Source organism: Castanea sativa, chromosome 2, assembly GCF_040712315.1.
Source record: "Castanea sativa cultivar Marrone di Chiusa Pesio chromosome 2, ASM4071231v1".
NCBI classification, from domain to species: domain Eukaryota; kingdom Viridiplantae; phylum Streptophyta; class Magnoliopsida; order Fagales; family Fagaceae; genus Castanea; species Castanea sativa.
In genome coordinates, this window is record NC_134014.1 from 49,388,706 (window position 1) to 49,460,648 (window position 71,943).

At 36.3% G+C, this 71,943-nt stretch overlaps 6 protein-coding genes across 7 annotated transcripts; 3 read left to right on the top strand and 3 right to left on the bottom strand.

Annotated features, from left to right (window-relative positions):
* The first annotated feature begins 5,613 nt into the window (after nucleotides 1–5,613).
* On the top strand, nucleotides 5,614–12,688 carry LOC142623277 (protein DETOXIFICATION 27-like). Its single transcript, XM_075796667.1, has 8 exons — nucleotides 5,614–6,270; nucleotides 6,508–7,049; nucleotides 7,492–7,578; nucleotides 7,855–7,911; nucleotides 10,924–11,162; nucleotides 11,303–11,421; nucleotides 12,334–12,423; nucleotides 12,512–12,688. Exons 1-8 carry the CDS (start codon nucleotides 5,974–5,976, stop codon nucleotides 12,569–12,571), a joined length of 1,491 nt encoding a protein of 496 aa, XP_075652782.1. The 5' UTR covers nucleotides 5,614–5,973; the 3' UTR covers nucleotides 12,572–12,688.
* A 9,713-nt stretch (nucleotides 12,689–22,401) lies between these two features.
* Nucleotides 22,402–22,839, top strand: LOC142625463 (uncharacterized). Its single transcript, XM_075799114.1, has one exon. It carries the CDS (start codon nucleotides 22,402–22,404, stop codon nucleotides 22,837–22,839), a length of 438 nt encoding a protein of 145 aa, XP_075655229.1.
* A 3,449-nt stretch (nucleotides 22,840–26,288) lies between these two features.
* Nucleotides 26,289–32,789, top strand: LOC142625464 (protein DETOXIFICATION 27-like). The gene is made up of 8 exons (XM_075799116.1): nucleotides 26,289–26,625; nucleotides 26,761–27,302; nucleotides 27,461–27,547; nucleotides 28,129–28,185; nucleotides 31,942–32,180; nucleotides 32,301–32,419; nucleotides 32,514–32,603; nucleotides 32,736–32,789. Exons 1-8 carry the CDS (start codon nucleotides 26,332–26,334, stop codon nucleotides 32,787–32,789), a joined length of 1,482 nt encoding a protein of 493 aa, XP_075655231.1. The 5' UTR covers nucleotides 26,289–26,331.
* A 3,970-nt stretch (nucleotides 32,790–36,759) lies between these two features.
* On the bottom strand, nucleotides 36,760–38,242 carry LOC142623260 (putative clathrin assembly protein At4g40080). The gene has a single exon (XM_075796650.1). The coding sequence runs from the start codon at nucleotides 38,028–38,030 to the stop codon at nucleotides 36,948–36,950; it is 1,083 nt and encodes a 360-aa protein (XP_075652765.1). The 5' UTR covers nucleotides 38,031–38,242; the 3' UTR covers nucleotides 36,760–36,947.
* A 15,778-nt stretch (nucleotides 38,243–54,020) lies between these two features.
* On the bottom strand, nucleotides 54,021–56,798 carry LOC142623696 (E3 ubiquitin-protein ligase ATL6-like). 2 transcript variants are annotated; one of them, XM_075797145.1, is made up of 2 exons: nucleotides 55,561–56,798; nucleotides 54,021–54,059 (listed from the first exon to the last, which is right to left on the bottom strand). In XM_075797145.1, exons 1-2 carry the CDS (start codon nucleotides 56,519–56,521, stop codon nucleotides 54,040–54,042), a joined length of 981 nt encoding a protein of 326 aa, XP_075653260.1. In that variant the 5' UTR covers nucleotides 56,522–56,798; the 3' UTR covers nucleotides 54,021–54,039. The 2 variants fall into 2 exon arrangements, with proteins under 2 accessions (XP_075653260.1, XP_075653259.1); XM_075797144.1 differs by lacking the exon at nucleotides 54,021–54,059 and adding an exon at nucleotides 54,632–54,848.
* Nucleotides 56,799–67,590: 10,792 nt separating this feature from the next.
* LOC142623318 (E3 ubiquitin-protein ligase ATL31-like) lies at nucleotides 67,591–69,476 on the bottom strand. Its single transcript, XM_075796715.1, has one exon. The coding sequence runs from the start codon at nucleotides 69,057–69,059 to the stop codon at nucleotides 68,070–68,072; it is 990 nt and encodes a 329-aa protein (XP_075652830.1). The 5' UTR covers nucleotides 69,060–69,476; the 3' UTR covers nucleotides 67,591–68,069.
* Between the last annotated feature and the right edge of the window lie 2,467 nt (nucleotides 69,477–71,943).

Genomic DNA, 71,943 nt, shown 5'->3' on the forward strand with positions numbered 1-71,943 from the left:
TGGGCCTGAGCCCATAACTGTTCTTGGGTCCAGGTGCAATTGTGCACTTACAGTACCTATCTATCCATAAATAAAATAAAATAAAATAACTAAGCTATGTTTAATGTTTCTAATACTAATACCTATTAGACCATATTTGTTTTTTTTTTTTTTTTCAATGATTGTATTTTTATACAACTCCCCAAACAGACGTTCTTGGCTCGTCAGTCGTCAGTACACATGTGGTTCAAGACCTCCCTCCTAATAATTCGTGATATATATAAAACAAAATTTATTGACAACTTAAATAAACAAATTCACCAACTGCCATAATAAACCAAAAGCCAAATACTTGTCCCAAAGAATGATTCTTTGAAGTTTGAACCCTCTCTGTGTGTTTTTTGCTGTATGAAAACTAATTTGGGAAAAATGATTTCATTGCATAATTAGAATTACAATCACTAATCTATATATACAAGCTAAGAGATAACTAACTCTAACTAACTCCCATAAACTGTGCTAATAGAAAAATTAATCACTAACGGCACTTGGCACAAGTGGCACGTGTATTACTAACACCAGCTTGCACGTGAGTGACATACACACATTTAACTAAACAAACTATAGGTCGTATTCATCAATCAACTACAAGTCGTGGTGCTCTGTTCTTCTAAGTCTTGACTTCCCCTGTTTTTTGTGTACTTATCTGCTATAACAGGCAGTTCAGTAACTGATGCTGCTTGATCAGAGGATTTCTTGGACTTGTACTTTTTACACTCCCCTCAAGATGGACTGAGGGCAGATGAATATTGATCAGCCCCATCTTGAAAATAAGCTCTGAGAATTGATTAAAACCCAAGGCTTTAGTTAACACATCAGCGAATTGACATTGAGTTCTGATATGTATCAACTTAATGACCTTAGCCAACACTTTATCCTTGACCACATGACAGTCAATCTCTATGTATTTGGTTCTTTCGTGAAACACTGGATTGGAACCAATATAGAGAGCAGATTGACTATCACAAAAGAGCAAAGCTTCCCTCTCATGTCTTACTTGAATATCCTTCAAAAGATTGCTATTGCTCTATATTCAGCTTCTGCTGAGGATCATGAGACAGTGGACTGCTTCTTGGATTTCCAAGAAACCAAAGAGTCTCCAATGAAGATGCAATATATAGTCACTGATCTTCTTGTGTCTGGACATGAAGCTCATCTGAATCAGTGAAACCTTTCACATGCTATTCTGAGGTAGCTGAAAAGAACATTCACTTCCTTGGTTCATTCTTCAAATACTGTAAGACCCTATAAATTGCTTCCAAGTGCGGTTTTCTTGGCTTGGACATAAACTGACTCAACTAATGGACAGCATAAGTGATGCCAGGTCTGGTGATTGTTAGATACAGCAGCCTCCCAACTAATCTTCTGTACTTTCTGGGATCATTTAGCAACTCTCCATCATACTTGCTCACCTTAAGATTTTGCTCCATTGGGACTTTCGAAGGCTTGCAACCAAGCATACCGGCATCACTTAGAACTTCCAATTCATATTTTCTTTGACAAAGGGCTATACCCTTATCAGTTCATGCAACTTCTAGACCAAGAAAGAATTTTAAATCACCTAAGTCCTTGAGCTTGAACTTTTGATCCAATAAAACCTTGAATTGATCAACTTTGTCCTTGTCATTACTAGCAATTAGCACATCATCCACATAAACCAATAAAGCTATGAAAGACTCCCCCTGATGTCTAGTAAATAATGAATAGTCTGCTTTGGACTGCACAAAGCCTAATTGAATCAAAGCCTCAGAAAATTTGGAGAACCATTGCCGAGATGCTTGCTTCAATCCATAGAGAGATTTGTTCAATTTGCAAACGACTTCCCCTTTGCTGTGGAAGCCAGGTGGGAGAGCCATGTAAACATCCTTAAGCAAATCCCCATGAAAAAATGCGTTGTTTACATCAAGTTGGCTTAAAAACCAGCCTTTCACAGCAGCCACTGCCAATAAGCATTTCACAGATACCATCTTGGCAACAGGGCTGAAGGTCTCAATATAATCCAAGCCCTCTTTTTGGGTAAAACCCTTGGTAACCAACCGAGCTTTGTATCTTTCCACAAAGCCATCAGACTTATACTTGACCCTATAAACCCATTTACACCCAATGGCCTTCTTGTTTGGGGGAAGAGGAGTAAGGGCCTAAGTATTATTAGCCTCCAAAGTTGCAATTTCAGTATCCATAGTAGCTTGCCACTTGGGATCGGAAACAGATTGAGAATAAAATTGAGGTTCAACAATAGAAGAGATGGAACAACAAAATGACTTATAGGAAGGAGATAAGTGATCATAAGAGAGAAAAGAAGAAAGGGGATGAGAAGTACCTGATTGAGGCAGATTGAGAGTAGGAACTATGGTCACCTGACTGCAATGGTAAGCTTGAAGATATGACAGAGGCCTAGAAGTTCTAGAAGACAACCTAAGAGCTTGATCAGGAACCATAAGCTCATCTGGAGCCTCAGGTAGATCTTGAGGAAGATCCTCATCAATATCATGATGAACATTAATGATGGTGTCATTGGAAATGGGAATGAGAAGCAGTAGATGGAAAAGAGGTACAATTTGGAGAGGTTTCATAAAAAGAAGATGGAATGGGAGACATTGCAAGAAGTGGAATAAGAGAAGGAAAGGAAGGCACAACTGCATGCATAGAGAAAGGAAAAACTGTCTCATGAAAGACTACATCTCTAGAGATAAGAACAGTGTGAGATAAGAGATCAAAGAGCTTATAACCTTTGATATTATAGGGATATCCAATAAAAACACACTTTCTGGGTCTAGGAGAGAACTTAGAAGACTTAGGACCAGTAGTGGAAGCAAAGCATAGGCAACCAAAAGCCCTAATATGGGAATAAGAAGGAATTTGTCCAAACAGCAATTCATAAGGGGTTTTTTGTTTTAAAAGAGGGGAAGGCAGTCTATTGATCAAATACACAGCAGTGAGTACACAATCACCCCAAAAAGAGAGAGGCAAATTGGAATGAATTTGTAAAGCTCTAGCAACCAAAAGCCCTAATATGGGAATAAGAAGGAATCTGTCCAAACAGCAATTCATAAGGGGTTTTGTGTTTTAAAAGAGGGGAAGGCAGTCTATTGACCAAATACACAGCAGTGAGTACACAATCACCCCAAAAAGAGAGAGACAAATTGGACTGAATTTGTAAAGCTCTAGCAATAGACAAAATATGTTGATATTTTCTCTCCACAACAGAATTTTGTTGTGGAGTATAAACACAACTAGTTTAATGAATTATGCCTTTGGCTGAATAAAAATCAAAGACTTTAAACTCTAGAGCATTATCAAATTTAAAACATTTGATTTTGGCATTGAATTGAGTGAAAACCATGTTATAAAAGGAAACAATCAAGGTTTTGACTTCAGATTTTTCTTTCATGAGAAAAAGCCAAGTTGCACTGGTGGCATCATCAACTAAAGTAAGAAAATATCTATGACTAGTTGAGGTAGGAACTGAAAAAGGACCCCATATATCCATATGCACCAAGTCAAAAGGAGAATCACACATTGTATTATTAAAAGGAAAGGGCAATCGTTTTTGTTTTGCCAATGGACAAACATTACACTGTTTAGTACAATAGTTTTGCAAGAAAGGAAAAATGTTTCTTAAAGACTAAAGCTTAACATCAGAGAAATGGCCTAGTCTAGAATGCCACAAAGAATACAGATTATTGTGAGCATTATTAGAAGAAAAAGCAGCAAAAGAGCTAATATTGTGCTTGGACAAGAAATCAACAAGAGAACTAGAAGTTGAAAATAAGCTTGACTGTTGCAGCAAGTACAAACCATCAGACTTTTGGCCCACTCCAATCGTGCTCCAGTTGGTAAGGTCCTATATAAAGCAATGAGCAGAAAGGAAAACCTAAAAAAGAGGTTATGTTTTAGTCATGGAACTGACAGATAAAAGGTTAAAAGAGAAGGATGGTACACACAGGACATTAGTGAGGGTTATATGTGAAGAAAATTGGATAGTGCCAATATGTGTGACAATAGCTGATTCCCCATTACGCAATTGCACCATAGAATGTGAAATAGCAGTAATTGAAGTTAATAAACTCACAAAATAGACTATGTGGTCAGTAGCCCCAGTATCAATAACCTAAGTCTCCATATTATAAGCTTTTCTATTAACAATCTGAGCAGAGAAAACAAAATGCTTGAAGTTTAAAGAAATACCTGCCATTGTGTTGTTAGGGAAACCCACAGTATTGGCCATGTGGTAATCTTGCCCTTTAGTATGTTGCTGAGATGGTCATGGTAATGCACCAATCAGGGCTAGCAACTGTTGGTACTGATCTATGGTGAAGGAAGGAGCAATAGTATTAGTAGCTACATGACCAAGTACACCTTCTTGAGGAGTCATTGCCATATGATTATGCGGTTGATCTGGGGTAGGAAAAGAGACCAAATGAGCCATAGACTTGTTCTTGGTCTTGTAACCTGGTGGAAATCTATGAAGCTTGTAACATTTGTCAATGGTATGGCCTAACTTACCACAATGAGTACACATTGGTCTGTCTTTGCCATTAGAACCCCCATTAGTGAAATTCTGAGTCTTGGTGGCCAAAGCAGTAGATTAAACTCTTGTACCCATGCTAACACTCCTTTGCATCTCTTCTTGAATTAATAAAGAGTGCACCTTGTTAACATAAGGTAAAGGATCCATGAGTAGAATCTGAGTTCTGACCTAAGAAAAATAGTCATTGAGCCCCATGAGGAACTTCATCACTGATTCTTTGGCTTGAAGAGCAGTAAGCCTTTGATTCACATTGCACTGACATTTTCCCCAAGTGCATAAGGGAAAAGGGTTGAGGCTTTGCAACTGATCCCATAGAACCTTTAGTTGTGTGAAGAAATCAGTGATTGAAACTTCACCTTGATGAAGCTCTAAGATCTGCTTCTACAAATTGAAGATCTTTGGTCCATTTTTGTGACAAAAAGTATCCCTCAAATTTTTCCAAATTTCCAAAGCAGTTTCCCTATAAACAATGCTAGCCTGAAGTCTTGGAGAGACTGAATTGATTATCCAAGTCCCTACCATATTATCTGCACGAATCCAGGCTTGGATTGTAGATGGAGAATCTACAATTGGAGATGACAAAGTGAGAGAGCCATCTATGAAGCTAAGTTTATTCTTAGCAATGAGAGATTTCCTAACAGACCTAGCCCAAGCAGGGTAGTTTTCCCCCATCGACTAGAAGCTGAGAAACAAGGACAGCACTAGGATTTTCTCCATGGTGTAAGAACAAAGGATCATTCACATTTGATGAATCTTGTGTGGAAGATTAAGTTCCAGAAGTTGATGTAGTAGTTGTACCAGTGGCAGCCATTGAAGAAGCTTTGAAGCTTGTGAAGAAGAAGAAGAAGAAAAAGATTCTCAAAGAAAAAGAAAGAAAAAGGTTCCCAAATCTGTTAAAAGAAAAATCTTAGGTTTTGCGCTCTGATACCATATGAAAACTAATTTGGGAAAAATGATTTCATTGCATAATTATAATTACAATCACTAATATATATATACAAGCTAAGAGATAACTAACTCTAACTAACACCCATAAACTGTGCTAACAGAAAAATTAATCACTAACAGCACTTGGCACAAGTGGCACGTGTATAACTAACACCAGCTTGCACGTGAGTGACATACACACATTTAACTAAACAAACTACAGGTCGTATTCATCAATCAACTACAAGTGGTGGTGCTCTGTTCTTCGAAGTCTTGACTTCCCCTGTTTTCTGTGTACTTATCTGCTATAATAGGCAGCTCAGTAACTGATACTGCTTGATCAGAGGATTTCTTGGACTTGTACTTTTACATAAACTCTCTGTATTTCTGTTTGGATACCAAGATTCGTAAGAAGATAAACAAGGCCGTTATTCAGTACAGCCAAAAATATAAGATAACAGATTGAAAGATCAAAGATGTCTAGTAGTGGGGCATTAGAGGATGCCAAGGTTCCCTTACTGGATAATTTGGCTTCAACCGTCCGATCATATGATGGACAGGATGTTGATGATCAAGACCAATATCTTGCTAGGAGGTTTTGGATTGAATCAAAGAAGCTGTGGCACATAGTGGGTCCTTCAATCTTCAGCCGTATCACTTCCTACTCCATGGTGGTCATCACCCAAGCCTTTGCTGGTCACTTGGGTGACCTTGAACTCGCTGGAATCTCCATTGCCACTAACGTCATTCTTGGCTTCGACTTGGGCCTCTTGGTAACTATTGCTCACTTGGGTTTTTGGTTTCGTTTTTGGTATATATTGCACTTTAAGCTTACATATATCGTTAGAATTATGTTTAAATGGATAAACTCACAAATTTCAGTCAACCGAGAATAAGTAGTTTAACATGGAATCAGAGCAGTGGAGCAGAACATCTTGAATTCGATGATTTAACGTTGCTTATGTGATAGTCTCTTTTTAATGTTTGTTTTTCACTTTTTTGTGCATCAGCTGGGAATGGCAAGCGCCTTAGAGACATTATGTGGGCAAGCGTTTGGGGCCAAAAAGTATTACATGTTAGGCGTATATATGCAGCGTTCATGGATCGTTTTGTTCGTGTGTTGTGTCTTGCTTTTGCCTCTCTATCTATGTGCTTCTCCGTTTTTGAAGCTCTTAGGACAGCCTCCAGAAGTGGCAGAGCTATCGGGGTTGGTGGCTATGTGGTTGATACCACTTCATTTTTGCTGTGCATTTCAGTTCCCTCTGCAGAGGTTCTTGCAGAGCCAGATGAAGGCCGGGGTGATTGCTTGGGTGTCTCTGCTTGCACTAGTGGTGCATGTGATTGTGAGTTGGCTGTTTGTGTATAAACTTAAGCTGGGTGTGGTTGGAACTGCCGCTACTTTGAACTTTTCTTGGTGGGTTTTGGTGTTTGGGCTTCTCGCTTATACTATCTGTGGTGGATGCCCCCTTACATGGACTGGTTTCTCCATTGAAGCATTTTCTGGTCTCTGGGAGTTTGTCAAACTCTCAGTTGCTTCTGGCGTCATGCTTTGGTGCCTCTCTCTCTCTCTCTCTCTCTCTCTCTCTCTCTCTGTGTGTGTGAAAACTAGGCATTTAATGATTCAATTGCTTTTGCAATCATATGGTTTTTTCATTTTTCCTTATTGCATGTTTTGCTTTTTTTCTACTTTTCTTTTTTTCCCTGAGCATTTGTTTCTTCTTTTTGGGCAAGGGTCTTGCGCTCATGCGGACGGTTAGGAAAGATAGAACCACATGTTTATAATGTAACGGGGAAATAATAAAATCTCATAATAGTTTTTGAAACACTTTTATTTTTAATTAAAATGGGTCTTAATTTAATGTTTTATTATTTTATTTTGATCTATAAAAAAATAACATCTTTTGAAGTTTGAACTGTTGTGACATTCTATCATGTGCTTTTTGTTCTTTTGGCTGAATAACTAAAGATTATTTCTTTGTAATTCAAATTTGCAGCTTAGAGAATTGGTATTACAGAGTACTTGTACTGATGACAGGGAATCTGAAGAATGCAGAGATTGCAGTGGATGCTTTGTCCATATGGTAATTCTCATCTGTTACATGGCAATAGACTATGTCGATCTGTGTCTGATGATTGATGAAGAATTTTAGTCTGAAATTATTTTTAAAATAAGTTACCTTTCACTTTCTTCAAGCAAAAAAAAAAAAAAAACTTTCACTTTTAGAAGGCTATATAAAATTTTATTAATGTCGAGTAATGAGTGATCAGTTTATATATATATAACCACACCTCTGTTATTGAATAATCATTTGCCAACTTGTGGACTAATGCAATTTGTCTCGTTTGGCAATTGGCAGTATGACCATAAATGGGTGGGAGTTTATGATTCCTCTGGCATTTTTTGCTGCAACCGGGTATGGCTTTTTGTCAAAGTCTTAACTTAAATTATTACAATTATTTTTTGGTGGATCCCATGTCTCAGTTAGCGTGCCTGACCATTCATCTTTAGCTGTATGCTGAAATTACGGGTGTTTTTGGTAAGGATGTTACGTTTAAGTGTAGGTGAAAAAGTTTCGTGAAAACAACAAAATAACAAAACAAATAAGTCTTGAAGTCCTAGTAATAGTTTTAATTAATATATTCTTGGTTGTAGTTGCGAGCCCAAAGTTGTGACTTGTGAGTAGTATTAGGATTGAATTTCGGGGGTTCGTTTTGACAGCCAATTAATAATCACCACATGATCCAATCCAATCTAATCTTTGCTTTCTAAGACTTTATAATCCCTCCTGTTGTTTTCTTTCTATGCAGAAAATAATTCTTTTATGTCATTCATTGCTTTATATAAATAATACTAATGTAATTATAATTATTACAAAACATGCATCCAACATGTCAAAGTTACGTCTGGTTTTCACTTTCATCTCTACAAAGTCAAGCTTGCTGGAAGAGTGTCATCATCTTATATATACGTCATTCAGTTCTGAACAATTGGCTAACAAAATTTCCTTTGTTCAAAAAAAGAAAAAAAAAAAAAAAAAAGAATTTGGCTACCAACAAAGAGACGAGCACAGAGATGCATGAATGACGTGCTAAGATGGGCACTTGAGGAATAGAGCTTGAGCATATCTAATCATCAATAAGGGAAAAAAATAATAATAATTCAGCCATGTATGGTAGCTCCTATCCTTGGTCTCTATCTTATGAGTTACGAGTTTGATCCGCTAAGGTTTATGTCGATGGATAAGTACTATTGTGCGGCAACACTATTTTTCATAGGCAATCAATGATCCTTATTTAAAATAAAACTTTTTAAACCCTATACTAATTATTTAGTGGAGTGGTTATTATTATTATTATTATTATTATTATTATTATTATAAATTTAATTTAGTTAAGTATCAATCTAATGATAAAGAGTAATACTTAGGAGTGGATGGTATAAGTTTAAATGATATCTTAAAAAAAAAATTAGTTAAGTGATCCAAATAATTATACTCTAGCACCATTTGACATATACTGAATCTAAAAATATGAAATATAAAAGTAATAAAACTCAATACAAGATTTTTGGAAATGAAGTGGAAAATCAATGAAAAACCTTTTCAAAACAACTCTGAGACCTAATACCATAGAAAATTCATTGTAGAGGAATAGTTACAATATACTTTTAATAACCTTGTATACCTAGTCTCTTTGTTGTAATATCCGCAAACATTTCACTTGCTTTCTATAATATCTACAAACATTTCAGCTTTTCTACTGTAGTAATGGTAGATCCTCTGGAATCTTTCTAGTGCATGAACTAGACCTTCTGGCACTCCCAAGTTTCCTCCTTGTAAATTATTTTGTAATAAAATTACTAGAAAGGATATTTTTGGTTTCAAGAATAGTTTAGAATTCAAGGTGTATAAGAACACATTTATTTATTTATTTATTTTGGGTGTTTGTTGTGATTTGGAGCTAGTGGAAGTGTATCACTCAAATGATAAATTAAACCTATTACATAAGACATCAATATTTAATGTGGTTGGGCTAACTTCAAGCCTATATCTACAAGCAATGCCAACCAAAATTTACTATCAATAATAGGAATCGCAACCACACATAAAGTCTCACATAAAATTCTCAAATATAAACTAACCCAAAACTCCAATACACCGAAATGTGCCCCCACACTAAGACACTAAACAAAACTTTGTCTTCTAACACCCCCCAGCCCCCCTTTCAGAACTACACCACTACTCAAATTACAGTAATTGACACACCTCCTTATTTTCTTTTCTTTTAAATGTGAAACTACCACTTTTAGTAGGAGTAATACACCTCCGTTTTATTCTTCTAACCGCTGCAGGATTCCAAAACCAATAAAGTAATATCTAAACTTCTCTTATCATGGGATGGACTAAACAAATCTTCACCCCCAACTATGAGCTCAATAGTACCTTTGTAGGTACTCTCTTTGCACCCTCATTACGGGGTAGGGGAGCACCATCTCGTTCTCAACAAGGCATGCGCTCAATTGAGTTCAAGCAATACTTGAACTTCACAATCAAACTTGGCTTCACAAGCATATCAATCACACTCTCTTTAGGCAGCTATTGATCTAGGCTTACCCCTAATACAATTTAATTGATACTACCCAATTTTTTATGTTTTGACACTATGATTTGCCAAGACATTTATGAACCCTAAAATTGGTTTAGGTGTGACCGTATAACAGCAAAGTAAACAAAATCGATTTGGGATAGCTTAAAAATTATTGGTTTATTTAACGTAAAAATTAAGGTGAATAAAAGTATAGATGTCTTTATATATATAAAGGTTTCAAAAAATTATATACAAGCTAGCTTAAAAAATAAGTCAACTCATAAGCTTAAATAAACATGCGTAAAAAAAAAAACAAAAAAACAAAAAAATTGAACCATTGCATGCGTTTAAGTCTGTTGTTGTATTATATATGGATAAATTTGTTGCACCCAAACTGTTTTACGCTTTAAACACCCCAAAAGTAATTGAAACTGTGACTTGAAGTGACAATTTGTTTGTCATAATCACTACTCATTATATATTGGTTTGGAATTTTCTAAATGGAGCATACATTTGCCTTTTTTTTTTTTTTTTATATATTGAGATACATGAGTTTGTGACTTGTGAGGCATGCATGATGCATCCCTCCAATGACAACAATGTGCATATGTAGCCAGGGTATGTAAATAGGCCAGCTTTGATTACAATGAGAACTTGTTATTACATACCTATGCTAAGTTTAATTAAAACTAAAATACTCTGATTTCCATTTGTATAACATGCAACAGATGAGTGTGTGTGAATATATATATACTTCTCTAAGGACATGAAAGAATTTCAGTTCATGAATAGAAAGAGAGAAAATCCCAATTATATTAAAGCTTCTGGTGATAAAACAGAGTGAGGGTCTCAAATGAACTTGGAGCTGGCAATGGGAAAGGAGCTAAATTTGCTACATTAGTATCGGTGGTGACATCAATTGTAATTGGCCTCTTCTTCTGGTTATTGATAATGTTTTTCCACAACGAGCTTGCCTTGATATTCTCTTCAAGTAAATCTGTACTGGAAGAAGTGAACAAGCTTTCGATCCTCTTAGCCTTCACAATTCTTCTCAACAGTGTTCAGCCAGTTCTCTCTGGTAATAATTCCTTCATAGATTTTCCCCTCATTATTTGAAATGTGTACAAATAGGGGGGAAAAAAGAAGCTACATATTTTGAATTTTATATAGTTAACTTGATTTAATTTTACCTATATATTTTTTTAAAATTTTTATCAGGCGTGGCTGTGGGATCTGGATGGCAAGCATATGTTGCATACATAAACTTAGGTTGCTACTATCTGGTTGGGGTGCCGCTTGGATTTTTCATGGGATGGTTCCTCCACCAAGGAGTTATGGTACGTATTGCTGTTTCAATTGAGTCAAGGCAAGCAAGCCACACTTTGTAATGACTATGCTATCCAGTTGCTGATCTCATTGTGCATCTCTTGCCCACATAAAACTCAAGCTCATCTAGAATGAATTTCACATTAAAACTAGGAGGCAAAAGTTGAAAACAAGATAATTTAAAATTGATCAGATTAACCTGCAGGTTGGTATGTACTTTGACTAATTACGAAGAAAGTGTGTGAAGAATATGCTAAACTGAGATAAAATATTTTGGAAGAAATTAATTAGGTATCCTGCAGCGACACTAACTAGAATCATGTTAGGAAAGGTGAGAAACATTTTTCCCCAGGTTCAGAGTCATTATTTGCACAGCCTTCTTAAGTTGTTTCAAAGATGCTTTAGAGTCTCTTGGATTCTTGTGAAATGCGACTGCAAGAAATACATTCACCAAGTTAAAATGTTTTCATGTACTTCTGCACCAGAATTTTTTTTTTTTTTTTTAGCTTCATATGAAAAGATTATAATTCATAAAATAGACGTTGAAGCTAATCTTACCTGATATTTCGATAAAACTATCTTCGATGCATAAACCTTACAAAGTGAATCCTGCAATGATATATCACTGAAGTTACGCAACCAAATACATTAATTAAGCAAAGTCCAGGTGGGTGGTCTGGTGATCTGGCCCTAGACCCACAAGACTTTGGTCTTGGGTTCGAGTCCTCCGGATAATCCTCCCAAGTGAGGTCATTGTCAAAAAAAGTCAAGGAGTTTCTCTGGAGTTGCATGGTGACATGTAGCCACTGAACTAGATTGATTCATACTAGATAAACTGCACTGAAATTCTTCTGATTTCCATAACATTTATCCATTAAGCAATTAACAACATTGCCTTCTGACATGAAAATAAACTCAATCAGGGAATTTGGGCTGGAATGATTTTTGGTGGAACAGCTGTTCAAACCTTGATATTGGCCATCATTACCATGCGATGTGACTGGGAAAAAGAGGTAAAATCCTTTTGAAATCCTCTAGTATTAATTATGTTTTCTATACATAATGACTTATCATCTTATTTCTTGTGTTTTGAAATTGCAGGCAGAGAAAGCAAACATGAACCTAAGGAAGTGGGCAGCTGACACAAAGCAAGAACATTAATATGGTTTTAGAGAAAAAAAAAAACATATACTGGAGTCGATAACTATTCATTACTATTGAAAAGCAGCCTTTGTAATTAGCTCCATTACTCAATGAAATTACAAGAGCTCTTTATTATTCTTTAGTAGAAACAGAAAAGAAAAAGAAAATGACAAAAAACAAAAAAAAAACTATCTATTGGACTATTAGTTGACATTGGTAAAGGTTTTTAGATTACCAGCACTGATTCCTAACAGGTTCATCATTTGATTGCCAAGCAGAACAAATTTTCACTGCCTCTGCTTTAGCAATCAAATGTAGAAATAAATCGAAAAGTACTAATCCAAATATCCATCTCCATGGTAGTATTTTTTCACGTCTCCACCAATTTGCTTTCAGGGTTGCTCTGAAACCTCCCGAGTTACAGGGTGTTATTAGGTTGTGGTCTGAAACCATTTGTCATGATTCGAGCAAAGTGCTAGTTGCGTATACAGTAATTCTCAAAAGGACTAATCAGGTTACAATAATTACTTTTTGTAAATGTTCTGATAGCCTATATTAACCTAAAAAACACTAGATGAACAACTCAGGGTCTGTTTGGATAGAACTTATTTTGCTGAAACTGAAAACTGAAAACTGAAAACACTGTAGCAAAATAATTTTTAAATGTGTGAATAGTATTGTGGGACCCATTTTTAATGAAAAAGTTGATGAAAAGTGAAATTTGTGGGACCCATGAACAGTAATTTTGTGTACTGTTCATAACTAAAAGTCAATATGTGCGGCTGCTTTAAAAAAAAAAAAAAAAAAAGGTCTCCAAAACGTGGACGTGGGCTGGACGTGAATCCAAACGCCCTCTCAATATACGCTAATGCAACACCTACACTAATGCAATTTAATTTAATTGTGCTAAAGGTACTGGTTGTGATGCCTTATAGATGTTTTTGTTTAGACTGTTAGGGCAGTAGTTAGTTTGTTTTGGTATCTGTAGTAGGGAGGTTTCCCTTTGCTAGTTTATTTTGGGTCTTCCTTTGTAATTTGTATTTTGTTTCTATAAATATAAACTGAATTACCCAAAAAAAAAATGCAATTTAATTTAACCCAAACAATGTGAGGTATCTCGAGTGGATCGTCACTTACTCTTGGCAAGAAATATTCAAATCTGTGAAGTTCCTGGAATCATATTCTGCTTCTTTTTAATGGAATAACCATTCAACATGATGAACAAACAAGACTTGTGCTTTCTGAAAATTCTTCTTGTTTGAGTCTATTTTAATATTTATTTTAAAGTGATTACAGATGGTTTGATGCCTTGTGTCTAGATTCAAATTGATTAATTGAGGCCTTGGATGGATTATTTGCCTTTGGATTAATTGATTAACTAAGTTATCAAGTATCAGGACTAATTTCTAGGTAAGAACAAATGTCATTGGATTCCAAGTAACTAAGTCATTCATGATAAAACTAAATTTGATTGCAAACAAAGCAGTTTGACCCATGTAAAAGTGTAAAACTGTCACATGTGTGGGTCGAATGGTTACATGTAAAAGCATTTGATGTATTTTTACACCTTTCAAAAGTTACTTTAGTTATTATCCGGTCTTATTATATGTTTTGAATTTTCTATTTGGTTTAGAAGTTATGAAGTTTTTTTTTTTTTTTTTTTTTGTTTATTAGTAATTGTAGTCATTTTAGGAATAAGTTATTTAGAGTTCTGATCCTTCAAGAAAGGATTTAACAATAGCATATATAAAGGCATTATTGTAGTCATTAACTGTTATAGTAACAAAATTCCAGCAGCTTATTTTAAGTATAGTTTTAAAATCTGGACGGACTGGCTGGTTCGACCGGTTGAACCTGAAACCGGACAGTAATCCGGTCCGGTTATGTTTAAAAATCGAAAATGTAAAGAAAACCGGATTTAACCGGTAACCGTCCGTTTATCCGGAAAAACCAAAAATCTGGATGGTTGAACCGGTTTTTCAAAATTGATGAAAGACAGAAAGAGATCTGAAATGAAGCTTTATTTTGCAGACAAATCTTCTTTTTTCTCAGATCTGCTGGTCTAAGCAAGTAAGGAAAGATTTTTTGCTATAAAAATCTTTTTCTTTTCTCAGATCTGCTAGGCTTGAGATAGTGAGAAAATTACTGAATGCTCACGCTTGGTATTGAAACCAGCCTCTTGGACTGGTATGAGGTATCCACAGCTCTTCGGTGAGACAGAAAATGAGAGGAGCTGATGGAGATCTAACTTCCAGAGAGACAGATAGAGAGAGACGAAGACGGAGACACTAGCGGACAAAACAATGAGAGCTGAAAAAATAAAAGTTACTGATAGTAAACGGTGTGGGCCTGTGGGGTGTTAGATTTATGAGGGGAAATTTAAAAAAATAAAAACATTAAAGAAGGCTATACGTGTGTGGCTGGGAATAGAATAAGGGATTGGTCATAATAATTAACAAGTCAGTGTGTTGTCTAATCACTTGATTTTGGATTTTTTTTTTTAATAGATAAATAGTTAAAGTTGACTATTATTTATAAAAATAAAAATATGAAACGTAGATTATTCTTTCTTTTTTTTGTCAATAATTACTGACTAGAAAAAAAAAAAGTAGTATGAAAAAAAGAAAAAAAAATTTCTATATTTTATATTTTCTTAAAATAAGTTATTAAAATTCAAAATTCATATGAAAATTATTTAAATTATATTAATTATGACATCATCAGTTTGACCATCGGTCCGACCCCGATCGGACCATAAAATCGATAATCAATCTTTTTTTCGGTTCTTTGTCCGTTTCGGTTTTTAAAACCATAATTTTAAGCTTGTAAGATTGCTTAGGAGGTTTGATTGTCTAGACTTTTTATTTATCTTATTTCTTGTTCTATCCCTTGTTTTAACCCCACACAGCCATCAAGATCCAATATTTCTTATTTAGTGTTAGAGGTATATTAGCCCATTAGGGCTAAATTCTAATGGGCTAATATATCTCTAACACTTCAAACTCTTTTAACATCAACCTTTATTCAAGAACTCATTAAGAATTTTTCTTAATGTTGAATTCTTAAAGATCCTATATCAAATTTGGTATCAAAGCAGTTTTTGTGGAGGTGGAGTGGCTTGGCAAGACAATAGGATGCTTGCTGAAGAAGAATTTCTTCAACGACACTTTCGAGATTTTATTCTTAAGCATTTATTTACCCTTGAGCAAGATGACATTCGTGTGATTGATTATGAAAGGAAATATAAAAACTTATTTATTATATCTAGATTTGCAAAAAAATGAATGTATGACTTACTCGATTCAAGAGTGGGCTAAGGGATTGAGATTCGGTGCAACAGCAAAATGCTTTTGCACCGTGCAATTAGCCATGGGGTATGAGAGGGGTGAATAAATAAAGTGTAAAAGTGAAATGGTAAAAAGTTGGGTGTTGAAATTTTTTTTATTCAAGAGCTGTAATTAATAGTGACTTTTGCAATTTTTAATCTCAACCATTGATTTCTTATTGCGTGATACAATATTGCAGTGGATCTCAATCCGTGAGCTAAGGTATGAAATTGAGGAGGAGATGTCTCATTTTTACTTCGAAATTCTTGGGATGCTATAGATACAGATATTCACTTTGAGATGTTTGTAAAATTTATTGAAAAAAATCTATAATTTTCAAGCCTTAAGCGTAATGTTGAATTGCCAAGACTGCATGCACAATGGACTGTACAACAGGACTAGCTGGTAGAAACTCTAAAACAAAGTGAAAGTGCCACAAAAGGAACTTGTATGCCAATAGGTCAGAATGGTTTGCTAAGAAGGTAGAACCATGGTTTTAAAAACCGGTACGGTGAACGAACCGAAAAAGCAGCTAATTACCGGTTTTAAGGTCGGACCGGGGTCCGACCGATGGTCAAACCGGTGACGTCATAAATAATTTAATTATTATTTATTTAAATTATATAAATAATTAATAAATTTTTTAAAGAAGTATATAACATTTTTTAAAGAATTTAAGTATTTAACATAAAACATTACAAAAAAAATCATGCTTAACATAATAAACTATCAACAAAACCAAATAAATAAGTTCCTTAGTCATTATATTTACATCCAAATAGCAAATAACAAATAAGTTCATTACAATATTACATCCAAATAGCAAAGGGAAATTGAAATGAAAAAACAAAGGCAAAAATGAAATTGAACCATAGTTAGTTAGTTACCATACCCATTTTTAACTATATGTGGAGGCAGAGAGTGATCGTGGGTGTGGTGAGGGGCTGGGGCGAGGGGCTGGGTCTGGGGCTGGGGCTTGCGCGCGCGAGGGGCTAGGGCGTGCGCGAGGGTCGCAAGGGGCTGGGGCGCGCGAGAGGGGGCGAGGGGGCGGGCCGGGCGCGCGCGAGAGGGCGAGGGGCAGGGGCACGCGCGAGGGGGCGAGGGGCTGGGGCGCGCGCGCGCTAGGAGCTTGGGTGTGCGCGAGGGCCGCGAGGGTCGCGAGAGGCTGGGGCTGGGAGGCTGGGGTTGAGGCGTGCGCGAGGGGGCGAGGGGCTGGGGTGTGCGCGCGTGCGCGAGGGGCTGGGGTGAGGGCGAGGCACTGCGCTGAGCGGTGAAGGCGTGAGGGAGAGCGTGATCACAGGGCTGAGAGCTTGAGGAATGAGTTGAGGAGGCTGGAGGCGACTGAAGAGAAGTGAGAGAGGCAGAGAGCTGAATGAATCTGATAGGTTAGGATTGATTAGGTTTAATTTTTTAGGCAAAACGGCACAGTTTTGCCAAATGACCGGTTCCTGGTTCGACCGGCCGGTTTTTCAGTTTTTAAGGTTGAACCGGCCGGTCAGAACTGTTCACCGTTTTTAATGTTATTTCCGGTTTTACCTCATAACCGGACCGAATTTGAGGCCAGTTCCCGGTTGAACCGGTCGGACCGGCCGGTCCGGTCCGGTTTTTAAAACTATGGGTAGAACAACTAGATGAGCAAATAGTATACCTTAGGCTTGACTCTTGATGCGCATTAAATATATATAATAAATACTCTCATATTTGTATATTTAGCTTTATTTTTATGTTAATGAAATTGAGTAAAAGACAAGGGAAAAAGAGAAGAAGCTATCCTCACAATTTAAGTGTGACCATGTGGAATTACAAAGTAGTAAGTGTGACCATGTGTAATTACAAAGTAGGTCAATTGTCAAGTCAACTTAAAGAGTAATTTTAGTATCACATAAATTGACACAGCTATTTTACGTGTTAAATTATAATTGGTTGTTTGTCACTTTTATATGGACCTATTACTTTTTCTCTACTACTCACAATTTACTACGTGGATAATTGTGATATAAGTTGTGTCATTTTATGTGGTCTTAAAATTTTTCCAACTTAAGAGCCACGTGTGAAAGCTAAGAAAAGAAAGAAAATAAATAAATAAAAGAAACTAGGTTGTTTCATGGAATAAGAGATATACAGGGCTTGAGGGTCCTAATTTGATGGGCCTATCCGTTACTCCAACGAAATTGTGAAGAGTTTTTATTGTGCCTCATTTGTTTTGGGTTTGTGAAGTAAGGGCTCATGGTCAGCTTGTTGTGTGAATATAAGCAGCAAAACGAAGTAATAGAAACAGAGGATAAAATCTTTTACCCAAAAAAGAAAAAAAAGTAAGAAAAGGAGGCTAATCCAACTTGTATTATTAGGACAATGTCAGTGTGTCAGGCGGCACTTCTCTTATATAAGCCTTAGGTTAGTTTATAAAGAGAATAGAAAAAATCGGGAGGGTAGGAGGCTGAGGCCAGGGCTGGAACTGGAATGCAGTGCCCCATGTGACTCTCTCTATGGCTTTTCTCTTAATAATAGCACTGTGACTTCTCTAACTTCTCTATTACAATCTAGTTTTATTTTATTATTTAGTTCAATGTTTAATATTTATTTTTTGTGTTCTATTTCAATTAGTATGAGTAGCTAAATTTTTAATTAAGGTTGAAGATGAGACATTATTAAGATTATCAATATTATTTATGAGATTTGATTTCTTTTTTTCCATAGTAGTTGTATTTTAATAATTTTATTGTTATTTCTTCATATCTATTAACTAAGATAGGAATCTTAGTACGAGTTCAATCATGTTTATCTCATAATTTAGGATTTATCTTAATTGATTAAATGATTAGTTTATTATTTCCTAATTTTAAAATTGATTTTTTTTTTTTGGGTGATTTGTTTATCAACGGATACAATTAATGATTTGATTTTAAATTGGATATCTCTTGTGATTTTTTTCTCAATGGATCAAATTGATGATTTTATTTTACTTTTGGAAGCAAAAAATAGCATATTAAAATAGAGATTTTAATGAGAATATCTTTCATGATAGGAAGATTGATTTATAGATTATTATGCAATAGTTTAGGAAAAAGTAGTGATCATGAATATATACTAATATGAATTAATAAAACAAATTCCAAAACCTTAATTCTTTTCTTAAGATTGTTTACATCTCTTTACTTTTTTTTTTTATCTCCTTGCTTAGATTAATTATTTCCTTAGTTTTATTTAATTTCAAAGTAATTAATTTTTATTGAACTAGATTAGGATTTTTTTAGTTAAGGTTTAGTTAATTTCTCTATGTTCATACAAGTTCGTGTGGGTTCGACCTTACTATTGCAAAACTATACTTCGATACTGTTCATACATTTGCAAAAATATATAAATTTCACGGCAAAAGCAAGGTCGAACTCCATAGACTTATATGAATGTAGGAAAATTAATAAAACATTAACTAAATAAATCTTAATCTAGTTTAATAAAAAGTGATTACTTTGAAATTAAATATATCTAAGAAAATAATTAATCTAATCAAGGAGATAATAAAAAAAAGTAAAGAGATGTAAACAATCTAAAGAAAAGAATTAAGGTTTTGGAATTTGTTTTATTAATTCATATTAGTATATATTCATGATCACTACTTTTTCCTAAACTATTGCATAATAATCTATAAATCAATCTTGCTATCAATCTGACGACCGCCAAGGCGAAGCGTGCCGCGTAGTGTTAAGGAAGGTACATGATGACCATTGGGTCCCTGATGACCCCTCAATACCTGACGACTCATTGATACCTGACGACTGTTGGGGTGGAACGCGTCACACAGTGTCACGCTTCCTTTGTGACCGATGATACTTTTGGTAAGCTCATAATGCTCTTGGTGACCAAAAACTCTAAGGTGTTAAAAAAAAATAAAACTGGTGAAAATATCCCCTATCAGAAAGTATTTACTATATCAAGACAACCAGCCACAATCAATAATATCATATCATGTGTTTAAATTATTAACTGAGACTCTAGTCACAAATATCCATAAAAAATCTCTAGCTGAGGCCTAAGAGAGATAGAGACAAGCTTAAGTCCAACCCAAGCCCAACTCTAACCCTTAGCCCATTATCTTTCAATCTACCACTTAAGTGGTGCTATGTTTTATAAACCTACATGAGAAGTCATCTCTAACCAATGTGAAACACAAGCATAGTTTAAGAGTTTGAAATACACATACTCCAACACCCATTACTCACGAATTTACTCACCCAATTCCCATATAAAGAATTAGAGAGAACCCATCAACGAACCTCAGAGTTTAAACCCTCATCAATCTCTTTACCCTCTTCCTCTTTAATTGCCAAATTTATGAGAAGAGATTGAAACCATCACACCCATTACTACCTTCAAAGTTTTAGTGTTAATTGGAGCATGGGAATTATTGGAGCAAGCCCAAACTTGCCAAGGAAACTTGGAGATTGCAATTGGAGGTACTTTTCACCCAGTTCTTGGATTTTCTTTTTTTGAAGTACTTTGGAGTTTAGTGTTTGATGGGACTGATGCCTCCAGCTCATATAGACGACATTAAGATAATGACGAAGTCAACTCTTACGACGAGCCAACCAGGCACCCGCATTAATGACAAAGACACCCAGCCATTTAATAAGGGGATAACCTCTCGGACGGTTACATAAATAGCTACGCAGACCGTTGGACGCCCATTAAAGACCACATTAAAATGACACAAGGCGTTACCCATATGAGCATTATAGCTGCAATCATTGCTCCAACGGTTAGAAGTCAGGAGAACATATATATACGGTCCTTACAAGCACCAGGGGGAGATATGAATAATAGAAAACGCACTTACTCATTGTATTTCTTGAATATTGTTTGAACCCTCAATATACTAACTTTGGCATCGGAGGCATTATGGCAGGCACCACACCGATATCCATTTTCAAGGAGTTGATTGTTTCCTCCACGACGCCAGCAACCATTCGGTTCCATCTGGACGAACTCAATACAACTGACAAACCTGTGCTTCATCAGTTTGGCGTCGTTTGTGGGAACGACATTTTCGTACTAAGGTTCGAAAAGAGTAGTTTCTACTAGCTTTAATATTCAGATGGAGTCAAATCAGGATTCAGCGACCTTGGCCCAACAAGTCCAAGCACTTGCGGCTACTGTTGAAAAGCTCACCAGACAGAATCAGGAGATGAGGCAACAGCTTCAGCAAGAGGAGAATCGGTCCAAAGCTGTCCAAGAGGATGAAGGAGATAGCCATGGTAGAAGCAACCAACGAAGGACCTCTACTCCAGACGAGCAAAATTCTGATCTCCTTCAAGAGATGAGGAAAGAGATGGACGAACTGAGAAATGCCATTAAGGAGAAGACCGATCGGAGCCTGGACAGGATGGTCAGGGCGACAGATTCTCCTTTTACCGTGGCAGTCTTGGAACGATCAGTACCGGCGAAGTTTCGGTTGCCTCAGCTTGAGCCTTTCAACGGGCTTAAGGACCCCCAGGACCACCTTAATACCTTCAAGACGACATTGGGACTCCAGCAGCCCCTTGATGAAATAATGTGTTGCGCTTTCCCTACCATGCTTAAGGGAGCTGCAAGAGAGTGGTTTACAAAACTGCCAACCTCATCCATTGATAACTTTGAACAGCTAAGTAGCGCCTTCCTGTGCCACTTCGTCGGAGGACAACGTCCTAAAAGACCCGTGGATCACCTACTCACTATTAAGCAAGGGGAGAAAGAAACTTTGCGGTCATACGTGAAACGTTTCACTAGAGAAACCCTGGAGGTGGACGACGCTGACGACAAAGTATAGCTGACAACCTTTAAGGCAGGGCTGAAGTCTAGGGAGTTTATGGTTTCACTGGCGAAAAATCCACCTAAGACGATGGCAGAAATGCTCCTAAAAGCGCAGAAGTACATGAACGTAGAAGATGCATTAGTAGCCATAGTGGACGAAGAAAAGCCAGCAAAAGAGGGAAGGAAGGAGGACGAACACAAGGGTAAAAGAGGGAACGTTCAGGTCGTCGAAACAGTGACGGAGATAAAAGGAATGACGAAAGAGCTCCACAAATGGTAAAATTTACTCCTCTGGTTATACCTATTGATAAAATCTTAATGCAGATTAAGGATGAGCACATCCTCAAGTCGCCGAGGCTATTACATTCTTCTCCCAATGTGCGTGACAAGAACAAGTACTGCTGGTTCCACAAAGATCACGGCCACTACACAGAGGATTGCAGGGACCTGAAAGGACAAATATAAGAATTGATACAAAAAGGGAAATTACAGAAGTATGTGAAAAATGGAGAGTCCAGCATGTTTAAGGATGGTAATAAGCACCTGCACGAATCCTCGTCAAGAAGCGGAGATCGTCTGTTCCAGCCACCACAAGATGTGATCGGGGAGATAAAGACGATTGCAGGAAGGCTATTCGCGGGAGGGTCATTCAGATCCTTAAAAAAGGCGTGCCAGCGGCAAGTAAATAGCGTCCACATGATACCCCCGTTCAAGCAAAGATAGACGAACCAGGATATGTCTTTCAATGAAGAGGACGCTAAAGGGGTGAAGCAACCTCACAATGACCCCTTGGTCATCATGCTCACGATTGAAGGGTTCAATACCAAGAGGATCCTCATAGATAATGGTAGCTCCGCGGATATCATCTACCTGCCTGCCTTCCAACAGCTAAAGCTAGATCCAGGAAGGCTGCGTCCATTTGACTCCCCCCTCGTCAGCTTCAGTGGGGACAGGGTGTACCCAAAGGGCATAGTGACGCTGACAGTAACAGTAGGGACCTACCCGAAGCAGCTGACCCGTCAACTGGACTTTTTGGTGGTAGATTGCCCATCGTCCTATAATGTAATTATTGGGAGACCTACACTTAACCGGTGGAAGTCAGCCACATCCACCTATTGCCTAAAGGTAAAGTTTCCAACTGAGAATGACGTTGGAGAAGTGAAAGGAGATTAGGTCTTGGCCCGGGAATGCTACCAAGCCGTCCTGGCTACAAAGGAGAACCATACATGGGTGATCAAGGAGAAGGAGGAAGATAAAGTGGAAGCCTTGGAGACAGTAGAATTGATCGAAGGAGAAGCATCTAGGACGACAAGAATAAGGACGATGCTGAGTCCCGAGATGAGAACAAGGCTTATAAGGTTTCTCAAAGAAAACCTGGACGTCTTCACGTGGAGTCACGAGGACATGCCAGGCATATCCCCAAAAGTTATCCAACACAAGCTGAACGTAGATCCAGAAAAAAAGCCCGTCCAGCAAAGACGACGAGTCTTCGCGCCAGAACGAAACCAAGCAATTACAGACGAGGTCAACAAACTGCTAGCAGCTGGCTTTATCCGGGAAGTTTACTATCCTGACTGGCTCGCCAACGTCGTACTAGTGAAGAAAGTGAACGAAAAATGGAGAATGTGTGTAGACTTCACGGACCTAAACAAAACTTGCTCGAAAGATAACTTCCCACTACCAAGAATAGATCAACTGGTAGATTCAACGGCCATGCATAAGTTGCTGACATTCATGGATGCTTTCTCAGGATACAACCAGGTAAAAATGGCAAAGGACGACCAAGAAAAAATTGCTTTCATCACTAGTCAAGGGCTCTATTGCTATAGGGTGATGCCCTTTGGACTGAAGAATGCAAGGGCAACTTACCAGAGGCTAGTAAACAAGGTGTTCAATAAGCAGATTGGCAGGAATATGGAGGTGTACGTAGACGATATGCTCGTCAAAAGCAGAGAAGAGCTTGGCCATCTTGGCGACCTTAAGGAGACTTTTGCCACCCTTAGAGAGTACCAGATGAAGTTGAACCCTAGCAAGTGTGTTTTCGGTGTAGCCTCAGGAAAATTCTTAGGGTTCATGGTGTCTCAAAGAGGGATAGAGGCCAACCCAGAGAAAGTTCAGGCCATACTTAACATGGCATCACCCAAGACTGTCAAAGAAGTCCAAAAGCTCATAGGAAGGATTGTGGCTCTCAATAGGTTTGTTTCTAAAGCAACGGACAGGTGCCTGCCCTTCTTCAAGACATTGAAGCAAGCATTCGCCTGGACTGAAGAATGCGAAGCAGCGTTTCAAAAACTCAAACGTTACTTGAGCAGTCCCCCCTCCTAAGTCCCTCTAAGGAGGGGGACAATTTGTATCTATATATCTGTCAACGTCGGTCGCAGCCGTGAGTGCAGCTTTGATTCAAGAAGAAAACAAGAAACAACTCCCAGTTTATTATGTCAGCCAGGCTCTCCAAGGAGCAGAAGCCAGATATCCCAGGATTGAAAAAATTGTGTTCACCCTCGTGGTAGCTTCGCACAAGCTGCGGCCATATTTCAAAGCAAACCCAATCCTGGTGATGACGGACCAACCCATCAAGAAGTCAATGAACAAACCTGAAGCAACCGAAAGAATGGTTCAGTGGGCAATTGAGCTCAGCCAGTTTGACATCGAATACCACCCCAGAATAGCCATCAAAGCACAAGCCCTAACAGACTTCATTGCTGAATTCACCCTCCCCAAAGATGACAACCCCGACGACGACACAGAACGCTGGACGATCCAGACTGATGGTTCTTCAGCTCAAAAAAGGGGAGGAGTAGGAGTCATCATAAAGGCCCCTGACGGAGAAACACTCAAATACGGAGTTCGACTGAAATTTTCAACTACCAATAACGAGGCCGAGTACGAAGGAATACTGACGGGGCTGAAACTCGGGAAGGCACTCGGGGTTAAGAACCTGCTTATGCAGAACGACTCGAAGTTAGTGATAGGGTAGATCAAAGAAGAATATGAAGCAAAGGAGGAAAGAATGCAAAGATACCTCAAGCTGACGAAACATCTAGCCCGGGAGTTTGACAAAGTGGAATTCGCGCAGATCCCCAGAGGTCAAAACATGGAGTTTAGTGTTTGATGGGACTGACGCCTCCAGCTCACATAGACGACATTAAGTTAATGACGAAGTCATCTCTTGCGACGAGCCAACCGGGCACCCGCATTAATGACGAAGACACCCAGCCATTTAATAAGGGGATAACATCTCGGACGGTTACATAAACAACTATGCAGACCGTTGGACACCCATTAAAGACCACATTAAAAGGACACAAGGTGTTACCCATATGAGCATTATAGCTGCAATCATTGCTCCAACGATTAGAAGCCAAGAGAATATATATATATATATATATATATATATATATATATATATATATATATATATATATATACGGTCCTTACAAGCACCAGGGGAGGTATGAATGATAGAAAACGCACTTACTCATTGTATTTCTTGAATATTGTTTTAACCCTCAATAGACTAATTTTGACATCGGAGGCGTTGTGGCAGGCACCACACTGGTGTCCATTTTCAGGGAGTTGATTGTTTCCTCCATGACGCCAGCAACCATTCAGTTCCATCTGGATGAACTCAATACAACTGACGAACCTGTGCTTTATTAGTGTTCTTGTGGGTGGTTGATTCTATGTGGTTGTGATTGATTTTATGTTTATACATGCATGCTTATGTCTATTGGCTAGTCACTTAAACAATTGGGCTTAATTCCATTACTTAGTTTAAAATTGACTAATTTGTAAAATCAGGTAAAGTTTGGGGTCTAAATTGTTTGCATTGGATTAGTAAAGTTTCTCATATAAGTTTTGCGCTCTACTTGCCTCTCTCTCTCTCTCTCTCTCTCTCTCTCTATATATATATATATATATATATATATATGGTTTGAAACTTCAAACCACAAATATGGAACATCACAAATAAAATAATATTATTAGTACTCCTAGTCCTAGGCACTCACATGAACGCCGATTCAGATGTCTAAATCTTTGTATCATAATACAAGCATGTGCTTTCATAGCTAAACAATCATGTTAATTATAATCATTTGTCGTAACATTCGATAAGATGCCAAGCATTTGTCATCAATGAATTCAAATAGAGATAGGTCCTTTTCCTTATAACCACGTAACTTCAAAAGATAAGTGACTTATTATAGAGCAAATATGGTATAGGGCATAGGGGAGGTGGGATTTGATTGTCTTTATCGTATTGTCGGTGTGTTTAATAGCAAAAATTCTAGAAACACAAATACTATCATAATTTTGCCATAATAATTCCAGTGGCAGATTATAAGTCGTAAAAATAATGGTATCATGTGAAAATGACAAACATTCCATCATAATTTACCAAATATAATATTGATAGTTGTAACATAAATTATGGTATTTAATAATATAATCAATATCCAAACAATGCCACCGTTCACTAATTAGCGAAAGTACAATTATATATAAAGCATTTAATTGTACTTCAGTTTTATTTATTCTAAAATTTACAGTATAAATAATCTTTTCATGTGATATCTCCTCAACAAAACAAGTGGTTCTGTACTTCTATCTTTTTGGCTCTCTCAAATCACATATCACAAAAGAGTCCCGAATAAAAAAGTTAGAATGCCAAATAGCAGTGCTATTGAGGAATCAAAGGTTCCCTTACTAGATGATCTATGTTCAACCAATCAATCAAATAACAACGAAGATGGTCATGATTGTCATGACCTTGTGCAGAGGGTTTGGTTTGAATCCAAGAAACTATGGCACATAGTTGGCCCTGCAATCTTCTTCCGTGCCACCAACTTCTCCATGATACTAATCACCCAAATCTTTGCTGGCCATTTGGGTGATCTTGAGCTAGCTGCTATGTCACTTGCTTATAATGTCATCATTGGCTTCGACTTTGGTCTTTTGGTAGTTCATCTTTTCTCCCTCTAACCTATCTTTTTGTGTTATGAAATCTCTCTCAAGATTTCTCTCTCTCTCTCTCTCTCTCTCTCTTTTTAATTTTTATATTCTGTATTTATTTTCATATTTATTTTATTTCAGTTGGGAATGGCAAGTGCACTAGAAACTCTATGTGGTCAAGCTTTTGGAGCCAAAAAGCATTACATGTTAGGTGTATACTTGCAACGTTCATGGATTATTTTGTTTCTTTGCTGCGTTCTAATACTGCCTTTGTTCCTATACACCTCTCCAATCTTGAAGTTCATGGGACAACCTTCAAATGTTGCTGATTTAACTGGGGTAGTGGCCATGTGGGTTATGCCACTTCACTTTTGCTTGGGGTTTCTTTTTCCCTTGCAGAGATTCTTGCAATGCCAGCTTAAGACTGGTGTTATTGCATGGGTGTCTTTGGTGGTGCTTGTGGTGCATGTGATTATAAGTTGGTTGTTTGTGTATGTGTTCAAACTTGGAGTGATTGGTACTGCTGCGACTTTGAGTTTTTCTTGGTGGCTCTTAGGGTTGGGGTTGTTGTTTTACGCACTATTTGGTGGGTGCCCTTTGACTTGGAATGGTTTCTCAATTGAAGCATTTTCAGGTCTCTGGGAGTTCACTAAGCTCTCTGCTGCTTCTGGGGTCATGATTTGGTATACTCTCTTCCTCACCAATACATATATTCCTTTCCTCCTACTAACTTACATTGCTAGCTCCTTTAATAACCTAACAGCCTTTCAATTAATTGATCATGAATTATTATTATTAATGAATTTCCCTTCTTCTTCTCCTTTCTCTTTTTCTTTAACAGCTTGGAGAACTGGTACTACAGAATATTGATATTGATCACTGGAGGCCTTAATAATGCAGAGATTGATCTGGATGCTTTATCCATCTGGTCTGCAACTATATATTGCATTTGATACCATTATTGGGCATAGTAAACATGTACATGATGCACACTTAAATGCTTTATCCATCTGGTCTGCAACTACATATTGCATTTGATACCATTATTGGGCATAGTGAACATGTACATGATGCACACTAAAAATGCATACATTTGTCATTCATAATACTTTCATAATAATTTTATAATAAATAAAAGCAAACCACAAATTTTAGCAAAACAATGATTTTAGAAGTGTGCTAGCCAATATCATATTATAGAATCATTGCTCTTTTGTGAACTGTTGGTGGCCAACATGGAAAGTATCGACTAGATTGTTTGCTATATAATTTCCCAATAATAAAAAGAAATTCTTTTGTACTGAATTCGGCTCAAACTTTTGTGGAAGTATTCACATGCGGACTTGGTTTAAGTCTAAATGATGACACGTGTTTAAAAGTGAATACATGTCATTATCTCAACGAGTTCAGTATTACTGAACACTAGACCTAAATTTGACCCTTTACAAGCATGTTAAACCATCCCAACTTTTTATCTATGACTTCTTTTTATTTTCTCTCAATTGGCAGCATGTCCACTAGTAGCTGGCAGATGATGATTCCACTCTCTTTCTTCGCTGGAGCTGGGTAATTTTTATTTCCAATTATCTTTATTGACTTTAACTTTTTTTAGCACTTCCAGTTTCGCATTATTATTATGAGAGTGCATGATTTTGGTTGGCCAACGGCCTCATCAACTTTTTAATCATCTCGGAATCTGCATTCGTATCCACTCGCGTAAAATAAATAAATAAATATAGATATAAAAGGAAGTTAAACAGAATCTAAAGGAACTAGTTTAGAAAATATTTTAATAATTAAAAAAATGATTTTCCAGAAAAAAAAAAAATTTTATACATATTTTTTTATGAGAGTGGATATTAAAACTTCTCTAAAATGGTTCATTTACAAATAATCTATATTGCATTCGCTAATCGGATCCATATATAGATATATATATTTAATTATATATCTCAATAGTGTAACAAAGAATATAAACTCAATCATGTAGTTTTAAAAGAAAAAAAAAATTAAAATTAAAAAAATTCGATAATCTATTGTTCAACTAATTTTTAATAAAAACCAATGTTATAAATTTTGTTCTGTCTCAGTATGTAAATTGGAGTGGTAATACCCTTTATTCCACCTAGAATCAAATTTTGGTCTATTTTAGGCATTTTGACAATTTTGGTCAAAATGCAAATTTCACTTGGAATGAGTTACAACCTCTTTTTTCCATTTTTGAATCTAACAGGCCTTTTTTCCTACTTCATACAACGAAGTTTTGAGTTTCACTAATTCTATTCTACCTCACGATATCAAGTATAATTAAAAAAAAAAAAATCCACAACAGTGAACAGAGAGAGAGAGAGGATAAACAAACTTTAATAATTCTTTGAACCTAAGGTAGATTACTCATGAATTCTTCAATCTTCACATATTTGCAACACAAAGAGAGAAAGACGAGGATAGTGCTATAAGTAAAAAGTTTAAAACATAGAGAGAAGAACAAGGAAACCAATTACATGTTTTCGGGTAGACGAGATGAAGAGAGAGGTGGTATTATATATATTTGATATATGTATCTATTTTCTCATATTGAGATAGACTCTACATTAGTGAGGCCCATCCTATAAATACATATATTAGATACATGATTTTTTTTTTGGTTGAAAAAGTGGGGTTAGGTGGGATAGGTGAAATCTTAGCAACTAGTGCCCTATTTTATCAACCTCAAATCTAGCAAGAGCTAACAGTGAAAAAAAAAACAGTACTTATATATATATATATATATATATATATATATATATATATATATTTGTAAAAAAAGAGGGAAAAAAAATACTTCACGTTATTAATTGACAAAAAAGTTTAAGGATACGGGGAAAAAACCCACCATTTTTTTCACATAAATTGAATCACATGGTGGTCCCAACTGAGTTGAGTAACTTGAGTTGAAGGTTTAATCAATAATGTGAAATGTTCGGTTCTTTATGTAAGGTTTAATCATAAATTGCAACACTACTTTAAAATTATTTGATTTAATTTCTTACACCTTTTTTTTTATTAGTTTAATTTTTTTTTACACCCTTAAACTAGGATTTAGTGTAATTTTTCCTACATATTTTTAACAACTTAATTATTCGGTTAATACGTAATAGTAGTACTAGTAACAACCTAATTATCTCGACAACTCTCTAATTGGGCTACGAGGGGTTGATCTAAAAGGGAATTTTAGCCCAAGCTTTGAAGACAGTAGCGGTGAGATATGGGTTTGTAGCTCTTTTGTGGTTGGGCTTTTGGATGTTGGTATCATGGTATGACCCACAGTGTGATTTTGAGTGGCCGAAATTCATTAAGCAGAGACTCAACAAAAGTCAAAATCTTAGAGCACTAGTATTAGCTATGCTATCTTAAATGTCATTTTAACACACAAAATCTTCCTCTGTCTATTTTATCACACTATATTTTAATATGTTCCACATCACATGTTCTATTTTAAAATTTCAACACATTAAATTAATATAAATATCCAATAAAAAATCATTTAATTTCTTTAAATCCAAAATTTTGTTCAACATGCATGAGAATGACACAGGCCCTCCAGAGTGAATAAAAAAATTTTTGCAACATGCTACAGTGCAGTTCCATTAATGGAACAGCATTGTAGCATGTCTCAAAAAATTTTGAGATTTAAAACATCTCATGAAGCATAGAATTTAGTGTTTGGTGTACCAAATGCCAAAAATTTGGCATTTGGAACACCTAATGTGAATGCTCTAAGAGCACTTGCATTAGTGCTTTTATGATAAAAATCTAATATTTTCATGAATTGTAGCATAAGATAGATACTCTAATGTGAGGTATTTTGAAATATGCGTATTTAAAATAGAGAAAGTAAATTCTTATGCTAAAATAGGCCGAAAATTTTACATGAGCAAATACAAATGCTCTAAGGGCTATACCACTATATTAGTGACATCAATTAAAAATAAATATAAATAAATAAGTGCCATAGAACTATCAGGCATACCTGTGTATTATTACGCTACTGACTTATATCTCGCAATAATAGTCCCTCCTTAATAACTAAGCGCCTGGGATTGAATTCTTTTCTAAATTATCTACCTTCCTTTCGTTTTATAATTGTTACATATATGACGATTATAAAGTAAGTTTAATTTGTTTATTTTTCCTCCTAAATGTGGGCGTCTAAAGCTATTTGAGCACTTGATTATTCTCTTGCGTAGATGAGTGTAGTTCTCCTATTCTACACACACCAGGTAATTACATGGAAGAATTCCCTGTGATAACCCCAAGACGTTGGCTACAAATTTTGAAACCAAAATTTAATAGATCTCATAAGCATTTTGGGTTAATTTGTTGTCTATGTCCATTTTATTTAGGAATGGAAAAAATTCCCTTTCTCACTTGATCCGCCCTATCCCATGCTGGTTTTTTCTTGACTTGAAGAGGTCCTGGGATGGGGACGAATTTTGTTCTCCCTACCCCGAAAGCATACTTACATTTTTTTTTTTTTTTCTTTTACTATATATTGAAATTAATTACATATAAACTTTATTTTCTTATACATATTCTATTATCAAAAACATTTGCTTTCTCTATCTCATAGATCTCTTATGATAGTCCATCTACTTTATTTTTATTTCTACGTACCTCGTTCATGCTAAAGCTATCTCGTTAAGATTGATAAAAAATACCTATGACTTGTCTTATCCCTGACCTGGAAAAGGATCATTTTGATCTCCATATGATATAGTTTTATTATTTTCATAGTTTAGATTAAAATTAAATTAAGTTTACAAATTTAAAAATGTACCGATTACCACCTTATTTTAAACTTTTAAATGATGTGGCAACATATACACGTACTTTTAGATTCAAAATATAAAATCTTAACTGTGTGAAATGGAAGATTTTGTTCCTTATTTTATCATATGCCAATTTTCCCCACCCTAAAGTGGAAACGAAGTGAGGATAGAAAACTCGATCCGATCTAACCTTGGCCCAATCACATATATATATATATATATAATTGAAATTTTTTTTTCTAATGTAATTGGAAAGTTTAAATGTTGGGTAAGTGAGAGCTTATTGATTGTGCATTTTCAAGCAAACAATTATTTACTGACGAAAGGAATACTATCTATGGGAAGCAACCATGCATGCATTTCCTTTTGGGCAATCATGCATTATTGTTTCTTTCTTTCTTATTTCTCCCCTTTTGGGCAATCATGTATTATTCTTATTTATCCCTTATAGGAAATCATGCATTATTAAAAAAAAATTATTTACTTTTGGTGATGCTTGTGAATAACCCAGAGTGAGGGTAGCAAATGAACTTGGAGCAGGGAATGGAGAAGGAGCAAAGTTTGCTACAATGGTGTCAGTAATAACATCTACTGTGATCGGCTTCGTATTTTGGTTACTGATAATGATTTTCAACGACAAAATTGATCTCTTATTCACCTCTAGCGAACCCGTCCTGGAAGTGGTGGACAAGCTCAAAGTCCTCTTAGCATTCACCATACTCCTTAATAGCGTTCAGCCAGTTCTCTCTGGTACACTTTTTTTTTTTCTCGCTTTCTTGGTCAATATATGGATTCTAATAAATAATTAGTCTTCCACTAATTTGGTTGGCATTTCACATTTAAGAACACGAAGGCTACATTTTCTTGTAGGAGTGGCTGTGGGGTCAGGATGGCAATCATATGTGGCTTACATAAATCTGGGTTGCTATTACTTGATAGGCCTCCCACTTGGATATCTCTTTGGATGGAGATTCCACCAAGGAGTTAAGGTACGTGCTGTCTCTTTGATCTGATACATGAATACTTAGTATGGGATCTATGGTTAACTTGTTCTGACGCTGCATATAATAATAAACACAATAGGGTATATGGGCTGGAATGATATTTGGTGGAGCCGGGGTCCAAACTCTCATATTGGCTGTGATTGTCTACCGTTGCAACTGGAAGAAGGAGGTAACAGCTAGCCCTTGAGCCCTTGCTGGGTTATTTATGCTCTCTTTTTGGATAAATATATACTATGTATGCTTTCTCACAGATACGCGCTCAAAATTTCCTATCTTGATCATTTGAGGGTGGAACATGCAGGTTGAGAAGGTATACATGTGTGCAGAGAAGTGGGAAGCCTTGGGAAGAAATTAAAAAAAAAAAAAAAGAAGCACTGCAACCAATAGGAATAATGGAGTTGTATTATCAATTATATGTATTTTGGTCATTGATTATCAGTCAAAGATAACATTCCGACTAGGTTAAGGTATACGGTTTTCCCAATCAAAATAGGAATTATTGGTTAAAATCTCATGTATTGGGTCTCACTTATTAAAATGGAGTTTAAGCCTACTTAGGAGAAGTGTTATGAGTATTAGTTAAATAATTAAATTTACTATATCCCAATAACTTAAACTTTTGAAAAAATCGGTAATTTAACAAGAGCAATCCCAAATTTTTTAAAAGGTTTAAGTGGCTAAGGATATCTATTCTTGTGATTGGCCGCTCAACTTGCAGTACCAATAGTTAATAAGAAGAAAGAATTGGTACAATCAGTTGCAAACAAGAGCTAGGAGCTCGAATACATTTTCATTTACATAGCTTTGAGGGTTTATAATGTAATGTATTGCAACTATTCTAATTAGTGAATTGGTTGGTGTTATAGGCCCTGAACAGTTTTTTCGCTGGTTTGGGTTTTTCTCTCCATAAACACTTATGTTTAGGTGTTTGTGTCAATTGTTGAATTTGTTGCTTTGTTGTGTTTATAATAAGTTTATTCATGTGTGAATTATGCAAATGTTATCGCCTTTATCACTCATTTAAGCCAATCTTAGCCGTAGCCAGAGCTAATTAAGTTGGTTTTGACACTTGTTAGAATAATGTGGCTTAACATAATATTTATGATGCCTTTATTATTAACAAATAAATATTCAGTCTCTTGTGAAATTATGCAATACTTTTATGATGTAAGATATTGATATATTGAAATAGGTCTACTAAGTTTAGTAGACTAAGATTATGAATGCATTCATTGTAGTCCTTGACTTGACCATATCCATCATGATGTAACCTATTCTGATAGGTACATTATTGGATCATGATGGAAAGGATGTGCAAGTTAAAATTGCTCAAATTATGGAAGACAACAAGGGCTAGTCTTTCGATAGTTAATGCATAATAATCTCGGAAGTCCTTCCATAATGAGATTCATGCACGTTGAGTGTTGGCTTTAATAAATCTATCGTGTCGGCTTTAATAAATCTATCGTGTCATTACCAGTTAGGGCTGTCCACGGGTTGGTCCGGGTTGGGTTTGTGCCCAACCCGGAACCGACTCGCCAGAATCGGGTGGGAAAAAAAGGCACCCGCCGAAGTAATCGGGTCAGGCGGTTGAGACCATCAATGGGTGGCAGGTGAGTCAGTCGGATTCAAGACAACAAGAAAACAATGGAAAAAACACAGATCCGACGAAAAAACCTAGAATCCGATGACTGTTTTCTAGATTCCGACGCTATTTCCCTCAGATCCGGCGAGATTTTGACGGGATCTGGCGAAAATCTCACCAGATTCGATGAGATTTTGCCAAATCCGGTCAAAATCTCGCTGGATGTAAGGGGAAATAGCACCGAAATCTTGAAAACAGTCACTGGATTCTAGGTTTTTTTCGCCAGATTCTAGAAAATTTTGGCCGAAATCTGGAAATTTTTGTCTGGATCTGGAATTTTTCGCTAGAATCTGGAAATCTTTCGGTCGGTTCGGGTTTTTCAGGTTTTAGGGGATCGGAAAACCGAAACCCGACCTGCCGGAATCAGTTTCTGCTGGTAAAGACCTGATGGCGACCCGCTGGAGTAGTCGGGTCAGCCGGTTTCGGGTCAAATACGGTCCGTTCTTCAGGTGGGTCAGGTGTGCAGATGAATCTAGACAGCCTTATTACCAGTAATTTGAACTCCTATTAAAGGCATTGTCATTATAGTAGTTTTGGATATGAACGATAGATGAATCCATGTATTAGCATGTAGTTACAAAAGTAATAACACATTAATGAACTTCTTCATTAATGAATCTAATTAATAAAGTTGTTTATTAACAAATGTAACATAGCTATTACATGAAGTGTTATTACAATAAGAAGGATTTTATGGCTAATCACGTCCTTTTTTAATATTATAAATATTGTCAAGGCCACACTTGCAAGGGGTGTAAAAAAAGAAAATAAAGTTCTTGTTAATTCTGACCAGCTGGAGAGAGCATTCTGATTGCTTGCGAGGTCCTTAAATAATATAATCTAGTATGTATATTTCTCACATCTTATTATTGAATTTTATTACATACACACATGATATCATATCATGTTAATTGATAGATATATTATATGTGTTTCTCTTGAATTATTACTTTTTAAATATAATTCCAACAACACTCAGTTGCCACTTATGGATCTCAAATGGTTGAGTGATTGTTTCTCAGCCACTGATAGTGTTCTTCTTTTTCCTCCTCCCCACTAGACAGGGATGGATTGAGTGACAGATTGGCCTTTAAGCAAATTTGACATGACCTATACTCAATCCGGCCTGAATGAAACTCTGTGTCACCTACAGAGTAAAGTTACCAAAGAGAGCATTTGGGAAAAGGTAAAAAGCTTCTTCTTTTTACTTGATCTTTGTCTTAGCCATTGTCACAAATTTAGGTTGTGTTTGAAAAAAGTTAAAAAATGCAATTTTTTTTTTAATTATTTAACTTATTTTTATTACTATTTTATTTATTTATGCTACTATCTCTAAGTTTCGTTGTATTTTTATATACTATTTATAAATCCTATTGTACTATTTCAACTACTTTTTAATTTTATCTACTATATTTTAAGTATAAAATTTTCAATTTTAACCAAATAATCTGTTCTCAAATTAATATAAAAATTATCAAAAACTAAATATTTTATAAATGCTACACAAATAAACTGCTAAAAATTGCGATATTGAGGGCGTTTGGATCCCACGTCTGCGTCCCACGTCCGCGTTTTGCTTCTTTTTTCTTTTTTTTTTTAACCCAGCTGTAAGATTTGACTATTCAGCCATGAACAGTGCATAATGCACTATTCAGCCATGAACAGTGCATAATGCACTGTTCATAGGTCCCACAAATTTCACTTTTCAGCAACTTTTTCATTAAAAATTGGTCTCACAGTACTATTCACACATTTAAAAATTATTTTGCTACAATATTTTCAGTTTTCAATTTTCAATTTCAACAAAATAAGTTCTATCCAAACGGACTCATTATCCTAACAAACACCTATTAAATTCAAGATTTAAAAATAAAAACCTTTCAGCCACTTGGATGCCGTCGCGGCTGTACGTACATTCAAAATAAGATAACTCTGTTGGCGACTGCCCACTAGGTCCCCAGGATTTATTGATTCATAAATTGCCCGACGAAGTTGGCCAATAGGGAGAGAGAACTCACTGACTAAGAAAGTGAACCTGACTCTTTCCCCGCTGTCTCTCTAACAAACCATATTATATAAAACTAGGCAGGGGCCGCATAATATTAAGAATAATATTATCATCATACGCAGGCACCTTTATTTTTTTTTATGTTTGCTCAAAGCAATCTTTATTTTAATCAAACCATCAAAAATATGTAAATTTTAGCATGCCAAAAAAGGTAACCCTACAGTTACAGGATATTTTAGAAAGAAGATTAGAGAAAAGATCTCCCCACAAGGAAAAAAGTTGTACGGGTGATTGTATTTTGAAGTGTGGACAAGTGATGGGTTGGTAGTTAGCATACGCAAACTATATTTTCTTATCAAAATTTATGGTAAAAATGTGTGATGAATGTTCTAAAATTTATAGTAAATATATGTGATGAATGTTCTAAGATTTGAACCAGTAAAATTAATACATGATCTAACGGCTAGATCTTCAAACTCAAGACTTAAATCTTAGTTTCGAGTCCTCTTAATCACCACTAGTGAACATATTGGTGCTCATTTCTCTTTGTATTACTATCAGAGTGTAGGGATTTTTACCCTCTCCCTTCCTAAGCATTTTTTATCTTACCAAAAAAAAAAAAAAGCAAAATTAATCAAATCAATTGGTATAACCATTTACAAATACACTATATGAGCAACGTTTCTATTTCATATTTTTCATTCTACCAATAGTTTTTCTACAGTATGTGTGATCTGAGCATTTCCACACAAATCAAGAATTTCATATGGCCAAAAAAAAAAAACAAAATTTACAATCATGCTAAAAAAGCAGGCACAAAAGTCAAAAAAGAAAAACATGACATTTTATATTAGTCATGCTTATATCAAAGAATACGATTCCATCAGCTCTCTAGAATAAGAAAATGAACCCTGTCTGGGCCTTCTTGAAGGAAATCCGACTGAGTCCCCCGAAATCAGAACACGTTCACCAAACCGAGCTGACTCGCTCACCTTCTCTCTTCTCACCCAATTGACCAGCTTACCCTCATCTTTGGACACCATGTCTGCCCCAACTCGATCCTTAACCTCGCTTACCAAACCCCAAAAGCTCTCCATCAATGACTTTTTTCCAGTTGACAACACCAACAGTCTCTCTTTACAATCCTCTAACCTTTTCAGAGCGCAAACCAGCTCGACCGAGTCACCAAAACTCAGACCACTCAGCCTCTCTTTAAACTCGCTGACTCGTACCGTAACCTCGTTTATTGCTGATAGATAATCCTCACCAACAAAACCCATAACCTTATTTACCAATTTAATGGTACCTTCCACATGTAAACAATCTGGTCTTTTACAAATCTCTTCCATCAAACCCACCAAAGCAACAATCTCTTTAAGCAAATCCTTGTTCATAAACGATGAAATTTTTTCTTCCTGATTATCTTTCTCTATGGTGTTCGAAGAAGAAGCAAGAAAGAAACCCAAAACCCTAGAAACAAACAAGAGAGTTTCTACATATTTTGCGTACCATCTGACCCATGAAGAGAGCTCCCAGGATATGGAGCTGGAATTGTCTCGAAAGTTGGAGAGTTTGAGGTAGTTTCTTCCACCATTAGAAGGGTACACGGAAAGCTGATCTTGGAGGATGAAGCTACCGTACTTGACGATGTGATGGACGGTGATGAGGCACTTGAGGGCCACGGAGGAGTTACCGGTGCTCTGTAACCGGTCCATGATGGCTTCTATTGCGGTGGAAGCGGTGGCGCGTGAGCTGTGACCATAGGAGAGGATGGTGGCGATGTCTTTATCATTAGGAGGGTTGAAAGGGTCGTGGTTGGTGGCGCGTAGGAGAGCTAGTTGTAGAGAGAGGTTGCTGGGTTTTGAGAGTAGGGTTGCTTTGCTTTGGGAAGCCTTATCTTTGATTAGGCCTATGATATCTCTCATCTTTGTTGTGTGTCCCATTGAGAGAGAGAGAGAGAGAGAGAGAGAGAGAGGAGAAAAGATATTTGTGTATTGGTGGGGTGATCATGAAAATTGGGTGCTTAATATGATTTATATGTACAGTGGTGTGTGCTTTTGTTGGTGTAGGTGCTTTTCACTCTTCATTGTGGTTGAAAAATATGATGCGGGAAAGTTTCAATGAGGCCGTTCTTATCTTTCAAATATACATTTTTTGTACCACTTGTTTATACCACTTTCACCAAATGTATTAATTTTTTTTTTCTATTTTAAACTTTAATTATTTGATAAGAAAAGTAAAATCAATATATAATAAGTTATGATTAATATAATATAAAGTAGTACACACAAAATTGATACAAAAAAGTTGTATTCATATTATATAGTACTGCATATAAAGATAGTCAAATTTACAAAACACGCATGGGTCATTCTTCATATCAAAGAAATTTTAAAAAAGTACTGCCTCGTATTGACCACGGGCTCCCCTTGATATATCCTAGTGAAATTCTTAGGATGCACTGAAACATTTAATAACATATTTTTTTATTTTGTTTTATTTTTTAAAATATGAAATGTTATCATTATTGTTACGATTAACAGATTTTTAATTATTTATCATGATTGTATTTAAATATATGCAAGTATGTAACTATATATTTTAGTTTTAGGTGTTTGTTCTGATCATGCTTGTACACGAAATAATATATTATTATTTTACTATTTAAAGAAAATATGAAATATTAAAATTTTAAATATAGGTAGGTTTTAATTATTTAGTTCAACTAATAAATTTTTTGTTCTCTGTTAACATATATAGTGTTGTGGGTTTTAGGCCCAACTAGTTTACTTGTTTAGCGCTTTCTTCTTTGTATAGCGGCTAACTTGTCTTCAAGCCGTATTCCTTGTCTCGCTCGTAAGGTTCTTATATAAAGGCACTTATGTATATTCTTTTGAAGTGAAATACAATACTATTGAATTCAGTATTTCTAACATGGTATCAGAGCCACTGCTCTGACCTTTTCTTAGCAGTCTTGTCTTTATTGGTGTAACTTCATTCTCAATATTGCTTCCGCTGTCACAACAAGCTGCCTTTCGCCGTTGAACCTTCGAGTCTTCCGGAACATCGTCCTCGGGTTCCGGCACTCACGGCCGCCGTTGGGGAGTTCGAACACTGCAAAGACCACTGCTCCTGCTAACGTCAGCCCTGAGCCACGTCATCCTGCCACGTCAGCTGCCACGTCATCCTGCCACGTCAGCCTGCCACGTCATCGCTGACGTCACCTTCCAGCGTGCTGTTGACATCACCCGCCACGTCATCGTTGATTGACCGTTGACCGTTGACTTCTGTTGACCGTTGACCAGCCGTTGACCGTTGACTTTTTGCAGCCCAGGTGCTCCTTACCCAGTTTTTCGTGTAGATTTCATTTTTGCAATCCATTTTTGCATATTTTGCTTCTAAATGAAAAATAAGGACAGGTCTTCTTCCTTTTGCAACAATCGTCGCCGACAATCTAGCAAACGCTTTTGCAATTTTTGCAAACGTTTTGGCCATAATATTGAGACTTGCTTTCAGCGCAATATGATAAATCGAGGTTGGTTCAGGTTCTTCTGCCACTATTGCTAACATTGAGAGTGTCCAACCAATAGCTCCCGTCTTTGCACAGTCTAAGTCTTCAGGTCGCACTTTCACCATGACCACAGATGACCTTAAAAACATCATCGCCAATGTCATTCGTATGGTTGGTAATGCATTTTATTCCTCTTCTCTCTCAGCTTTGTCCGGTATGTCTCCTTCCTCTTGGCTTATGGATTCTGCTTGTTGCAATCACATAACACCTCACTCGTCCTTATTTTCGAACTTAACACACCACACCCTCTTACTATTTGCACAGCAAATGGTTCCACAATGTCTGGTCATGATATAGGTTCCGTTTCAACCTCCAACCTCTCAATTTCTGGGGTCTTTAATGTTCCTGACCTTTCTTACAATTTGTTTTCTGTAGGAAAATTAGTTGAGTTAGGTTATCGAATTATATTTGATTATTCTGGGTGTATTGTGCAGGATCCAAGGAGACGGCGGGAGCTAAGGGACCGGTCCCGAGGAGTTGGGTGTATGTTTCCGTGGAAAACCTTCGTCTTCCACTTGTTGCTCCTGTTTCTATTGCCGCCTACTCCAGTTTCTTCTATTCCTTCTCTTGCTCTTTGGCATGCTCGACTTGGTCACGCATCTTCTTCCCGTGTACAACAATTGGCTTCAGAGGTTTGTTAGGTTCGGTGTCTCCAGAAAATTTTGATTGTGTTTCATGTCAATTAGGAAAACAACGACTTTGCCTTTCAATTCTAGTGAATCTATATCCACTGATATCTTTGACCTTATTCATTCTGATGTTTGGGGACCTTCCTCTGTCTCTAGTATTGGTGGATCTCGATATTTTGTTGTCTTTGTTGATGATTACTCTCGCTATAGTTGGATCTTTAATATGAAACATTGTTCTGAATTATTGCAAGTGTATTCTAATTTTGCAAAAATGGTTGAAACTCAATTTTCTAAACGTATCAAAATTTTTCGATCTGATAATGCTCTTGAGTACACTCAATAGGCTTTCCAAGCTATTTTGCATTCCTATGGCACTGTTCATCAACTAACTTGTCCAGGTACCTCTCAGCAAAATGGTAGAGCCGAACGAAAACTTCGTCATATTCTTGACACTGTTCGTGCTCTTCTACTCTCTGCCAAAGTTCCTACTCCTTTTTGGGGCAAAGATGCTCTTCATGCTGTTCATACTATTAATCGCATTCACAGTCCTGTCATCCAAAATCAAACTCCATATGAGCGCCTTTTTGGGTCACCTCCAGACTATCACCACCTACGCTCATTCGACTCTGCTTGTTTCGTTCTTCTTCAGCCACATGAACATAACAAACTTGAGCCTAGGTCAAGACTTTGTTGTTTTCTTGGTTATGGCGAAACTCAAAAGGGGTATCGGTGTTATGATCCTATTTCTCATCGTCTTCGTGTCTCCCGCAATGTTGTCTTTTGGGAACATCGCCTCTTTGTTGAGCTCTCTCACTTCCGTACTTCTTTATTTTCCTCTACTGTCTTAGATCTATTTCAGATGAGACGCAAATTCCTTCCTGCTCATGACCCTCATATGATCTGATCCTCTTGCTTGTCACTGCTCTGATTCTCACTGTAACTTCTCTGTCCAACCACAGAAATCCTTGATCCCTTTCCTAGTTCCCCTTTTAATGAACAATTGGAAGATGAACAGGTCGAAGACGAGCTACCCAACCTTGATCTTGGTTCCCCTGCTCCTACTCAGCATGAAGATCATGTACAAGACATTCCACCTCGTCACTCGAGACTCGGGTAAGGTCCATTCTGCACATTTACTTGACTATCATTGTTACACTACCCTTGCTACATTGCACGAGCCTCACACCTATCGTGAGGCTTCCATTGACCCTTGTGGCAGATTGCAATGAAGGAGGAACTTGATGCATTATCTAAAAACCATACTTGGGACTTGGTCACTCTCCCACTCAAATTCGCTGTGGTTGGTTGTAAGTGGATCTACAAGATTAAGACTCGCTCTGATGGGTCCATTGAGCGCTACAACGCTCGTCTTGTTGCAAAAGGTTTTACACAGGAGTATGGGATTGATTATGAAGAGACCTTTGCTCAGGTTGCTCGTATCTCATCTGTTCGTGCCCTTCTTGCTGTTTCCTCCTAGGTAAATGGGATCTTTTCCAGATGGATGTCAAAAATGCATTCCTTAATGGGGATTTGAGTGAAGAAGTTTATATGCAACCTCCTCCTGGTCTCTCTGTTGAATCAAACAAGGTTTGTCACCTTCGACGTGCACTTTATGGCCTTAAACAAGCTCCACGTGCTTGGTTTGCCAAGTTCAGCTCTACCATCTCTCGTTTGGGTTACATGGCCAGTCATTATGATTCTGCCTTATTTCTTCGTCGCACTGACAAAGGCACTATTTTACTTCTCCTGTATGTGGATGATATGATCATAACTGGTGATGACCTCAGTGGCATTCAAGAACTCAAGGATTTTCTCAGTCAGCAGTTTGAGATGAAAGATCTTGGACATCTCAGCTACTTCTTGGGTCTTGAAATCACTCATTCTACAGATGGACTTTACATTACTCAAGCCAAGTATGCCTCTGAACTCTTGTCTAGAGCTGGACTCCGCGATAGCAAGATTGTTGACACTCCGAGTCGAGCTTAATGCGCATCGACTCCTCGAAACTATTGTCTAATCCCTCTCTTCCACGCTTAGTTGGCAGCCTAGTTTATCTCACTTGTTACTCGTCAGACATTTCTATCCTGTTCACCGGAGTGAGCCAATCTCTGCTGCTCCACGATCGACTCACTATGCTGCTGTTCTGCGCATTCTTCGGTACCTAAAGGGCACTCTCTTCCATGGTCTTTTCTACTCTGCTCGGTCTCCTCTTGTTCTCCGTACATTTTCTAATACTGATTGGGCAGGAGATCCCACTGATCGCAGGTCCACCACTGGTTATTGCTTTCTTCTTGGTTCTTCTCTAATTTCTTGGCGAAGCAAGAAACAAACTCATGTGGCCCGTTCTAGTACTGAAGCAAAATATCGTGCCCTTGCTGATACCACATCTGAGCTTCTTTGGCTACGATGGCTTCTCAAAGACTTATGTGTGTCGACATCCTCTGCTACTCCTCTTTATTGTGACAACAAGAGTGCCATTCATATTGCTCACAATGATGTCTTCTATGAACGGACTAAACACATCGAGATCGATTGTCATTTTATCCGTTATCATCTTGTCCATGGTGCTCTCAAGCTAATCTCAGTCTCCTCTACAGATCAACTTGCAGATATCTTCACCAAGTCACATCCTAAGGGACGCCTTTGTACTTTGGTTGACAACCTCAAGTTGGTCTCCCATCCACCTTGAGTTTGAGGGGGGTTGTTAACATATATAGTGTTGTGGGCTTTAGGCCCAACTAGTTTACTTGTTTAGCACTCTTACTTGTATAGCACTCTTACTTGTACTACACTCATATTTACTTGTACTGCACTCATATGCCTCTTATATAAAGGCACTTATGTATATTCTTTTGAAGTGAAATACAATACTATTGAATTCAGTATTTCTAACATTCTCAAATAAGAGAATTGGAGTTCGACTAAATTGACAACCCTATAATAATAGGCCATATAAATTATTGAGTCTTACCATTTTACATGTCATTATTCTAATATATATATATATATATATATATATATATATATATATATATATTCTTAAATTGAGTTTAAATTATATTCTATATTTAAACTATCCAACCAATCTTAAAACACCATATATTCTTTAAAGAATAAAATATAAATATATAATTCTATGTATAAATACAAATTAAAAATAACAATGATTAAATTAATTACTATCAAAATGTAAGAACTAATTTGGTATTTTTGCCTATAGAAATTATATGTATAATATATATATATATATATATATATATATTACCACATATCAACGATGACACACAAGATCATCACTAAAAGATGACCATTAACGACGATAGTCGTCGTTGCTATAAAATTTATTGTCAACATGAAAAGTTTCCTACCATGCACTTTCCGAAAGTGGAAAAAGATTCCCTCTGAAGGGGATAAAAATAGGAGACGGGTATTCCCTTAAAACCTGAAGGGACGGAGAGAATGAAGACGGATCGACACCGTAGGTGACACGACTATGACGGTTGAATTTTGCTGAGTATCCGTCATGTTTGCATTAATTGCAGATTCCGGGTTGCATGTCATTTGATATGTTTCAAATGGGCTTTTGCTTTATCCCCACGCAAACGTGCACACTTGGGCTTCTTGCGACACACGTTTGGGAAGACTCCTATATGGAAAGGAACTTGAGAAGGAAGTTGTATCCTAAAAGAAAGGTAATTCCACCCAATATAAATACCCCAGAAACCCTAGATATGAAGGTACGCACAATATTCTTAACTCTGGCATTCTAGGGTTAGAGAAACAAGATTCTAACTTGACCTTCGGAGGGTTTTTGGCCGGCACCACACCGGTGCTCTCTTTTGGGTCCTTTATTTTCTTTTTGCAGGTGTTGCTTTAGTTTGAGGAGTGCTTGCAACTCACTGGTGATATTTTCGGCATCATCACCCTCCATAGCTAATGTGTGAAACGGAGGAAATGCACGCTTCATAGTGATGCTTTTATGGTCATAGTGATGCTAATGTGTGAAAAAGATTCCCTCGTTGCTTTTATAATAATACTAATAATAATGTTTATCAATTGTTTAATTCTTTATATATATATATATATATAGAATCGCTTTTAAAACCAAAAAAAAAAGTTTCAATTGACTTAATTCAAATCATAGTCTTTTGTGCTTACAAGATATTTAATTGAATCCTTCAACGTTAAGCTTCCTTGTCAACCATTGTGAGATCAAATTCACATGCATGATGCAAGACTTTTCCTTTTAACTTGCACTACCAAACACGCGGATCTTAGGCCGCATTTTTTTAAGTCGCGTTTGCAAAAATGGGTCTACAGATGAGCTAAAGCCGCGTTTTTAAAAAACACAACTTAAAGTAGGCAAAAGAAGCCGCGTTTTAAACATGTGGCCATAGAATGTGTGTACAGCCGCGTTTTTATGAGCTATAGCCGCATTTTTTGGGGTGGAGCTATTGCCGTATTTAAAACACGAGGCTATAGGACCTTCGTTTTTTTTTTTTTTTAATCTTAACTATGGCCGTGTTTAAAAAATACGGCTCTAGCTTGCCTAAAGCCGAGTTTCATAAACACAATTTAGTCTGTAGCTACGTGTATAAAATGTGGCTTTAGTTTAGGAAGTGGTCGCGTTTATTAAACGCGGCTTCAGATTTGCCTATAGCCGCAGGTTAAAAACGCGGCTTTAGGCTTTGTATAAATAGTGTACTAAAAATATTTTTAACCCTAGCCTCTCCCATCGCACATCAGCCTCCATCTCTCAAGCCCAATCTCAACCCTCACCCTCCAAGCCTCCATCTCTCAAGCCCTCACCCTCCATCTCCGATCTCAACCCTCGCCCTCCATCTCTCCGATCTCAAGCCCTCACCATCCATATGTCATTCTCAAGACCTCACCCTTCATCTTCGATCTCAAGCCCTCACCCTCCATCGTAAACCCAGTTTTTCAAATCATGTACGACGTTAAGTCTTCTAACCTCAGAGAAGACGACGACATCATCAATGACAAGTCTCACTCTCACTCTTCCGATAGAGCTAGTCTTGCAATTTTAGGGTTTTCGTGTGAGGCACTCTTTAGAAATTTTTTAGGGTTTCGGATTTGAATGTACTTTTATCCAAATTTAGGGCTTTTTTGGAAGTTGAAACTCATAGAAATGGATTCTCTCTATGGAAATTGTTTGGGAAAATTGTTAGACTCTGTTTTGCGGTTGGGAAAATTGAGCAAAAGAAACGAAAATGAGTAATTTTTTTTTTCTCTTTTAATCTAAATAATTTTCTCCTTATTATTATATTTATTTTCTCCTTATTGAACAAAATAATTTTTTTTCTCTTTATTATTATTTGTGCTCCTAATTAGTTGGATACTCTAGATCTTATCTCTCTGTGCAAGTTTTGAAATTGAATTGTATTTTTTCTTTATCTGTTCGTGTTGATCAGGCAACTCTGGAAACTGTAGCCAAAGTTAGAATGAAGAAAAATGACACAAAAGAGGAAAAGTATGCATTTTTTTTTTTTAAATTTTAAATTCGAGGATTCATTTGTAGTTTCTCACTCAAATTCACCATCGGTTTGTGCGTTTCTAACTCTATGATGTTGGTTTCGACTTTTAGGTCATTTCAACTGCAAAATGTTTTTAATCTTGATACGATAATCGAGATGAAGATACACCAACATTGATAGATCGGAAGGTAAGGTTGCTTTATTTGTTTTTTTTTAAAAAAATAGTATTTTTTTGGGTACATATACGTATTAGATTTAAATGAATAATCTATGTGCTTTATGTTTCAGGACAATGTCTTTATTATATCTAATTTTAAATCGAAATATCCAGTTCGGCAGCTAGACAAAAGGTAAAACTTGTGAATTAGTTTCAATTTTGTGAAGTCATGTTTCCGCACATAAGAGCATTCACAGCAGTGAAGTTAAAAATTTAGCAATTTAGCTCCACCAAAAGTTACTTTATCTATTTTACCTACACATATGCCGCAGCAGTGGATCTATTTTAGCTTTCAACATAATAAAATAATATAAACATCACAATAAATAATATATCTACCACAATAAAATAATACATCTCACTACAATAAAAACACCACAATAAAAAGGTAATGTGAACACAAAATAAAAAATTAATTTTGTTTTAGCTCTCATGAACAGTGCACATCTATCTATAGATGTGCACTGTAGCAATGAGCTAAAAAAATATAGATTTAGCTCCACTGCTGCATACTTCTTTTTGGTGGAGCTAAAATAACTATATAGCTATTTAGCTCCACTGCTGCAAGTGCTCTAACTCGTAAGCTTATCTTAGCTCTTTTTTTTTTTCTAATCATTTCTTTGTAGATTGATATCCGATTTGGTAGTTGTTATTGTGTCCGCAACATATGATTTTAAGGTAATATTTAGGGATAATACTTTAGATTTGTGGTGGGCCTTTTATGTTGTTGGGCTTTGATCTCTCCTGCTATACCATGGCCCGTGATTCTGAGGTTGGAGAGTTGGGACTAGGCTAAGTGAAACACAACTTAGGCCAGCTTGTGCACAAGTTAGGCATTCCTAATATAGACATGCCTTAGCAAGAGTCTCAAATGTATAGCGTGCTCATGGCAGGAATAATTGTTATAGATATTACAACTGAAAACATAATACAGCAAAATAACTAAAATATTTTACAAATAACACTAACACCTCAATAACACAACAAAGGAATATAACAAGGTCGTGACAGAATAATACAATCACGAATAATACGATTACGGCAAACAATTCAATAATAAAATAACAAGTTAATCATTCATCAACCAAAAAGTAAACCTCGTTTGCCAAAGAAATGAGCGTAGCTTTTTAGCAAACACAAGTCCAAAAAGGGAGCCTATCTCCAATGTGAGTAACCTCAAAGAAGGCTCCCGCCATAGAGATTACACATTTTGAAAAAATGACCTAGATGACTTAAACTCTAATTCTTAACTTCTCATAAAGTGGGTCTGTTAAAAGGGAGAGAAACGGGTGGTCTATTGACGCATGTCTCTATTCCTATCACTCATGATTTTCTCTAATTTCCATGTCTATCTTTTCTCTCCTTTTTTTTCCTTATTCTATCTCTATATCTTGTCGTGGTTGTTCCTCCCTTTCACTGTTCACAACTATTTCCTTTTATACTGTCTGCCATGACAGGATTTACAATGTTTACCCCTCTATAGCTTTTGGCTCGTTTTGGGCGTCCTTCCAAGACTGCCCACTAGCCTGCTGGCTGCCTAGCCATTACCATTACATTGTGTTGACTACACCACGCCTCATTCCAAGACAAACAATGGCTTGTCTTATCACTTATCTCTCTTTGTTTTCACTACTCTCATTTGGATAAGGGTTAAACCCCTCCCTCACCTACCTCTATGGCATGCATCTAATGGTTCCAGCTTATACTTATTTCTTTTGGCTAAGATGTCATCCTAGTAGGGCCTTTCTCCCCAAAAAAGTTTGAGCGAGAACCTCAAAATGAACTCTCCCTTTCTCCCCACCGCCAGACCACACCCTCTCATACCCTTGATCTGTGGCTCACCTCTTATGTATTGGCTGGGTACAAAAAGGTGGTGCTTAGCCCTGTGTGTATGCTCCACTTTTGTCTGAATCCATTACTTTTTTGGCCTTATGCCTTTGCTATTATCTCCTTGTTTGTCTAATTCTGCTGTACATTCTGGTAAGTTTTTAACTCCTGCGACGTGAAAGACATATGGGCCTTTGGGTTTTCGTTTTCTGCCTTCCATCTCTTCTTTGGACTGGGCATTGCTTGGGTGTAGGCCCTCTACTTCTTGCCTAGCCCATCTTCTTTCCTGTGTCCATGGACCTCTTGGCTGGGAATCCTACCATGACACTGCATTATTCCTGCTATATTATTACCTGTCTTTTATTCCCTTGTTACTCGTAGGTTTTTGGGCTAATGCTCCTGCTAGTTCACTTTCCACATCTTTACCTCTTTTAGGCTTTGCTGGCCAACATTCCCTGTGCTAGCCCACTTTCCATATCCTTACCTTTTTGGAGTTTTATTGGCCAACATTCCTACTATGCCAACCCATTTCATTCATTGGGTTTCCTCAGCCCATTTACTTCTTCCTTACCTCTTTTACTCCCATGGGTTTTTGTTTAATCATTTGAGCTTCCTCGGCCCAATTACCACATCTTTACCTCTTATTACCTTTCGAGCTTGTTGGCTTTTAAGCCAACCAAATGAATTTACTAATTCATTTTTTGGGCTTTCATGGCCCATTTACCTCCTTTTTACCTCTTATTGTTCTCATGAGTTTACTACTTCATTCCTTGGGCTTTCTCGGCTCATTTACTTCCTCTTTGCCTCTTACTATTCTTGTGGGTCTGCTGACCATTATTCCTATCATTCCTGCTTGCTAGGCTTGTTTTACTATTTTCACTTCCCATTTTCTTCATATTGTTAGGCTTATTCTACTATTGGGCCTTTTGTCAAAAGTGGGTATCAACATTCAGCCCTCGAAGCATATGAATTGCTCCTAAAATTCATATGCGAATACTTACATAATAATTTTTTTCGAGGTTTATTTTAAACAATGGACCCCGCCTTATTTCCTTTCTTGCCATGAACAGTCTTCTCTCTTTGAATTTCCCAGTTTAGAACTTATTCTGGAACACAGCCTCTGCTTCCTTAATACGATGCTTCTTTTCATGGTTGACCCGTTGCTTCCTTTCACGTCACTTTTATTGTCCTTAGTCCTTAGGCTTTTCTCTTTCCCATCATTCTCTCATAAGTCTTTTCTTTTTCCTTTCTCTTCATCGTCTCGTCTTCCCCTAAACTTCACTACCCATCTTCTCTGTTCAAACAACCCATCATGTCGTCTGCAAAAGGTGATGGTTCTTCTCGCCGTAAAGGGAAAGCGATTGCCGCCGACAATTCGCCTACCAAGACTGTGGGTAAAGAGACTCCCTATTCCGAATCAGACCGCTCTAAGGAGGAAAAGGATCGTGATCTGGATAGTGAGTGTCCTCCCACCATCGACCCATGGTACGACACTCATATTCATTTCCCCATGGTACCTGGTGACTATTTGCCTCCACCCCTAGGTCGCGTGTGGCTTTTTATTTGCCACCCTAACACAAAGGTTTCTTGGGCCCCTTTGGCTTGACATTTGCCAAGGAACTTCACTACTTGTTGTGGGCACAACGGAAATATGAAGTCGTGACCTAGTTATATGGTTTAGGAACCATGAATATAGCGTCCTTTCGAGGAAGGACCTTTGATCTTACTACCAAAGTTTAGGTTTAGAGTTTAAGTACGTTCTTGGGACGGTGTTAGGCACCCAAGATTACCCAACCCTAAGCATCCCATCATTTGTTCCTATATCTTAACCTTATAAAAAACATATTTAACACTTGTATCTATACTCACACACACACTAGCATACATCTAAACATACAATCATAGCATCATTTATCCCAAAACACATACTTATCCATCTATCCAAACAAAAGGGAGCCAAACATATTGAAGAAACCCTAGCATTCATCTAACATATGAAAACCTTATTATACATCTAAAACAAAGCAGCAACTTGTACATGGCAGCAAAGCATATCATCAAAGCAAATAAAACCTATTACAAAACCCTAATCATACATCTAAGCATGTTCCACCACAAAGTAAAACCCTAACACAAATGCATGAACATTGCTAATGCATGACTTACCCTTTACTTACCTTTCAGCAGCACAGCACCTATAGTGTCATAAACATGTGAATGGATGGAATTAAAACTAAGAAACCTAATCTAAACCCTAATCTAGACATGTGATAACAAACATGTTAAGGTAAACAAGCAAATATGAGAGTTAAAAATGTATAAGAAAGAGGGTATACAGAGCAGAAACAAAACAAACAAAGAAATTAGAGTTTCTGGGTAACGGCATCACGCACGCTAGAATAGATTTGCATATGCATGAGTTCAGTCTGCATGCGTCGGCTAGATCATGCGTACGCAAATCCTTACCTATAAAACCTAAGTACCCAAAAACAGAGTAGAAACCAAACAAGACATAAAACGTAAAATCTAGCAACCTAACATGCTTAAAGACATAAAGAAAACCTAAAACTAACCTAAGCGAACATATGTAAACATAAACTAAACAAAAGAAACAAATTAAAGAAAAGATTAAAGCAAAAAAGAAAAATAACAGTTTAAAAGAATATCTTAAAGCAAAAGCTCCTAGGCTTGATTTTTTACCGTCGCCCTCAATCAAATCTATCACAATTCAAAAAAATAGTTTTCAATTTCATTTATTTCATGTCTTCCACTAAATATTTAATGTATTTATTATGATTATCAATCTTAAACTCACAGAATTTGGGCCAAAAAAGGTCCCAATCAAATAAAAAATGACTTGAGGGTGTTTTGTGAAAAAACTCCCTTTTGATTCACTATTTTCTAGTGAACCTTAGGTTTTTCTTATGAGATTTTTTTTTTTTGAAAATGTATCAGGTAAGACTTTTTTATAGTTGAGAAAATGGGGTTTGGAACGGTTTCCTGATGATGTGGGATTCATTCCAAACCTCAGCCATTATTGTAGAAAACTTGCATTTTTCATACTTCTAAAACCCTAACTGTGTACACAGGAATATGCTTGTGTACACATGTTCTAGCCTGCGATTCAATAAAATAGTAATAAGCAATCTTAAACTCACAGGATTGGGGCCAGAAAAGGTCCCATTCAAATAAAAAATTACTTAAGGGTGTTTTGTGAAAAACTCTATTTTGATTCATTATGTTTTAGTGAACCTTAGGTTATTCCTGTGCAATTTCTGTGTGTTTTGAAAATGTACCATGTAAGACTTTTATAGTTGAGAAAATGAGGTTTGAAATGGCTTCTAAACAATGTGGGATTCATTCCAAACCCCAGTCATTATTGCAGAAAACTTGCATTTTTCATGCTTCTAAAACCCTAACTATGTACACAGGAATGTGCCTGTGTACGCATGCTTTAGCTTGCGTAAGCAGGCCACGACCCACGTACACAGGTCGAGGGATACTTTGGTCATTTTATTTCCAAAAATAAATTTTTGCTCATTTAAAAGGTTATATTTTTCATTTTAGCACTCCTCAAGTCAATTTAATATCTAATTGGGCTCTAAACTAACCTTGAGCCTTAGAGTCCAAGCATCATTGGAGAACGGGGGCCTATGTCGTGAGCAATACAAAATGCAGTGTCTACACCCATGCCCATTCTTTTCAAATTTGGGTCGAACACTTCTTTAGGTTGGAAAGAATGGGTGGATAAGGAGTTATCTGATGTGGGTTTTATGACGGCATTAAAGCAGGCCGATGTGCTAAAGGCCATCGTTTCATCCTAGTGTTTGTCCAACTATCGAGATTTGTTCAACCTCCCCATTTGGTCGGCCTGTGGTATAGCGCCACTCATACATTTTTCCTTTCTTACAGCGAGATCACCGTGACTTTGGAAGATGTGGCAAACCAATTGTTGTTACCCATTCTTGGTGATACAGACTCGAATGATATCGAGCTTTCTGTTAAAGAGGTGGTCGTGGAGGCCGAGTTGAGGAAAGGGATAAGTGAGAATGCGAAGCTGTATCATTGGGTTGGGGCTTTGTCCAAGGCTTCCATCGCCATCCGCCATGCTGCCTTCGTCACGTTTTGGCTTTGTAAGTTTATCTTTGGCTTTCATTCACATTATGCCATAAAACCTCTTTACTTTCAATTAGCCATAAAGACTTTTGCCAAGGTGAGTCTGTCATTAGCCCCTATGTTTCTAGGTCATTTGTATGTGCAATTGGATATTCTGCAAGGTGATGAGAGGCAGACAGGTTCCTGCCACATAGTTATCTCCTCCACCCACAGTACCATATTGAAGCACCTGCTACAGGAACATTGTTTCAACCATTTGGCTAAGTGCAAGTCAGTTCGTTTTGCCAAAGAGAAGTACCAGTCTTTTTTCCCTTTAACTTGAAGGTAGATATGATTTTAAGGCAATATTTAGGGATAATACTTTAGATTCATGAATAAAATTCATTCACATGATTATATTAACAAATTAAATGTGATATAAATAGAGTTTTTTTTTTTCAAATCTAGTTGTGTGACTTTTTAGCTAATGCAACTACATAATATTTTTCGAAGATCAAACTACATAGTTGAATTTTATTAAAAACTTATACATCTAAGAAAATATACCCAAGTTTTATCCATCATTTTAAGTGTATTTCCTTCTCTCATCCCCTTTCCCTATATATGTGTGTGTTTCTCAAAAAAAGAAAAAACAAAAACTGACCTTTCTAACAATATCACATGAAGCAATTATAATGGTATATACCTATTTGTATATATCTAAAGGTCCTAAAAAGATCATTGGGATTGCTCTCAAATTATTACAAATTGTGCAAATTTTTTATTATTACTTGAAAAATTAAAGATTAAATTATTGCTAATAATAAAACTATAATACATCTGACTTTTTGGTCTTCAACAAATTATAGACATTTGTCAGCGGTTGTATTGTCAAACTAAAAGCAGCTTGCTCTAATTTAATCAACCACTGGAAATAATTTATTGATGAAGATGATCAAAAAGAATTAACTTAACTGCGAGTGGGTACGATTGATTTGTGTCGGTTGAGAATCCCACTTTCAAATGATCATAAATGTCACAATTAGTTACCAAAAAGCCATTTAGACTAGTCTTTAAAAATACAAAGTTTAGTCTACACGAAAGTCCTTAGGTCTTGCTTGGCAAATCCAGAAGTCACTGTTTTGTGGTTCAAGGCTTCAAGCCTCATTTTTTTTCTTTTTTCTTTTTTGCTCTCTTACCACGTTTTACACACTCTCATTCGTCAGCTAGTACGTACCAACTCAAAGTAACATCACGACCACACAAAAAAAAAAAAAAAATGATATCATAAGATTAGGATATCAAAGCCCAAATAATTTCTTTATAATTGTCTACTTACGGGGTAGCCCTTTTTTTTTTTTTACTTCGAATTTCTCTAGAAGAAATGGGCCTTTTATTAAGCTAAATTACTTAATTCACTTCACTTAACGTAATAGGCTTTATGGTCTATATGGGCTTCACTTCAAAGATAACGTTACACTATCCATATTAATTTTCTCATCTTATAATTGGGATTTACGACCTATTTAAGCATCTGCTACACAAATTGGACTCTAGCCCATACTCTCTTTGCACATATGGGCTCATAGCCCAGGTTGTCTCTCTCTTTCCGCGTTGGGTCCCACAACTCCAAGCTTTTTTTTATTCAACTAATTATGTAGCTCAGTTGGTCCAATGGAAATATCAGTTTAAATCTCTACTCGAACTATAAGAAAATAATAATAATTTTAAGAAAAATTCTAGACAAGAGTTGAAAAACATGAACTTAGAGTGGCGCTAAAAATTTAGGTATTTGACACCACAAAAAATTACTTTATCTATTTTACCTCCTCACTTTACAAAATATGATGTAGCAATGAATCTATTTTAACTTTCAACACAATAAAATAATATAAACATCACAATAAAATAATATAGTCACTACAATAAAATAATATAGTCACTACAATAAACAACAATCACAACCACCCACAACCGCAACCGTTGTTACTACCGTCGCCGCCACCACCACCAACTCTTCTACCACCACCGCCGCCACAGATTCAAAAATCAATCATTCAACTGAACAACTCTTTGGAGAAACAACACCAACTAATTCCTTTTTCCTTTCTAATCATTTCATTTCCTTGCACATTGCTCTATGTAATCAACAAGACCAACACTAATAATAATTAACAATAATAAAAATGAAATATTTGTAACATTAAAGAAACTTTCTTCACAACCATTACACAATAAATATCAAATACCCAAAGTAAACAAAAATACATGTACCCATTATTGTATCAAACAAAAAAAAATACCCAAAGGAACTAGAATCATTAAACAAAAAAATTTAACATCATGCATTTAGAATCATTAAACAAAAATACCTAAAAGAACTAGAATCATTAAACAAAAATTAACAACAAAAAAAAAACTCAAAAAGGAAAAAAGGAAAAAAAATACCAATTACACGAAGGGTCGCCGGTTGGGTGCGAAGGGAGTGAAGGGAGGCGAGCTGAGGCAGCGACGACAATGGGCTGGGGTGAGGCGGCTATGAGGGAGAGAGTTTGAGAGAGTGAGCTTGAGAGAGTTTTGAAAGAAGGTGAGACAAAGGAGAGAGCTTGAGAGAGTGAGTTGAGAGTGACTGAGAGAGGCACGGTGAGAATAAAAGAATATAAAAAAATAAACAAACATATATTAATTTTAATTCGGCTGAGAATAAAAAATTATTATTATTTTTAACTTTTAGTTACAATGCACAACTATATATAGCAGTGCATTAAAGCAATGAAGGTAAAAATTTTACCTTTAGCTCCACTACTGCAACCCTTTTTTTTGTATTTTGGTGAAGCTAAAATAGCTACACTGCTACTAACAGCATTAGCAGAATCCACTAGCTGATGCTCCAATTCAATGGTGAAGTATTTTCTGCTTCCCTCCCCCTTGAAAAGAAAAGCAATTCTAGAGAGAAATTTGGAATCCAAAGAAAGGAATTTGTCGTATTGATTAACTAAATAGATTACAAAGGATTTAAAATATTTATACAAACATTAAAATCTAACAAACTCTAACAAAATGGCGCTAAACACTCTCAGTCTCTAACAGATTTTCTAATGGTCCAATAGGTTAGGAACACGTGTCTTCCATTCTAACTAACTCTGTCACTAACTAATATTATAAGCGGCAAGTCGTTTCAAGTCTCAATACCAAACTACAAGTCGTTTTGATCTTCTTATTTTGTTTAACAACCTAATCTTGCTACTGATGATCTTCCATCTTTACACGCCTTCTTTAGTTATTCAAAGGTTGAAGAAGGGGGGTTTGGAATAATAATAATAATAATTTTTTTTTAAAGTGCATCAATACAACTTTACCCCACCACAATGTACTTAAAAATTTTAATAAAAAAATAACCCTTCTAATAAGCCTAACACTAACAATAAATAATGACTTTATCAAAAAATAATAATAAATTATGACATAAATCATATAATTACATTTTATCCATATTAGAATTTGGCAAATTGAATTTGTCAATGTATAATTTAAAAAGATGAATTATCAAAGTGAGTGATAACTACATGAGTAAAGTAGAATGAACACAATAGTTTTTACTAACTACAATTATCATAGACAATCAAACCGGAGACGTACCCGACAAATCTTCGGGTCCCCCAGCCTTTACACTAAGTCGATGTAACGGCCACTTAACGGATGTGAAGAACCCCTTGGCGTTTCCTTCAAGGCCCGTTAACTTAACGGAACCCCCAATAGAAACAAACGGCGGCGTGTATCTCAAACTCCCTACTGCGCAAAAAACGACGTCGTAACTATTCGAGCGCCTGAGCTTCTTCTGCTTCATCACCTCCTCTGGCAATCTCAGCGTGTACCTCTCCGTGTCAATCTCTACGCCGGGTTGACTCAGTGAGTGACCCGTCGAGTGCGACCTCAAGAATTTCCCCCTCGGTGGGTCGTCGTCGACGTTGATCACAACGTGGTCGTTTTGAACCCCACCAGTTTCCTGAGTCGACTCGGTTGATTCCACTGATGTAGTAGTAGTAGCCGCAGTAGTAATAGTAGTAGTAGTAGTAGTAGAAGTATCATTATTCGTAAGCTTAGCTCTGCAAACCGGACACGTCACGTGAGAAGCTAGCCAAGCGTCGATGCAATCAGGATGGAACGCGTGGCTGCACTTGGGCAACAAACGCAGCGTTTCGTGGTCTTCGAACTCGCCCAAGCACACGGCGCACTCGAGCGTTGTTGCTGTTACTTTCACGGTTCTGAGATTTTTAACCTCGAAGATCGGGAAGGACTCGATCACGGCCCGGTCTAGGCCACAGTTACTAGACCGGTTCGCGGAAATGGCTGGACCGGCGCGTGTGTCTATGCAATCGTTGAGGTAGATGCAAAAGAAAGCCACGAAGAAGAAAGCCCACACGAGGAACACGATGACCAGCGCCACGGAATGGTCATAATTCACGGTCATTGGCGGAGTGACTGCTGATTGTCTGCCTGACTGTGCATTGGCACTGTGGTGAGGCAGTGAGAGGAGCAGTAGTGGTACTAGACAAGGAAAGGGAATGATCGGACGGCTGAGATTGATCTTGGGTCTCATTAGGAAATGGATTTTTCTCTTTGGTTTAGAATAAGCAAAGAAACAAAGTGGCGGAGTTTCCTAGAGGAACAAGAGGCCGTTGTAGAGTGAGCGGGACGAAAACGAAGCAGGGAGCTTCGTGCTTGGTGGCTTTCGATGGAATATTGCCACGTGGCTAGGCGTCTTGGAGCGTTAATTGGGTTCTTCTTATTTGGGTTGAAAAGCATAATTGTGTTAAGTGTTCTAATAAAATAACTATAAGCACTTTTCTTTTTTAGATTTGGTATGTGTGTTGGAAGTCATTGACTAATTTGAAGGAATGGAAGGTATATATAGAATGGAAGTTTGATGCATGGTCTAGATGGAGCTAGAGTACCTGAGTGAGGAAAGCGACGTGTGCGATAAAGAATCATTTTTAGGAGGTGGAATCTGGTTCTGTCTACATTCTAGACACACGGGTTTTGTGAGTGATTTCGACGGCGGCTTGGTAAACCATGGGCGCTGGTACTAGAGAGAGAGTCGCATAGGTGTTACTGTCAGAAAACAGGTTTCATTAATTGTTTAGAGTTTATCTGGAGAGTTGCTATTTTGTCTTGACTGCTTGAACAGGAAAATGGTGGGGTTTTCGGCTGGAATTACAAAGCACTGATTTGATATCTATTGGTCAGAAATTAGATTAAGTTATCCACTTTTGTGACAGGTTATTGAGTGAGTTGCTTGAGTTTAGCCAAATGAGGTTACAGTGGGAATGTGTAGTACACTTGTATTTTTAGTTTTTTACTTATTGCTTAATTAGTTGTTTGGAACATAGAGATCATCTGGCAATAGGTGTTAAATCTATGTTTGGTCAAAATGCAATTGGAGTTGTAGATTGATATCATGCTGGTGTTCATGCGTTGAAAAGGAACAAGTGACTATGTGCAAGATTATTGATAATGCTGCTCCTGTGTATATAGCATGTGTGGTTACGCAGAAATTTAAGGACCCACGATGGTAAATAAAAACAAAACTGCTGGGATAGACTGCTAAGAGTTATTATAATGAAACAGAAGAGGGACTGCCGAAAGTGACTAGAGATGAGAATCAGATGATGCTAGACTGCAAGTTCAATTATTTTAGGACATACGCCATACCGCTTATTTTAACATAACTCGCATGTTTGTCCATTTAGGATGGATTTGAACAGAAAGGGAGGCGACTGCGTTTAGGATTTTTTTTTTTTTTTTTCGCACAGGTTTTATCGAGAGACATGATACACTGTTTATCACTGTACGTAAACAGTAATTATACCGTGGTGTACTGTTTATGCATTTTTTAACTTTTTTTTTTTTAATTAAAAATAAGATCCGCGATACTATTCACACATTTAAAAATTATTTTATTACAGTGTTTTCAGGTTTCAGCTATATCTAAACGGACCCTGATTAGATTATTGTAGTTATTTAGTAAAAAATAATCCAATCACCAACTTGATACATGTATAAGTTGTGACAGATTTTGTTAAAATGTGTGTCTCACTATTACAGAATTGTTTGGAGTTGGTGTTTGTAAGAAAATCTCTCTCTCACTCTTTTTCTTGGTTTTGCTTGATTTTTGATTCATTTAATTGTTTCTTCTTCATTGACTAAGCATGTTAATTTTTTCTCAGAGTTGAATATTTTAAGATTGAGTGTTTGTAAAAAAAAAATCCATCTCTCTTTCTCTTTCTTAATTTTGCTTGATTTTTATTTATTTATTTATTGTTTCTTATCGTTTGACTAAGCATGTTAATTTTCTCAACAAAAAATATTTTAAGATTTTGTTTCCATTTCTTACAGGGACACACTTTACCATTACCTGTACAAATTTGTGACCTTGTGATTAAGTTACATCACTTACAAATAGGAACACTGCTAATACTTGATGAAAAATAAACAAATTACTACTTTTACATGAATAAATAATGACAACTTTTTATGTGTCTTTAGAATTTTTGAAGTTCATGTTGTAAGAAAGCCTCACTCTCACTCCCTTGGTATTACTTGATTTTTTATTTTATTGTTTCTTCTCGTTGACTAAGCATGTTAATTTTAATTATCAACGGGGATTATTTTAAAATTTTATAAAGTAATACTCTAAAATTAAGTGCTAGTAACGAATATATCTTTCTTCTCAAATCTTTTTAGGTAGACTAATTACTAGTTAGGGCAACACGTGCTTGCTGTGGAAAAAAAAGTATTGTAATAATTAAGGTCAATTCTAGATTTTATTTGTATTACAAAACAAAGATATGGATCATTTGATTTTTAAAGTATATAGAGATTTACATTAATAAAAAAAAAATTAATTTTAAGAATTTTGATAATTATGTTGTAAAAAGTTAATTTCATTCGTTTAAGAATTTTGATCAACCACAAAGTTAGAGTAGCTATTTAACATATAAATATTTATTTAACTATAATAGTTTTTTAGTACCTACTTGCTAAAGACAATATATCTATTCTCTAAAAACTTCTAAGAATGATAACGAATATCATCATTTTCTAATAATAAACAACTGAGTTTTGCTAAGAAATTTAAAATTAAAAATTAAAAAAGATAACAAAAGGCATGTGTCATCGAATATCACCATTCTAACTTTCTAAGAATTTTTATCATTTAGAACTCAAAATACGTAAAGAAAATTTTTAGAATGTTAAAATTTAGCAGGAGTAATTTAGACATTACACAATAAAATATTTTAAGAATCATAAGCTTTCATTAAGGTTTAAATGAGGGAATAACAATATGACATATTTGCACTTTTCCAAAATATCAAGGGAAAAATTGCTTGATTTTAAAGTTTAAGGAAGAATTGTAAACTACCCCAAATATAAAGGATGAAAAATGTTTTTTTCTTAAGTTATTGTTTTTGTTTTTGTGTGCAAAACTATGTGTTTTTACTTAAAATAGTGTGTAAAGAAAAACAATATAAAAAAAGTCAACCCAAGAAAATTGTATGTAGAATAGTGAATTTTGGCTCAACAAAGTTGATTAAACTAACAAAAAGTTTCTAAAAACACAATAGAATGACGCAACATTTCATAATACTTTTATAATTTTGTTATATTTTATTTTAACTTGTAAAGAATTAACAGCTCAGCAGTTTTGAAAATATTGTGACAACATCAAGATATCTTAACATTTTTCAAATAAAAAAAAATGTTATTTCCATTACATTTTCACAACAAATCATAAGTAGTAGGTTACTACAAGTTGTTATTGGTGGGCAAAAAAGTAGTTTCATTGGTAAGTTTAAATTAGAACCAATAACAATTTACCATATTTGATTTGTTATGAAAGTGTTGCGAAAATTATTGTGGAAAAACTAAAAATAATATAGCAAATATACTAAAACTTTATGCATTCACAAAAAAAAAAGGGCCAGCAAAACAATGAAAGCTAAACAAACCAAAACTACTGTAGTGAAACTATTGTAACTTTTTCCATTCGCTCTTTTTTATATAATATATATAGAAATAAACATTATACTTAAAATGTAAATTTATATTGTAAATACATAAAAATTGGTAAATGTTGTACACATTTGCAAAATTTGTACAATTTTTTATTTTTGCAAATGTATATAATATTTGCTACTTTTTGTGTGTAAACAATGTAAGTTTACATTACAAGTAGAAAGTAAACATATAAAGATCCTTTAAAAAAAAAAACTCAAACCAAGCTGGTGAACTTGAAGGAAAAAAAATGGGGAAAATGTAAGTCACTAAACCAAAAATACTGTTCATAACACTATTCATGAGCCTATTCACTCTTTTTATATATAGAAAAAAAGAGCATAAATCGATGACTAAAAAAAAAATATGATGAACAGTACATATTGAACAAAGCAAAAGTATTGTAGTTTTTACACATTCACCCAACAAGTTTCACAACATTTTCACAAAACATTTATTTTCAGTTGTAGTTGGTCACAATTTCATATTTTATTATTTCATTTTGACTTATAAGAAATTGACACCTCAATAATTGTAAAAATATTGTAAAATTTGCTGTGTTAATATAAAAATATATATGCAGGTTCTTATAAATATTTAAAAGAAAAAAGTACAAAAAAAAGGTAGCTACTGTAGCTACAGTGTCAGAACAAACCAAAGTGACACTATAGCAACTGTACAAAACTTGGGGAAAAAAAATGGCTCACTACACCAAAAGGGCATTGTAGAGGCATTGCCTCTTTTTATATAGTTAGTAGAAAAAAGAGCACAAATTGATGACTGAAAAAAAAAATACATATTGAACAAACCAAAAGTATTGTAGTTTTTACACATTCACCTAACAAGTGTCACAACATTTTTACAAAATATTTATTTTCAATTGTGGTTGGTTACAATTTCATATTTTAATATTATTTTGACTTATAAGAAATTGACACCTCAATAATTGTGAAAATATTATGAAATTTGTTTTGTTAGTATAACAATATATATATATATATATATATATATATATATATATATATATATATATATATATATATAAAGGAAAAGAAGTACAAATGGAAGACTGAGAAGAAAAAACTATAGCTACAGTGCTGCTTGGTACTGTAGCTACTGATCAAAACTTGAAAAAAAAAAAAAAAAAAAAAAAAGAAGAAGAAGAAGAAGAAGAAGAAGAAGATAAAGCGGCTAACTAAACCAAAATGGCATGTAGAGGCATTGCCTCTTTTTATAGAGTTAATAGAAATATTGTGAAATTTATTGTATTAGTATAACAATATATATGTGGGTTCTTATAAATATTTAAAATAAAAAAAAAGTACAAACGGAAGACTAAAAAAAAAAACTGTAGCTGCTGTAGCTACAGTGCGACTTGAACAAACCAAAGTGGCACTGTAGCAACTGTTCAAAACTTGGGAGGGGAAAAAATGGTTCACTACACCAAAAGGGACACTATAGAGGCATGACCTCTTTTTATATAGTTAGTAGAAAAAATAGCACAAATCGATGACTGGAAAAAAAAAAAAATTACATATTGAGCAAACCAAAAATACTGTAACTCTTATACATTCACCTAACAAGTGTCATAACATTTTTACAAAACATTTATTTTCAATTGTGGTTGGTCACAGTTTCATATTTTATTATTTTATTTTGATTTATAAGAAATTGACTGCTCAATAATTGTAAAAATATTGTGAAATTTTTTGTGTTAATATAACAAAATTATATATATATATATATATATATAAAAGGAAAAAAAATACAAACGGAAGACTAAGAAGAAAAAAACTGTAGCTATAGTGCTGCTTGGTATTTTAGATACGGCACAAAAAAAAAAAAAAAAAAAAAAAGACAAAGTGGCTAACTAAACCAAAATGGCACTGTTGAGGCATGGCCTCTTTTTATATAGTTATTAGAAATCTAGAACTTGCATATATTTAATTAACAATTTTTTTTATGAAAGAAAAAAGGGAGCTTGCATCTTTTTGCGTTTTTTTTTTTCTTCTTCTGAATATCTATTTACTTACATAAACATTGGTAACAATTGTTGATGCATTTTAGTAAAGGCATGTTTATAATGTAAAAATAAATCCTGTAATAAAATGATTATTTTTATTCATGTAGAATGGTTATATAGTCTATTTGCATTTTCATTATAGAGACTATTTATTCCTCAATTATTCGCCTATATATAGAAATAGATATTTATTTTTAAAAACTAACATATACCAAAACACAATTGGAAACTAACATATACATAAAAGATAAGTATTAATCATTGTCATTCCTTGTACATGCACGTCGTCCCTTTCTTCCACAATTGGAAAGTAAAATATTGGAGAGAAAATTCAAGTTAAAATTGAAAAATCTAGTGGCTCGCTTGAGTGAGGTCACTATACAAGCAACAATTCAATTAGGTCACATAAAGTGTGTATGAATAATTTTAAAGTGTCGATCGATACTGATAAGGATAATTTTGTAATTAGTCCATGACGAAACAAAAAGCGACTGATATAATAAGGTCGTCAGCTTCACTCCTATGAAACTACCTTCTTGCAAAGTCTACAGCTTCACCTCATAGCTGACAGCTGTATCTTGGGCACAGTAAGCTTACAATAGTAAGCTAAAGGATAAGCTGAAGACATCAAGCTGAAGGGATAAGCTGAAGACATCAAACTGAAGGTAGTAAGCTGAAGACATCAAGCTGAAGGGATAAGCTGAAGAGGTCAATTAAACCTCCATCCATAGCCTTACTTGATCTCCACACATACGTGTATAAGGAAAGTTCTTGCGCTACACACCTAACTCTAATTAAGAAGACTCCTATAAGGAAAAGAACTCTAGGAGATACACAAAATCCACAAGTTACTCTCCTAGAAGGAAATAATTTCTTGACCAAGGCATGAATTTTGGCCCTACACCACTATAAATACGTCAAAACTCTCATAACTCAAGGTACACACAATTATCTTAACTCTAGCACTCTAGGGTTATAAAAAACAGACTCTAACTTGACTTTCAGAGGGTTTTTGGCCGGCACTACACCGGTGCTCTCTTTTAGGTCCTCTATTTTCTTTTTGCAGGTGTTGCTTCGGGTTGGAGAGTGCTTGTAGCTTACTGGTAATTTTTTCGGCATCATCAAATACTAAAGCGAGCATCGAGTGGAATTTGAGTGATGTACAAAGGAGCAAAAACGAGCATAAGCGAGGCCAAGTCGATGCTTGCTCGAGTTTGCTTGACAACTGCTTGCTCGAGTTTGCTTGACAACCGCTTCAATGAGTTCATAAATATTGCTTAAGCAAGGTTAAGCTCACTTGAGCTAGCTGGTTATAGAATGCCTAGGTTAAGCTCAGTTGAGCTAGCTGGTTATAGAATGCCTAGTATATTTGCAAAATTATGCGCGCACACACACCAAAAAAAAAATTTGGGAGGATTTTTGTTTCAAACAGCTAGTAATAGAAAAGACAGCTAGTAATATATAAGACACAAATTTTAATACTTGTACTAACCAGAGCGATTTTCCAATATTGTTTTTCCAAAGGCAACCCTTGTACATATATATAACCTCTTATGAAGAGTTTTACTCTATTAGAGAAATTTACAGAATTCTCCAAGATTGTTATTTGAAGAATTCTTGCTTCATTGTATCTAAAGACAAATTTACTAGCAACCTCTTGTGTGGGACTTTAGTTTAATTAGTGGCAGAGCCACATTAGGGCCGAGGGGTGTCAAGGTTCCTCCAAAAATTTTCAAAAAAAAATTATTCGATATATTGTGAGAATACATCCCCAATTAATCGGATTTATCCGCTTTGGGGAGCCAGTCCCTCACGGTTTATCGGCTCGTCCCCGAGTGCAGGCAGGATTTTCACCAGGAGCAAGGGCTAGACCTTGGACTCGCAGGCTTGACACCAAGTCCCACATCGGTTAGAGTTCCCTCCCACATATGGTTTATAAGCTTCTGGAGCGACCATATGTGTACCATTACTAACACATATGTGTACCATTACTAACACATGTGTTAGTAATGGTACACACATGGTCGCTCCAGAAGCTTATAAACCATGTGTGGGAGGGAACTCTAACCGATGTGGGACTTGGTGTCAAGCCTGCGAGTCCAAGGTCTAGCCCTTGCTCCTGGTGAAAATCCTGCCTGCACTCGGGGACGAGCCGATAAACCGTGAGGGACTGGCTCCCCAAAGCGGATAAATCCGATTAATTGGGGATGTATCCTCACATATATAATAGTATAATAGTTATACTTAGCAATTTAATTTTTTTCTAAGAATATGTATGAATTGCCCTCCCCCACCCCCGCCCCCACCCCCACCCCCAATTTCTGGATTTTATTTTCCATACATTTTGTATGATGATTTTCATAAAAAGAATAAAAATAGACACAAAATTTTTACAACAATTTTACAATAATGTATAAGTGTCAATTAAGTAAAAAAAAAAAAAAGTGATATTAGTGATGGATCTAGATGAGAATCAGTAATGTGAGAGGGGGAAGTCCGAAGAGAGTGAATCATGAAGTAGGAATCCTCCCGAGGGGAGGAAAAACGACGAGGACAATCCGCCCGAGGAGCCCAAGGAGCAGATGCTTCTCAAGAGACTAGAGACAAAGCACCAAGGCCATAAGGTTGGAGGTTAAGGAAGGTAGTAGTGACGTGTAAGCAAGGGAAGAAATAAATTTCTAAATAAAACATCCATCACCTCCACATTTAAGCTGAGTTTGGATACAGCTTATGCGTCCGCGTCTGCTGCGTTTTGCGTTTTGTTTTGTTTTTTTTTTTTGTTTTTTTTTTTTTTTTCTTCTTCTTCTGCTGCTGTACGGGTCAGGGGACAAAGGCTACTGTTCATGACTGTGCATGAACAGTAGCCAGCTTTTGCTGACTTTTCAGCACATTTGTGGGTCCCGTGTACTGTTCACGGGACCCACAAACTTCACTTTACAGAATTTTTTTTATTAAAAATGGGTCCCACGACACTATTCACACATTTAAAATTTATTTTGGTACAGTATTTTCAGTTTTCAGTTTTCAGTTTTCAGTTTTCAGTTTTCAGTTTTCAGCAATAAGCTCTATCCAAACGGACCCTTAATATACTATATCAACTCAGTCTACCACATTAATGACAAAATGACTTTAAACAGTATCCCACAGCTTGCAGTCTACTCTAACACCGCCAACAAAGCAGTGATGAGACAAGTACCAAAGAAGGGATCAACGGCCATCCCAATGGAAGGTTAGGATGCAATCCAAGCCACTATATATAAGAAGGAGGGTCCTCCCGAATGATGGATGAGAAAAAAATTCAGAAAGAGAAATAGGAAAATAGAGATAGAAAATGATCATTGTATAACTGAGGACTATGTATTAAAAGAACCATCCCTCCCCAGCCAGCCTGAGGAAGAACTTGTATAAAAAATCTCTTTTTCCTTGCTGCACTCCTTTACTAAAACTGTTGTTCTTGCAAAAAAAATTTCTATAAATTGCTAAACTGAGGTTACTTTGGCATAAAAGGTTGACCTTTACTATTCACCCTTACAAATTAGTTGTATTGGGTCTCTTTCCTATCCCAGTTTTATTCCAACTGGGCCAGGCCATAAGTTCTGCCCTTAGTAGTAACATGTTGCCATCTAAATTTTGTTGTGAAATTGTTGCGAAAATATTGTGACTATAATACTACATAAAAAATAAAAAATAAAAAATTTCTTATTTCACCTCCATTTTTATTGAAAAATTTCTTCGGCGTTCTTTGAGCTTTTGGGTTTGACGGCGGAAAGGCTCATTGCACACATCATTCAGAGCTCTTCTTCGTTCTCAAAAGTTGCACACTATCGATGTGCTATTTCTTTGGGCAGACACACCCAGCGCCCATTATAGACCAGTCTTAGACTCCTTCTTCTTCTTTTTTTTTATTTCTTAGTTGTTCTAGTTTGATTTTTCTTTTTGTTCGATTCTTCTTTATTTCTTTATCCCACGGTACTAGGTCCCAGTCTGCCGGATGTATTTGAATTTTGAAGTCCAAACAAGAGTTTTTTTTTTTTTTAGATTACAATTGGCTCTATATGGCTTACATGTGTATGCTTTTGTCTTCAAAAGCACAAGCAATACTTTTAGGTAAGAATCACAATACTTTTAGGTATGACTTTTCTTCAACTTGTAATTTTTCATTAGATCAGCATTTATTAATAATATATAAATATAATTAACAATCATTGAAATTGATAGTATATTATGTATAAAATAATATAGTGTGTAAGCCAGGGTTTTTTTTTAATGAATTTTTTTTTGGGGTAATTAAGTGTAAGTTCTCTAAAATAAAAAAGAAGATTAAGTGTTGTATGCAGTGATGGAACTACTCAAGGGCAGAGGGGGGCATAGCCCCCCTTCCCCCAACCTTTGAAAACAAGATATACTAGTATGTGTATTAACAAAAAGAATTTTAATTCTAGCTCTTAAATGTATATACTTGGCCTTCTCCTCAAAAAATTTACAAATTGACCCAAGAAATCCAACAAATAGATAATAAGCAAAATCTATAAGAAAAAAAATGCACATATTCAGAAAATAAGAAAATTTTTTGGACAAATCATAAATCCGATCTAAGTAAAAATAATAACAACAAATTAATTACAAGCCCCTCAAAAAAAAAATTTAATTACAAATCTTAAAAAAAAAAATCACAAAAACCCAATAATCTTTACCCAATTTCTCTTTCTCACTTGAGAGCTCTATGCCCCTCTAAAATGACTCCACCTTCATAGTCATAGAGACAACTCCTATGTTACATATTGATCACTTCATCCACACATTAGTTAGACTTTGAAAATATGAAGACGTATCAATTGACTTGCAAAACTCTTAATTATAAAATCCTATTATTAAATTTTTTTGAAAAGAAAAAATTCAAATAATAATTAATAAATTAATGCTAATAATGCAACTTTGTCAACTTCCAGTATTGATATTCCAATTTTTTAAAATCTAAGAACAAAGAACATTGCCCCCTTAAGTTTGAATCCTGGTTTCGTCCTTGGTTGTATGTATTCAATAATTGTTTGAATACATTTTTAGTCATTTTTATTTATTATTTTTGATAAATATGGTAGTTATAATGGGAGCAGACAAATTTGAATTTTAGATGTTTTTTTGTTAAAAACACAGAGAAATGTTAATTGAGTACACAAATCTTGACAAAATTTTTTTCTCATTTGGCCTTCAACACAAATTTCTACCTTCGCCACTTATGAGTTTAATGCCATCAAAAGCAATTCATGTTTTATTGAGGTTAATGTTTTGAGCATGTTATTATTTTTAAATTTTTTTAGCAGCAAAAGTTCATTCTCTCATTTTTGTTTTTGTTTTTGTTTTGTTTAGAGAGATTAATGTCTCAATGATTTTTTTGGAATATAGCTTATTTAAGTGGTGCAAAAATTTTTCCAAAATAGATGGCTAACTAACATCCTAAAAACACTTGTTAGCCTAACTCATATAAAAATAATAAAACAAACAATTTACGTTCTTGAAGCGTGTACCAATAAAATCAATGTCCAATTTCCCTTTATCAATCACGCACATTGACAATCCAATAGGCATTGGCGTTAGTAACGTCTTGGAACAAATCTGTCTATTTTTTTCTTTTCTTGTTTCCTTAAAAAAAAACACAAAACTTAACTTACACGTATTTTCTGCCTAAAATTAAAATCAAAGCAGAAACAATTCAAACCACCCATTACTTTTCTAATGCCCAATCAAATTTTATGGCAGGCAAATTCTATAAAACATAAAATACCTCCAATAACATCCAAAATCGAATTTGGCCACTTCAAAAGAAAGGCATCGTGGTCCTCACGAACAATGTTGATAGAAGAATAAGGAAGAAAAGTAAAAACCCACTTGCTATATTTTATGGTCGCAAATCACATCTTAGTATTAAATTGTAGGTCTTATCTTCTTGATTTTTAAATTTGTCTATTTTAAGAACCACTTGACTTCTTGACTCGAAATCGATTTCACCATCAGGTCCATCACAGACTCACAAAGCTCGACCACCTCTGACCTCAATTAATGACAATGACAATTACACCGGAGACATAGCCGATTGGTTTTGGGATTCCTCACTCTTCGAGAGAACAGAATCTAACGTCGTATTAACGGACCCTCCCATCACCTGTTGTTGGTCCACGTTGTCTACTGTTGCCAAAACGACACCGTTGCTCGACGAACTCTCCAACTTCACACACTCCAAAACTTGCATCCTCACCTCCTCTGGCAATCGTAGAGTGTATCTCTCCGTGTTATCACCGGGTTGAATCAGTGAGTGACCCGTCGAGTGCGATCTAGGGAGCTTCCCACTCGTTCGATTCACTGTCTCGTCCACTTGCAATGGCAAATCTCTGCTCTCAGTTCCCTCAACATTGACCACAACATGGTTTTGCTGTTCGTCGAGTAGGGTACCCGAGTTTTCCTGAGTTGGGTCGTTGCTCAACTCACTCGATTGTAACGAATCGTCGACGAGTCCATTGGTTTCCGGGTCGAGCTTGGCTCTGCAAACCGGACACGTGACTCGAGACCTCAACCAGGTGTCGATGCAGAGAGGGTGGAACACGTGGTTGCACGTGGGCAACAAACGGAGCGTCTCGTGGTCCTCGAACTCGCTTAAGCAAACGACGCACTCGAGCGCGCTTTTGCCGATTTTGAGACCCTTGACGGTCGAGTAAGTGAAGGTTGGAAATTTCTGGATCACGGCCTGGTCGATGCCACGGCGGCGCGTGGCGCGCTCTGTGGCGGCGACTGGGGAGGAAGAGGAATCGATTTGGGCAGTTGTCGCTGCGGCCACGCGCTCTCGAGCGCACCTGCGGAGGTAGATCGAGAAAAAGCCCAAGAAAGAGAAGAAGCAAACGAGTATTACAGTGATAATCGCCGTCGACGGCTTGATCTCCCAATCCAAATCGAACGAGCTATCTGGTGTTTCAGTGCTCGACTGCGCATTGACGCTATAGTACAACGGCACGATGAGAAGCACCACCACCACCGTCAAGTGGGTGATGGATATTCCCTTGTAACTCATTTTGTACGTTTTTTTTTTCTTTTCTCACTCAGACTCGAATCGAATTGAGCTGGTCGAGCTGTGATTTTTGATAAGAGCGTAGCATTCTAGTACTCACCTCACTGTGACTCGAAAGTAAACCAAAGTGAGAAAAAAAAAAAGGAAAGAAAGAGAGAAAGAATTGTGATGTGGTAGGCGGGAAGAAATAATATAGGAAGCTACGAGGATCGAAGGCAATGGAATCGTGTGAACCCACATGGCAAGTACGAAACCGATGGAGGTTGTAACTGGGTTGGGACTTATATGTAATGTATTAAAGTGTCAGCTCAATAATTAAGGTTTGCGTCACATAAAAAACATATTGTGATACAGTGTTCAAATGTGCTAAGTATTTTTAACACATAGATAGAAGGGAATTTTTTTTTTAAAAAAAATTTATAGTGGTGTATATTCAAAAGGACTTAACTTTTAGATACACATTTTAGGCTTTAAACCTCTTTTACTTACATTTATTTTCTAATAAAATTAACCCATTATTTTTTTTTTTTTAGAATACTAATTATTTTTACCAATTGCATGATTACAAGTTTTAATCCACTTTGGATCATATTTATAAAGAGTCCTTCTAGTACCATAAAAAATGACACAGAAAAAACCACAACTCACCCCATAACGAATTATGGTCGGTAAAAGGGTGGTCCTGGTGAGTTGTGGCTTTTTTAGTATTATTTTTTGTGGGACAAGATTTATTCATTTATAAATGATGAGTGGGCTGCGGAAGAGACAGGCTTGTCGTACCTAGGTTAATGATATAGTGGAACAGTTTACCAAAAAAACAAAATGATATAGTGGAACAACCATTCACGTTTATTCATCACCAATTGAGGTAAATAAAAAGGACGAGAGGATACCGGCATTGAGTTTCTCCAAACGTAACTAGGGGTTTTTCTATCTTTTTTTTTATTGAAGTGATTAAATTTTGAATACATTAATGGAAGTTTTAAGAATGGCCGGCCAAAGCTCTATGATTCAAATAGTATTTTTTTTTAATATTTTATTTGGCTTGCTTTTAATGTTTTTTTAATTAGACATGTCTTTTTATTTTAAATATACAATGACAAGTAGTAGTGAGTTTTAATCTCCACTTTTTATTTACTTAGTGGATGATATGACAGTTTTTCATTAAAATAAAAGAAGATTTCAGTTAAAAAAGTATTTGTGATAAGCTAAACTTTTTTTTTTTTAAAATATTGTTAGCAGAGATATCTAGTTAGTGTTTGATTTCTCATTTTTTATGGGACCTATTAATGAAAAACTTGTTTGGCTTTGCTTTTAGTTCTCATTTTCGTTTTAAAATATTCAAAAAATGTGGATATGAAAACTGTAAGTGCACAATTGCACCTGGCCCCAAGAACAGTTATAGGCCCAGGCCCAATGAACCTTAAACAATATGAATTTGTAGAGTGTGGGCTTGAAACCCAGGTTAGAAGTATTTGAGGATTAAATGACAAGCCAAAGATTATAAACACTTAGAAACAACAAAGAATACTATAAGTCAATCTGCTCGGACATAAGCCGAGAACTGTTCTTATATTATTTCTCCCTCTTTTTCTCTTTCCCTTAGGTTACAAAGAGAGTCCCCCCCTTTACTGTCTTCGATTGCTCCTTAAATACTACTTTTTTGAATAATTTGTACACGTGTTGCCTCACCTCCCCTTTAGCCTAGATATTTCTTTTCTCAGTGCCTTTGAATAGTAACCAGAAGTTTCCCTTCCACTGTTCAGGTGTCACTTCCCCATCAATGCGGCCAGGGCGGTAGGTGCAAGGTCTTTAATGTGGAGGTGACAGCCTTAATCTTCGGTGTTTCTATCACATCGGTGCTTCCAAGACATTCAAGGGTCTACCCCTCTTATCCACTGGTTTTAACCATGTCATTGCCTAACGTTTATCATGAAGTCCCAGGTTCTCTGGTGTCCGTCCGAAGAGAAATTCACCCTCGGCTGGATCCTCGGATCCTAGGCGTATGGGCCGACCCGTGGTACTAACAAGTTCTTAACTCAAGAGCAGGTCGGCCTTCTTTGGCACGGCCCAAAGGCCCATATCTCCATCAGGGTGCTTTTACTCCCCACAATAGCCCCTCAAAACTCTAATTTTCAACGTCCGAGGAGAAAAATAGGGTTTTGATCCGACAAGAACTTATTCCACACACTTTGTGAGTGATGGCACGTGTGGAAGTCGTTTCGCGTCCCAGAAGATGCCACTTGGCGGTTTTATTTTTCAACAACGCGCGTATTTATTACTGTAAGTTACATTTTGTCTCCCACGTTCAACGGTGAGATGGGCATCCAACGGTCCTCGTTACTCCGCAAAATTTTAGGCGGGACAAAAATAATTTCAAGGCCGCCTTTTCGCAAGTCGTGACGCTTCGGGAACCTGCGCCTTCATTTAATTCATCAGGGACTAATCCCATCAAAACACAAACAATCATACTTTACCTGCAGAAAACCGTGGAAACCTGTACCTTCAACTTTGTAAGTTCTTGCTCTCTCTACTCTTAACCTTTTCTCCTCGGATACAGTCCTCGGCTGTCTTCGTGAATATTTTCCCTTTTAGAGTTTAGCCTTTCGTTCCTTTCTAATGGGTAGGTTTAAGTGTTTAGTTGATACCGCCGCTGGAATGGAAGGCTTTAGAGCCAAGTATCACATTCCCGGCGATGTAGGTTTGAAATACTGCCCGACAGAAGCCGTGGCCGGTTCTAGAAAGGACGGAGAGGTTATCATCCCAATGATAGACTTCATAGAGGGTGGGATGACCCTCCCAATGAGGCCTGTAACTAGGGAGTACCTTCGCAACCACCGTTTGTGCCCCGATCAATGCCTCCCAAACGTTTTTAGAGTTTTGGGTA

What these genes read in the sequence shown, in the direction of transcription:
- LOC142623277 (XM_075796667.1), top strand. Translation starts at nt 5,974, where the DNA reads ATGTCTAGTAGTGGGGCATTAGAGGATGCCAAGGTTCCCTTACTGGAT. An exon ending in GCTTCGACTTGGGCCTCTTG is followed by an intron (nt 6,271 to 6,507) that starts GTAACTATTGCT and finishes TTTGTGCATCAG; the next exon opens with CTGGGAATGGCAAGCGCCTT. An exon ending in GTGGATGCTTTGTCCATATG is followed by an intron (nt 7,579 to 7,854) that starts GTAATTCTCATC and finishes GGCAATTGGCAG; the next exon opens with TATGACCATAAATGGGTGGG.
- LOC142625463 (XM_075799114.1), top strand. Translation starts at nt 22,402, where the DNA reads ATGTCTTTCAATGAAGAGGACGCTAAAGGGGTGAAGCAACCTCACAAT.
- LOC142625464 (XM_075799116.1), top strand. Translation starts at nt 26,332, where the DNA reads ATGCCAAATAGCAGTGCTATTGAGGAATCAAAGGTTCCCTTACTAGAT. An exon ending in GCTTCGACTTTGGTCTTTTG is followed by an intron (nt 26,626 to 26,760) that starts GTAGTTCATCTT and finishes ATTTTATTTCAG; the next exon opens with TTGGGAATGGCAAGTGCACT. An exon ending in CGTTCAGCCAGTTCTCTCTG is followed by an intron (nt 32,181 to 32,300) that starts GTACACTTTTTT and finishes ATTTTCTTGTAG; the next exon opens with GAGTGGCTGTGGGGTCAGGA.
- LOC142623260 (XM_075796650.1), bottom strand. Translation starts at nt 38,030, where the DNA reads ATGGGACACACAACAAAGATGAGAGATATCATAGGCCTAATCAAAGAT.
- LOC142623696 (XM_075797144.1), bottom strand. Translation starts at nt 56,521, where the DNA reads ATGAGACCCAAGATCAATCTCAGCCGTCCGATCATTCCCTTTCCTTGT. An exon ending in GGGACCCGAAGATTTGTCGG is followed by an intron (nt 54,849 to 55,560) that starts GTACGTCTCCGG and finishes TTTCTTTTCAAG; the next exon opens with GGGGAGGGAAGCAGAAAATA.
- LOC142623318 (XM_075796715.1), bottom strand. Translation starts at nt 69,059, where the DNA reads ATGAGTTACAAGGGAATATCCATCACCCACTTGACGGTGGTGGTGGTG.